The sequence below is a fragment of the Lissotriton helveticus genome (assembly GCF_964261635.1).
Source record: "Lissotriton helveticus chromosome 1_1 unlocalized genomic scaffold, aLisHel1.1 SUPER_1_unloc_39, whole genome shotgun sequence".
In the NCBI taxonomy this organism is placed as follows: Eukaryota; Metazoa; Chordata; class Amphibia; order Caudata; family Salamandridae; genus Lissotriton; species Lissotriton helveticus.
In genome coordinates, this window is record NW_027611680.1 from 1,068,205 (window position 1) to 1,140,293 (window position 72,089).

The 72,089-nt window shown below is 47.6% G+C and overlaps 1 pseudogene across 1 annotated transcript; it reads right to left on the bottom strand.

The window, feature by feature from the left end:
- Window positions 1-12,547: 12,547 nt before the first annotated feature.
- LOC144806005 (uncharacterized) lies at window positions 12,548-37,099 on the bottom strand (annotated as a pseudogene). The gene is made up of 4 exons (XR_013605649.1): window positions 36,909-37,099; window positions 33,105-33,170; window positions 29,205-29,269; window positions 12,548-18,027 (listed from the first exon to the last, which is right to left on the bottom strand). The product of XR_013605649.1 is annotated as an uncharacterized LOC144806005 (transcript).
- Between the last annotated feature and the right edge of the window lie 34,990 nt (window positions 37,100-72,089).

Consider the following 72,089-nt stretch of genomic DNA (forward strand, 5'->3'; position numbering starts at 1 on the left):
GCACTTTTCTTATGTTATAGAACTGATCGTATGGAGATTTGCCAGGCAGTTGCTTCGTATATGCCGCCCTACGACAAACAGCAGCGAAGGAAGTGGGTGCAAACCATAAACCAACTGTAGTGATGGTTTTGCCATTTTCCGAGTTGTCTCTGGGGGCTGTGGTCGTCCTTTGACAGATCTGCCCTCATAAACTGGAGTGTGGCTCGACTCCGGTATTAAAGGCACTAGGGCAAAATGGACGACCTGGAGCACCTTATTGACTGGACAGAGCATCGAGAGGTATTGTTGCTCATTTCTACTTGCACCTGCACTTTATAAAATGCTCGCTTAGGTGTTGGACGTCTATTGGCCCATATCTGAGGGTTGATTTCCATCGGGCTGTCAGCAACACTGTCATTATTTGGTCAAATCCTCGTTTTTGTAAAATATTAGATAATATTTGCGCAGCTGGCTTGTGCTCTTGTTTTATTTCTGTTGTTTATAAGACAGCTTTCAGGCTTCCTAATAGGTTTAATTGCTCTGAGTAGGCAACAAGCAGACGGAGACGACGGTGTCTGCACCTCAGTATGCGCTTGTTAGATGGGACGCTTTGTAAGATCTAATGACCGCTCTATCTAATTGATTGGTTTTAATAGTGATGTACGTCATCCGTTTGCACTTGCACTTCACGTCAGATCATGGATTATGCGCAAAGTGTAGTATTTATATGATCTGTGCTTAAGTCGTTTTCAATTAACAAGAATTGTGATTGTTTTATTACGTGCTGTAAATATCAATGTTTTAGGCGTTATGGCATAAACCTCTGACAATAAACCTTTGCCATCAAGTACCACACATGCAGGAATGCTCAGTGGGTTGTGCGCTGCTAGATTTAACATGGACGTCTGTGGAAGTGTGCCCCCCCAGAAAGCAGAGTAGATCATACGGGGGTCAATAAAGGTTTATTTAAGTATCACAGCTACAGAGACCCCATCCTTCATCAAGCTAAGACCAAATGACAAATGTCTCTATTCCAGCCCACCGCCCAGCACCCATCCTCACATTCCAGAGTATCATGACACAGGACGACACACCTTCTCCCCCTCACACATTCTAAACTTAAATAAAATAAAAGGAAACTTAACTATGAATGCAAAGGATACAAAGAACATAATAGAGAATGCAGTTACGATCTTTGAAGAACTCAACAAAGCGATTTTATAGGCAAAGAGAAAACTGGGGTGCATGGCAAATGGGAAAGAGCTCACTTTAAGAAACACAATCGTGCAAACGTCGGGAAATACATTTCAAGCGAAGTGTCCCAGAGCCCCTTTCTCGTGCAACAGGCTCTTTCACCTCAGAGCCCGCATCAGGCCCACCAGTTGCGGTGCTGGTATTAAAACTAGCGCTCGCCTGGCACTTTGCCACTCGACTTAGATTCCAGATTCTATGGTCACTCGTCTTTATTGCATTTTTGAAAACCTTGATAACCTTAAACGGAAGACTGCATTTGGATCTGGGAGACTTCATCTTGACCCAGTCTCCCACGTCGATCACTGTTCTCTTTACAGCCCTCCTTTTATCATACAAGATCTGTATTTTTTTATCACCTCTTTCTCTCTTTCCAGTCCTCAATACTGCCCACTGTTAGACCTGGTAGCATTGGCATGAGACTCTCTTCCACTTCTAGTACTGCCATGTCGACTTGGTAAGTGCACCCACTGACCAGTCCCTAAACCTTCCCTTTTCTACATGGTAGCCACCCCTAATGTAGGCCCTAGGGCAGGGTGCATTGTATGTGAAAGGTAGGACATGCACTGATGTGTGTTGCATGTCCTGGTAGTGAATTACAGCCAATTTTCTTTTTCACTACTGCAAGGCTACCTGTCCCCATAGGCCAGAATGGCAGTTTGGTTATAACACCTTATAATCTTAACTATCCCAGGGAACATGGTAGAAAAACGAATTTAATATGCCTGAATTCAGAATGATAAAATACATCTTTTAGTGAAGTTGGTTTTAAACATTCTGTGTTTGAAACTACCACTTTTAGAAATAGGTATTTTCTTGCCTAACCATCCAAGCCTGCTTCTGCAAGGCTGTGTATTCCATGTCTGGTTTGTGAGTGACAGGGGCTGAGGGGGCTCCAGGAGACAGGGTGAGTCAGCACTGGGCTGAATAGACCTATCTGCATGTAGAGTGGTGGGGGGAGTAGCACATGGGCCTGAATAGGGCTGTGTCTGCCTTCCACAATGCTGGCTCCACCTCCTGTGGTGTGTCTGTTGACCCTGGCCCACCCTGACAAAGGAAGAAGTTGTGCACTGGCAGGATGCACAAAGAACTCGTTTAGACTAGGTACAGGCACTCTCTGCTTTCAGAGACAGAGGATTTGTGTGTATAAAAAGGGGGACCCAGACCCCAGAACTTTAGATCACTTCTGGGAATCAAGGAGAAGAACAAGAGAATCAGCAGGAGTTTTTGACTACCCCTATACCATTGTGTTGTTTGCTGGGGATGGCCTGCAGTGGTTTCTTTATTGCCAAGGAAAGGAGAAAAGACTTTTATTGAAACTTTCATCATCTTACAGAAAATCTCCAAGGGCTAGAATTTAAGCTTGCCTCCTGTCTGAAGTCTCAGGGATACAAAGACTTCACCCCATCTGCTTGCCTGCATCTGGAACTTGCTTTTCTGGCTGCTACAGAAGGAAATTGCAAAACCAACGCCGGCGAGCAAAGCCATAATCTGCATCGAAGCCGTGAGCGCTGCTCTGACTTACAACGTAGACCCGCCGCCGGCCGCCGTGCCATATCGACGCCAACAAGCGACATCGTAACCTGCCACAAGCCCTGAGCACTGCTCCGACTTTGTGACATAGGCCCGATGCCAGCTGCTATGCTGCATCGCCTCCAAAGCCGACATCATTGTGGAGCCGATCCTCGACGTGGGTGGTCAAGAATCCATCGACAGCGTGACATTGTACGGAACCATGGTTTCGGCGCTATCGTAAGGAACCAACGCCTCCCCTGCTTTGTGCAAGCATTGAGGACCTGACGCGTCGCCTCCCCTGAAGCAAGGAACCGACGAAGCACAGCGCCAACTATGCCGCGAGCTGTCTTTATTTTCACTTTTCCCAAGGTACTGTTCTTTGTGGGTCTGTTTTGACTACGCGCTCGAAGCCCCGCACCTCACGGTCGGCACCGTACTTTGGGATTTCTTTGACCTAGACGTCGTGATAACTCCAGTTGGGGTTATCTGTTGCTAAAAACTGCGTTTAAGTGAATAACCTATTTTTGAGCTACTTCCACCATCTTATTTCTGCTTACAGTATTGTGTATTTTTGTCATTTGAGTCTTTTGTTAAGTCTATATTAAGAATACTTATTTTTATAAAACCTGTGTAGTGTACACCTGTAGTGTTTTCCCTGTATTACTGTATGTGTTCACAAATGGTTCACACACTGCCTCTGAGATAAACCTTCCTGCTCTTGCCAAGATACCACAGGGTTGAGCAGGGGTTATTTTAGGAGTGTCACCCCCTTACTCTGACTAGAATCAAGGGTCCCTATTTGGACAAAGGTGCAAGCCATTGCCGTTTAGAGACCCCCTGTTCTAAAACCCACCTTTTCATCCACTAAGGTTCTTTTGGCCATTACCCACAACGGAGTGACCTCCATGTTGGGGACCCATCCTTTAAAAAACGAAAGGGAGTTTCACCAATGGACGAACAAGAAGTGAACCTATACTCGCTAACCTACTTCCTCATGGCCAACTCCCAACTTTCACCACAGACAACAGCTTGTTGCAGAGTCTCTTTAACAACCTTGACAAACCTTTCCACCACACCATTGCTTTGTGGATGGTACAGGGACGCCTTCTTATGCTTGATCCCCCTGGAACTCCAAAACTCTTCCATGACTAAGGTTGTGAACTGAACACCATTGTCTGACAAGAGTGTTAACTGGAAACCCTCACGTTCAAATAACTCTTCTAGAAACTCAATCACTTTCCCAGACTCAACGGAATAAACCGCCTCTGATATCAGGCCAATGGGAAAACATATCAATACACACGATCAAATAGAGATCCTGAGTTTTCAACTTCACAGGTCCCAAAATATCTATAGAAGTGTCCACCACGGACCAGTAGCCTGTTCCCTAATAACCATGGGTTGAGTCCTGCACTTCAATATCCTGTCATAACACGCACATTCACGCACCAACCTCTCTACATGTACATCCATGGCTGGCCACCAATATTCTTACCTGATACTTTGCTTTGTCTTGGCAATGCCCATGTGCGAGGTGTGAGCAGTCTTTACTAGCTTATCCCTTAGTGCAAGGGGTGCAACCAACTTACTACCACACACGAGGAAACCATCCTCCCCCGCCAGATCTTCCCTAACTTGCCAAAAGCTTTCGAAGACCTCCTCACAGTCCTTCTTCTCACACCAACCACCTTTGACCATGGTGAGGACTTTCTGCAAGTCTAAATCGATCATGTGATGTTCCCTCCACTCTCTCTCTGAAATCAACCCTTCGCTAATCACACACAAATTAATTCCTTCCTCCAATTATTCACCTCCAAACCTCTCAACATCATCTGTCGTTTCACACTCCATACCACGAGTCTTGGCAGACGGTGTGCCAGAACTGTAGAGCCACAACCCACTTCCGTAACCCATGGGAGACCGAGTCAATGCCTTTCTTGGAGAAGACCTCCCTAAGAGGTTTGTGGTCAGTACGAATTCTGAACCTTTTCCCCCACAAATCCTTTCTCAGCTTGTGCACTGCCCAGGAAAAACCCAGAGCTTCTTTTTCCACAACAGAACAGTTGCATTCAGCACACCTCAAGGGCCTAGAGAGGAAAATAATCATTTTAACCTCCCCATCAACCTTTTGCAAAAGAACTGCTCCTAACCCCTTTGAGCTGGCATCAGTGATGAGATAAGATTCCTTTGTGGGGTCAAACCTTCCTAGACAAGGTGCTTCATTCAGATGTTTCTTAATGCACTCAAACTCTTCCTCACAGCCCTTGGACCAAACACATGTGCCTCCCTTCTTGAGGAGAGACCTCAAACAAGAGGTTTTCCCTGCAAAGTTCGGAACAAACTTGTAATAAATTCAGCCATGCTTAGAAACTTTACGAACTCTTCTTTGTTCAAAGGGTTGTGCAAATTAAAATGGTGCTTACCAATGAGTGTTTAGGTTTGATGCCTGCAGCGGACACAAAACGCCCATGGTACTCTAATTCTTTGACATCAAATTTGCACTGGTCAATAATAAGGGTGAGGTCAGCATCACATAACTTCTTCAATACTGACCTCAGCCTCCCATTATGTTCCTCAAGATCCACACCAAAGATGAGCACATCATCTGGGTACACCTTGAAACCCTGAAGGCTTCCAAGAATGCCCTCCATCGCCCTCTAAAAAACGGAGGCTGCAGAAATCAGTTGAAAGGCATTCTTAGAAAACCTAAAGGTACCAAAGGGTGTTACCCAGGAGGTAAGGTCCTGGGAAGAGGTGTGAATGCTCTGAATGTTCTGAAGAGGAGTGAAGGCCGGCCTGGTGATAGGCGGTGGTCAAGTCCAAGGAAGAAAAATGCCTTGCCCACTCAAGAGAACACAGCATTTTAGTTATGTGGGTGAAAGCATAATGATCAACAATAACTGCTTTGTTGAGTTCCCTCAAGCTGACACAGAGCCTAGCCTCCCCATTGGCTTTGCGGGCCATAACAACAGGAGAGACCCACTCTGTTGCTTCAACTTCTTGAATGATAAACTTGGCAAAGAGATTGCCTAATTCAACTTTCATGCTCTCCCTTACTTACAGAGGTGCATTTCTGACCTTAGCTGTTTTTGGAACAGAGTTAGATTTGACCTTTATCCAATGTACATAGTTTTTGAAACAAACACAGTCCACCAGCAAAGACCTCAAGGAATTCCTTGATCCAGTCTCGATTAGCATTACTAACAACCCTAACTGGTGGTAATTATTTTAGGCAGATAGATCTCATTGGGATAAAGGCAGCTACGTAGATCACGTTGATGGAAGCAACTTATGAGCGAGTCCTGCTTCATCGAGACATAGATTTTACCAGGCATGACTCTCCCTTTGAAATCAATTGTGACCCAGAAATAACCCAGCAACTCAATAGTCACCATACCTTAACCTTTTGGTCTAATGTCTGGCTTCAACAGGGTGAGTTTGCCCAGCAGATTACACTCATAAAATGTTTTGGGGACTAGCGGTATCTTGGCCCCAAAGTCGAAGAGCATGCTCACTGGAGCATCATTGATCAAAACTAGCTCCTGAGGGCCATCTCTAGCATTCCCTGTGACAGGGAGAACATTGATTCCTTCCAAATCTTCTTCATAAAGATAAACTTCCCTGACTTTTTTATGCCCGTGTCCCGATCTGCAGCTCTTTGATACGTGACCTTTTCTCTCTTTTTGCACATGGCCTTCCAACCTGGGCAGTCTTTAACCCGTTGACAGTGGCGCAAATTTCACCGCTGTGCGGGCATATTAATGAGTGGGTGCAGTTCGGACAGCCCCTAGTCGTCCTCCGCACATGCCCACTGTGACGTTAGGGGGCCGTCCGACGCACGCAACGGGTTAAAGTTGGCCATATGGCCAGAGTTGCCACACCTGAAACACTTCCTCTGAAAATTCTTTGTGTTAAAGGGCTTTGAAGTGGTGCTCAATTTGGGTTTAACAAATCTATTCACCACCACCTTGACATTAATGTTCTCCTTTTTATCACCTGAACTGTCTTTGCGTATAATATCAACACACACTTTTGAATGCCCTTGACTTTTGGATATGGTCAGCACTTCTTAAGGCGATGGTGTGTCTTTTTGCCACAGGGCATGTCTCGTTTTGTCGAGGGCGCATCCTAACATGAACTAATCTCTTAAGCGATCCTCTAAAGCGGCACCAAAATTGCATGTGGAAGCCAATGTGCGCACTGTAGTTATGTACTGTTCGACCGACTCATCCTGCCTTTGCATCCTTCTCCCGAAGTTATATCTTACAAGGACAGTACTCACTTTGGGGAGGTGGTGCAAGTCCAACTTTTTGAAGCAGATCTCGTATTCATTAAGAGTGTCGGAGTCACTATCAGAGAGTTCAGGAAGGTACTTAAAGAATTCTTGTCCCTCAGAGCCCAAGCAATGCATTAACAATGAGGCTTTCCTCTCTGCACTTAAGGAAGTGCCACAGACACGAGCATAATGTGTGGAAACCTTCTTCCACGAGAGAGGAGGAACTTCTGGAGATGTCAACAAGAAGGGAGGGGCAGTGACATTTTGCATGATGTACGAGCTATGTTTTGACCTAGTTACTACTTAAGGGTGATTTTCAGTGATCTGCGTACAGTGCACAATATCCACAAACCTTATAAGCTGTGCGCATCAGGGGAACTGCGTGAAACTTCAGCAATTAAAGTTTCGGCCTATGCGCACAATGCCAGAAACTGTATTTGCTGAGCGCATCAGTAGAACGATCAGCCCGATTACTGATGGCAAATATTTATTCAGGGAGGAGTCACTTTAGTTTGGTGCTCAATTCCATGTGTAGATGTGAGTCTGGTGGTGCCTGATAACTGAAAGGCACACATTTGTTTACATACAATTTCATATATGTCTGATTTATTATTCCTATTACAGTGCCTTCTACCTTGAGAAGGCCCGTCCTAGACCAGTGTGAGGACAAAACCCATGCCGACAAATGAGCGACCTGAAGTGTAATACTGAGAAAAAGTAACCTGGAGGATTGCTGTAAATTAAAGTAAATGAAAAAATAATAATAAAGAACTGCATAACAACAGCTGTGTGACCTGGAAGTCGATTGTTTCTCAATATAGTCCTAGTTTGTGATTACCTTACAGTGCTCACATTATCATCCACGCTAGAAGAGATGGGAGCCTGGGGTGTCTGGTCACAGAAGCTCATTTACATACAAAGGGGGTGACAGCCTGTTCACAACGCACAGCACAACTTGTTTACGTAAAGTGCTAGTACACAGAACAGGTTACAGTCTTGTGTCTCTTTTTTTCATTTTCTTTAATATATCCTGCACCTTGCTCTGTTCTTCTCTTTCTCTCATTTCAATTCATAGCAAATTACTCAAATTCATTATTGCTTTATCAGCACGGCACAAGTCGGGGGGTAGCCACAGTTTGAAGCGGTCCCCCCACTATTATCTAGAAACGGGACTCAATTCCACATAGCTCCTTAGCCTGCAACTGGTAATTGTTACTTCGTGCCCCAGCACTGCAGACACAGGCCTCTGAGTGTTTGTTTGTGTGAGTGGCGCAAGAGAGGAACAGAGAACTTGACACAATTAGTCCTTCTATTGCTTAATACATTGGCTGGATAAAGAATAACATCAGGAAACAAGCGCAAATTAAAAGCATATTTTATTTATTCGCTGAAAACTGTTTAAAAATGTAATTTCCAAGTTCCACATATCTGTTTAAAAATATTTACACTTTCAGTCCTTTTTCAAGTTTAGTTACAAACTAATAGTGGGCAAAACACATGATGTATAAACACTGAAACCAAAAACTTATTTTTACATTATTTTATGTTTCTTGTTTATTGTTTTTAAAACAGTCCATCAACCTTTCACGTGAAAATTATAAGGGCCTGACATCACTTCTTGTGTTGTCACTACATGTGACGTCACTGTGATTTGCATATGATAATGGGCTCCTTCACTATTTTCCTTACTTGTGCCCTGTTTATTGGCATGACATGGGTCTATAGGTATTAAAAATAAACATTAAATTCACAGGTGTTCAGCCCATTTCTCTGGTGATGTCACATATTGGCATGTATTCGGCTGCTTCTTCTATTTTTAGATGAGTACAAATAACGTACGTTCCCCCTCCTTCCAATTCGTTCTTTTTCTCCCCCTTTCTTTGTCTCTCTCACTCTCTTTATCTCTCCCCCTCTCTATCTCCCACACACTCCTGTTAGCTTTAGCTTCATGAATGTCACTGCCACTTCTGGCATTCATACGACAAATCCTTCAGAACATTTGAGGACTATTTCACCACATTCTTCAAACAGAGTCTGATGCTTACAGTGGTTCAATTCTGGTAAAAAGTAGAGTTTGGCAAGTCACAAAATGAATAGGGAGAGCCAAGTCGGAGAGGAGCCACGGATCACACTTAGTTATAAGGCCCGAGGCACGAACTGATCCATCAACCGATAACAGTGTGTAAAAGATGCAGCAAACGTTACTTAAAAATAAGGTATATGCTCTTTTTTATCTAAAAATAGGTTATTTCTTGAACACCTGTGCTTCGCTTTAGTTCAATGCAGTGGCATTTGTTAATAGTAATACATGCATTTTACCAATGAAGCTTCCATCTCCAGAGCCCTGACAACATGTCCACTCTGGCTCAGTTGGGTTTATAAGTTTTATCACTAATCCGACAAGTTAACTGAAAATACCACTGTTAGTCCCAGTATTGTTCAGTGTTGCTTTTACAGGTAGTGTGGTCAGGGGCGATTGAATGTTTTTCTTTGTATCTCTTCTTCACCAAATAATAATCAACAATGTTTCTTTTCTTTTAATCCACATTGTGCTTGTCTCCCACTGTGTATCCTGGTACATTATGTCACTTTGCTATGTGTACGGAAGTGAACAATCACTGGAAACAAACACTTTTATAATTCTGCAGATACTGTTATCTGTTTTTCTTCTTTACTGCTATTCGGGTCTTTTATCATCTGGTATTTCAATGTCCTACATAATTTGAATTGTATCTTTTTCTGTATTTCATTCCTCTCACAATAACTGCACTGTTTTGCTCTTTTCTATGTCCTCAGAAGGGTCAGAAGTGGAAAAATGTGGCTCAATGGTTAGAGTGGCAGGCCCTGATGCAGAGGTCTGGCCCGGGACCTGGGTTCAATTCCCACCTCGGCGGGTCTTGGGCTCAATTTCCTCGGACCTAATAATTCTCGCCTCGGTGCCTAATCTAATCATGGGTCCCACTCTGCAACTCTGGGCAATAGCTTGCTTAATCTCCACAACGGCCCCAACAGCGCTGGGATGACTGGCTTCACCTTGGGGGTGCCCAGGAGTGGACATTTCACAGGGAAAAGCCAGGAAGGATTCCACAGCGGTATGCGTTACAGCACCAGGACACCCCAGTTGGGGTATTAGTGCACTTTACAAGTACAAATTACATTTACATTTACATTTACAAGGGTCAATATTATTTTTTATGTTCTTAAGTTCTTTCCGGAATCTCTGCAGCTCTAGGATTATTTCCATGTGAGTTAAATGAAGGAGTGAATTCACTGAGGGCTGTGTGGGATCAAAAATTGACAAAAGCACTTCTCACTTTCAGTGCCCTTCTATGTTTTCCCCCTGTGTGTTTGCTGATGACTTTGTAGCTCTAATCGTCGACTAAAGCTCTTCCCACATTCATTGCACTTGAGTGGCATTCCCCCTGTGTGTGTTTGTTGATGTTTTCGTAGGGTTGATAACTGACTAAAGCTCTTCAAACATTCACAGCAATCATATAGTTTTTTCCCTTTGTATATTCGCTGATATGTTTGTAGGTCTGATAATTGACTAAAGCTCTTCCCACATTCATTGCACTTGAATGGTTTTTCTCCTGTGTGAGTTCGCTGATGATACCTTAATACTGAAGAGAAGCGAAAACTGCTGTCACATTCACCGCAATGATAGGGTTTTTCCCCATTGTGGGAAATCAGGATATCCCCCCCATCGAACCACCCAAATTACTGGAGCTAATGAACCGAGTAAAATCTGGCTCACCCAACGATCCCTGTCCTCCGCACATCCTAAAAGAAGTCTACACTGCACTCCCCCAGGGCATTCTCCCTATTCTGAACACCTCCCTTTCACGGGGAATAGTACCTGACTCCTTCAAAAAGGCCATCCTGGTCCCTCTTATTAAGAAACCAGGCGCCGATCCCTCCAACCTCTAATTACCGCCCCATTTCCCTTCTCCCTTACGGCGCTAAGCTACTGGAAACTCACGTAACCAGTTGCTTATCCAATTTCATCGAAATGTCTGATTATTTGGAACCCAACCAAGCGGGATTCCGCCAGGCACAATCCACCGAGGCGGTGATCCTCGCCGTGCAGAACACCCTAAGGACCAATGCCGATAGTGGAATCCATCAGGCCCTCGTGCTACTCGATCTATCGGCCGCGTTCGACACAGTGGACCACACCATACTTTTACACCGTGTCGAACAAACCGGCGTCAGCGGCGCGGCTCTCTCTTGGATTAAGTCATTCCTGGCGGATAGATCCCAGGCTGTAAAGCTGGAAAATTTCATAGCCCCCACACTCCCTACCACATGCGGTGTCCCACAGGGTTCCTCTCTGTCCCCCCTCCTTTTTAATCTTTATCTCAAACTCCTACTGCACTCCCTGAAAGATAGGAAGGTCACCATATTCAACTACGCAGACGATTTGCAGCTGGTATTCTCCCTCAACTCTCCGGACTCTGTCGAGGAATTCCAAAAGACCATGCTGCACATCCAGAGCTGGATGGATCGGAACCACCTTAAATTGAACCCAGGAAAAACTGAGTTAGTACTCCCTAGCAACAGTGCACTCAGTTGGGGGCCCCACTTTTGGCCTCCCTCGCTAGGTGCTCCTCCATCCCCCTCCCAGTCTGCCAAAAGTCTTGGGGTTACTCTCAGTGCCGATCTCTCACTGAAGACCCAGGTTGGAACCGTGATCTCCTCCTGTTTCTATCAGCTAAGAAAGATAAAAAAAATTGCTCACCTGCTGACCAACTCTGCCCTCATCCAGGTGGTAATCGCACTGGTTCTTTCCCGGTTAGATTTCTCCAACTCTACCTACCTAGGCCTTCCCCTCACCATCGCCAAACGCCTGCAGATTGCTCAAAATCAAGCAGCTAGATTAATATTCAAGAGCAATCGCAGGAAGTCAGCCAAACCTCTGCTGGCCTCCCTCCATTGGCTCCCCATCACCCATCGGATCACTTTTAAGACAGGCTGTATAATCTTCAAGGCTCTCCACGGAAAGAGCCCCAGGTTCATCAACCAACTTATCAACAAATATGAACCTACCCGTGAGCTTCGCTCCACCCATTTGTCCCTCCTCACGGTGCCGACTTTCAAAAAGAAACGACTCGGCGGATCCAGCTTCGCACATCTTGCCCCTAAGACCTGGAACTCCTTGCCCTTGTCCATCCGGAGCTGCACCAAGCTGACAGAGTTCAGACGAGCCTTGAAGACCTGGCTATTTAAACAAGCGTACGGTTAGGGCATTACACCATCTGCTCTCTCACTTACCTTTTACCATCTGCTTTCTTCAGCGCCATGAAACCCCTGGGTGACCGTGCGCTTAACAAATTCCGTATAGAATAGAATAGAATAGTTGATGTGTTTGGCGGTTTGATAATCGACTAAAGCTCTTCACACATTCACTGCAGTTGAATGGTTTTTTCCCGTGTGTAATGAGAAAAAACACAGGTGCACCATACATTTACAAATGTGCAGGAACAATAATATTAATGTTGAGGCACAAAACAGTGATATCCAAAGGTCTTATTTGTTTGAATCCTTTATTTTTCAACAGTAGAAAAACGAACAGCTGACGCGTTTCGTCCCTGTGGGACTTCTTCAGGGCTGTGTTTACAAAAGACATATAAAACAAACCATTAAAATCATGCACTATTGTATATCCCAAAAGAGCAACAATAGTAACAAGTTTAAAAACAGGTAACTTTAACAGAATAATCATCTTGAAAGTTACAAGAAAGAGCACGAGTCTATTTGTTACATTTCCCAAAAGAGAGATTAAACATAAATAGAGCCTAATGGACTGTTATTTAGACTATTATTATTAGTCAGCCTAGAGGCGACATGTAGTTCAGAAAAAGCTACACACATTAAGTTCATTTCGAAAATAATCAGCTTAGAGGCGGAATTTAGTTCAGAAAAAACTACACACATTGAGTTCATTTCGAAAAAAGTGTGTGAACTTGTATATTTGAGTTGGAGAACAATTCTTGAAACAGTAGTGATCGCTAAACATGACATGTGAAATAGGTTTTGAGAATTGTAAGTGCAAACCTACCAAGGATAGGTGGTCAAAACTTGGCATAATGAGCGTGCACAAGGACCCGGATAACGAAGTCTGTTTCGCAGAGAAAAATTAAGAACTGGATAAAACAAATGGGTGAAAAAAGAAAATATAAGAAAGCGAAATGATACATATCTAACAGCTTCTAATCTACTAGGAGGTCATCCCATTTTATGGTCAGTAAGGAGAATAGAAGGACACTCACGTTGAAAATGCAATAACCATTGGAGGTCTGAATAATGTCTGTATCCTCTAAGAAAAAAAAATATATATACAACTGGGCTTGTGGTTTAATTATAAGGAAAAAAGAAACACCTATGTAAACACTTCAGATCTGATGTGTTCCTTTCTATGATCTATATCAGGCTACATTAAATTGAATCTATTTGTATAATTCCTGCTCTCCAGGTATAGACCCAGTTCTATTTTACATCTGCATGTTCTTTTGGACTGAACCATATGTATTGCCCAATAGATGAGGCTTAACTATAATTATTAATGCAATAAATAAAAATGTATACTCAAAATGTAATTCTATAGGTGCACCATCCATGAGTTGTGCACCTTAATCTGAAAAAAACAAAAAACAATCATCAACATCGATTATATTCATTGGAAAGAAGGCAGAAGTCTGGGTAAGAGAGAACAGGAATATTTACCTACATTTATGTGAGAGAGGACCTCAAAGACAGAAGAAGGCTTATAATTCCAATGAGTCCTCTTATTCCTCGAACAAATTTCTAGACATGAAAGAATATAAATAGGTAGAGAGTAATATTTATTGAAAATATTTTTATAAAAAGAAATTACGTTATGCATAGTTTGAATCATGACAAAAATTGCAAAGATAAACTATAAGATGGAAGACATGGAAACATGCAAAGGGCTCATAGCGAATATGCACTGAACCCACCTCACCTCCACTTTAAATAAAGTGTCGACGTGAAGTGGAGATGCGTAAACCAGAAGTCGTGTCCAAGTTGCCCCCTACATAGTAACTCACCAATAGGATACTATACATCTAATGACCAAAATTTACGTCAAAACGTCAAAGATTATTAAAAGATAAAAAAGAGACTCCCTATATATGGTCTTCCACATGTAAACATTCATGTCAAAATGCTTCTTGAAACAAGCATGAAGAAGCATGAGGTTAGTATATATGATCCTCAAGAAATGCTCGTATTCAGTAATAGAACATAAAGAAATATAACTATACATATTTGGAGAGAGTCGGTTCAGAAACGATACCGACTATGAAAAAGGAAGGGAAAGGAGCAAAAGAAATTTAGATTGACTTACCACGAGGAGAGTTACATGCCGTCTTGCAGAGCCCAGCCGTCGTACACCCTCAGTCCGTATAGCACCTAAAGGTAACTATCTGTGGCATGATCCGTATTTATAACCCGGCTAATTGTTTAAGTCGGTCCACCTGTAAGGTATTAGCACCGTAAATGGCCATGTAGTGTTAGTGTTCGATGGCGGCCATATTTGAAGGGTGTATATATCATCTGGAATTGGGAAGTATGGGTAGAAGAAAAGGATAAAGGAAGAATCCAGAAAATAATCCTTCGCGTTCAGCGTCTCTATTATAAAGACAAGAGTGATCCCTGTAAAAGTGTCTTTATGATTGTATATCAATATTAAAGACAGAAATGTAAAAAAGAGGGACAAACATAAATCGCGGCCATATTGAAGTGGTGCATATGACCCAAACGTGCAAAAAACGAAAAAGAAGGAAAACGTAGATCGCGGCCATATTGGAACGGTCCAAGTAAACCTAATAGTAAATATGCAAGGAGACGAAATACAAGGACGTGAGTAGCGGCCATATTAAGCCGGTGTATACGAGCCTAGAAACAAAATATTAAAACAATAGTGACACTTTAAATGCCAACAATGTAATTACACTCCGATATAGGGTCTACTTAGATTGTTAAATACACATGACGAACCTGACGACTCTCAGAATATGAGTTCAATCTAGACAGTAGAGTTTATGCGGAAAACCAATATAAGGGATTTGAAGACTTAATAATAAGGGGTCAATGTAAGAAATGTAAAAAAGAGGGACAAACATAAATCGCGGCCATATTGAAGTGGTGCATATGACCCAAACATGCAAAAAAATGAAAAGAAGGAAAACGTCGATCGCGGCCATATTGGAACGGTCCAAGTAAACCTAATAGTAAATATGCAAGGAGACGAAATACAAGGACGTGAGTGGCGGCCATATTAAGCTGGTATATACGAGCCTAGAACCAAAATATTAAAACAATAGTGACACTTTAAATGCCAACAATGTAATTACACTCGTGTGTGTTCACTGAAGATGTTGTAGGTGTGATGACTTACTGAAGCTCTTCCCACAGTCATTGCACTTGAGTGGCTTTCCCCCTGTGTGTGTTTGTTGATGTTTTCGTAGGGTTGATAACTGACTAAGGCTCTTCAAACATTCACAGCAATCATATAGTTTTGCCCTTGTGTGTGTTCGCTGATGTCTTTGTAGGTCTGATAATTGACTAATGCTCTTCCCATATTCATTGCACTTGAATGGTTTTTCTACTGTGTGTGTTCGCTGGTGATACCTTAATGCTGAAGAGCTGCAAAAACTACTGTCAAATTCACTACAATGATAGGGTTTTCCCCGTGTGTGTTCGCTGCTGACTTTTTAAGTCTGATAACTGACTAAATCTCTTCCCACATTCATTGCACTTGAATGATTTTTCTACTATGTGTGTTCGCAGATGATACCTTAATGCTGAAGAGCTGCAAAAACTATTGTCACATTCACTGCACTTGAATAGGTTTTTCCCCTGTGTGTGTTCGCTGATGGTTTTGAAGGTTTGATAATTGACTAAAGCACTTTGCACATTCACTGCACTTGAATGGTTTTCCCCCTGTGTGTATTTGCTGATGTTTTTGGAGGTTTGATAGGTTACTAAAGCACTTTGCACATTGACTGCACTTGAATGGTTTTTCCCCTGTGTGTATTCGCTGATGTTGTTGGAGGTTTGATAAGTGACTAAAGCACTTTGCACATTCACTGCACTTGAATGGTTTTTTCCCAGTGTGTGTTACCTGATGGTACCTTAATGTTGAAGAGTCGCAAAAACTACTGTCACATTCACTACAATAATAAGGTTTTTCCCCCGTGTGTGTTCGCAGATGACGTTTTCGGTCTGATATATGACTAAAGCTCTTCCCACATTCATTGCACTTGAATGGTTTTTCCCCTGTGTGTATTCGCTGATGGCTTTGAAGGTTTGATAATTGACTAAAGCACTTTGCACATTCACTGCACTTGAATGGTTTTTCCCCTGTGTGTATTCGCTGATGTTTTTGGAGGTTTGATAGGTTACTAAAGCACTTTGCACATTCACTGCACTTGAATGGTTTTTCCCCTGTGTGTATTCGCTGATGTTGTTGGAGGTTTGATAAGCGACTAAAGCTCTTTGCACACTCACTACACTTGTATGGTTTTTCTACTGTGTGTGTTCGCAGATGATACCTTAATGCTGAAGAGCTGCAAAAACTATTGTCACATTCACTGCACTTGAATGGTTTTTCCCCTGTGTGTATTCGCTGATGTTTTTGAAGGGTTGATAATTGACTAAAGCACTTTGCACATTCACTGCACTTGAATGGCTTTTCCCCTGTGTGTATTCGCTGATGTTTTTGGAGTTTTGATAAGTGACTAAAGCACTTTGCACATTCACTGCACTTGAATGGTTTTTCCCCTGTGTGTATTCGCTGATGTTTTTGGAGTTTTGATAATTGACTAAAGCACTTGGCACATTCACTGCAATGATATGGTTTTTCCCCCATGTGTGTACGCTGATGTATCTGTAGGGTTGATAACTGACCAAAGCTCTTTACACATTCACTGCACTTGAAAGGTTTTTGTCCCGTGTGTATTCGCTGATGTTGTTGGAGGTTTGAAAAGTAACTAAAGCACTTTGCACATTCACTGCAATGATATGGCTTTTCCCCCGTGTGTGTACGCTGATGTTTCTGTAGGATTGATAACTGACTAAATCTCTTGACACATTCACTGCACTTGAATGGTTTTTGTCCTGTGTACGTGTGCTGATGAAGCTTGCGTAGTGATGACAAACTAAAGCTCGTGCTGCATGTGTATGATTCCTCTTTCTTGGTTAGTGTCTGTGGGTCGTGTATATATTTGTCTACATCCCATGACTGCATTTCCTGATGGGCCGACATGGCTGATAAAGCACTTGTGTTTTTCTCACAAACTTTATATGTGTGCAGTAATTTGCACGTTTGATTTCTGTTTTAACAATAAAATGCGATAGCCACCAAATATTTGCCACACTCCTAATATCTAGAAGGTGTCTTTGTAGGGGATTGTGCCTTTAGATTGGATTATGGCAATGCACGCTTGCGGGTAAAGATGTATCTTCCTTCTGGCCAGTGCAAATCGGGACAGTCTGTTGTATTGTAGATATAAGAACTCCTCTTTCCTTTACCCGTCAGTTGTCTGGCTCCACTCTGTTGTGCTCTTCTCTGGTTATTGTGGTTTGGCCAGAAAGAGTTTACAATTCACCTAGCGCCCGGAATGATGGCTTGTAATCATCTTAGAAAACAGAGCACTGCGGTAATCACATCATACCGATCCCATGATCAAAGCTGATGTTGGACACTTGTTTATACAGGAGGGGGTTTGTTATTGTTGTTGCCTTAATTTTACTAAGGTCATTTCTTCGTCTTGTAGCGTGCAGGTGCACAGCTCAGACTCTTACAATCACTGAACTGCCCTTGAAGCTTCATCCGGGATCTGTCAGTTTGTGTGCAGGTTCCTCTGTCGCCGACTGCGCTGATGTTTTCCTGAATACTGGAGCTCATTATTTCCGCTATTATTGAAGATTTACAGCCTTCGCTTCATTATTGATGGTCATTTCACACATGCAAGGCTTGTTTTCTGTTGGATCGAAAGATATTTTAAATTACTAAATTGAAACATAATGGAATGAGAATTCACAATGTTTAACTGATTGTAACAGACATTTCAGGGGAGATTTACCAAATCTCCACACAATGCAGCGCAGCCCTCCCCCGCGAGGCTACGCTGCGTAGCGCGACAGGAAGGGAACAGGAGAGCACCATATTTTCGAAGATATGGCTCTCTCCTTTCCTTTCCCTTGCGCCGGCACTGATTACAGAGGGCCTGCACCATGCACACACCTTAGCACCAGAGCACTAGGGTGTGTGTGTGTCTGTGAGTCCAGCATGGGTTTTGTACAGGAAGGACACCCTTTCTGTACAAATTACTATGACTCGACACGAGGGAAAGCTTTTACCATTTTGCATACGTGTTGCACAGTGCAGCACATATGCAAAGTCAGAAAAGGAAGGAGGAAGGAAAGCATTTCTCCTTCCTTGCACCTAGTTTTCTGGTTGCACGGGAACGCCCATGCACCATCCTTGGCAGGCCCCATGGCACAAAGTAATGCGAAACAATGCTATGCGCAGTGTCAAATTTATTTTAACGTTATTTCCACTGTTAAACAAGTTTAGCGCTGGAAAGTAAATTAGGAAAAAAGATTTTGCTCCATTTTGTGCCTCTTTTGTGATGCAAACAGTGCAAAATCTTAGTAAATCTCCCCCTTCTTCTTTACCGCCTTTGAAACTTAGCAAGGAATATTTCATCATACACAGATATTTAACTAAAAGTTCTGTTGATCAGGTCACATCTTATTAATGTCTGAAAAGGAGGTGATTTACCAGTGTTCACAGAGTAACTGAGCAAAGTAAGGGTGCTCTTAGCTCCCAAGTACTTAGTGGTATAGCTGAAGATAGAAGCACATGGTCAAGATTTCATTTAAACAACAATAGAGTTTAGAGAAAGAGATGGATCAGGCTGGGCTGTAAAATTTCCAGTAACTCTTTACAAAGTATACAACAAAAATAACTCCATTTACACACTTTTTCTCATTCTTTCCGATTCACTTAAGATCATCTCACATACCAACTCCTGTCTTTACTCGCTGTTCATAAGTCACCTTTGACACTTTCAACAGCTCCTTGGTTCAAGCATTTCTGGTTTCTTCTAACTTGGAAGATTGGAACATTATTGTCAGTTGAGGGGGGGTTTCCTATCAGCATAACATCTGTCAATCTCCCTGAAACTAGTGCAGCTTACAGAGCCTGGTTCTGGCCCTGAAAGACAACTTTAAAAAGCAGGTCTTTAGTTCTTCCTAAAGTAGATAAAGTTCTGTAAGCTGCAGCTCCTTCCGGGGCTGTTGTGTAAAACATAACGAGGGGTTCACTGTAAGCCCCATCCTTTACATTATAAGCGCTGATAAGGTAAACAAACGTTGATTCATATATTTAATATTCAACTAGATCAGTCATTTAGTACTTATAGAAAATCCATCACAACCAATAATTTACACCTGACATATCCCCGCAGCAGATGTGTGCATATTACTCTTTTCCCCCCTTTTGCAACATTACATGGCATCTGGCATGACATTGTCCGTTTGGGGCTCAGGATGATACTTTGTCACTGGATGGGCATTTGGCAGAGCGGGAGGAGTTGTCAGTTATCCACAGGTGATGCGGCATTTCTACCTTTCCATATTTCTCATATTCAAGTTTACCTAATTTCCTGTCCTTCGGCCACCCCTACTGCCCTATGGCTGCACACTCACTCTGTGGGGTTCATCAGAAGTCATATAACTGCCTCATACTCACTAGGCCATGGATCTCACTTCTTCTACAACACTTATTGCAGACAAAGGGCCTAGTTTAGAGTTTGTCCAACAGATTATTGCCTCAAAACTAGGGGTGGGTGAAGAATTCCGCTCGGCCGGCGGAGCTCGCGAAGGGTCCAAAAAACTCGATGCCGAACGGAGTTCTTTTCTCAAGCGGTTCGCCAAAGGTAAGGTGACGAGCGCTTGTGAGAAAATATAACACGCTAGACCTCCTCCTTGTGAGATTTCTCATTGAGGGAGGTCCCGGCAGGTCGCGACCACTCGAGTGTTAAAATCTGCCATTCTTGTTGATGAAGCTGCCATTCGATTAGAATATCAATTAGAGCGGCAGAAAGCAGCAATGCCCTCTGGCACGACACGTAGTGCTGTTCGTGCTGATTTTACAGTGGGGGTTAAACTCCTGGCACAAAAAATCAGTATGAGAAGTGCAACTTACACTCTAACACTAGCGGAAGTCTGCAGAGTGCGGCGGAGTTTCCCTGACACTTCATGGAGTTCCGCGGGGTAAACTCTGCAAACTACACCAAGGCATTATCAAAACGTGACAGATATCCTGTCTGCCTTATTATAATTGTTAGAAATGGGATCTCTGGCTGGCCAAAGGCTTGCGCAAAAGTCAGTCAGAGATCACCACTCTAAGTCAGGGCAAGGGAGTTACACGCCAAGAAAACCCTTGCTCACCCCCATGGTAACGTGACACGGCAGTAAGGCTAAACTCGGAGACTATGGAAGTTAAGCGTTTGCGTGCGCACCCAGCAACAACACCCAAGGCCCACCACAAAGGAAACTCCACACAAGGTAATGTATAAAAATAGCCTTTGTATTGTAGCAAACACATAAGATAAAAACACACACTTTACAATGTGCCAACAGGCATGGGCAGAATTTACAGGGGATATATGTACAGGACAGGGCCACATGGACCACTGTCAGGAATAGGCACTTTTAGAACTAGAATACTTGTTAGAATTAGCACTTAGGCATAGAATATAAAATCACTGTAGCACAAAATAGAACATAGAGCACACAACCAGTAATCACTGGTAACAGGTAAGTACCACCTACGGAAACAATAACCACCTTAGGAGAATCACGCAGGGAACCAGGACCTCACTAGCAACACCTGTACTAGGAAGAACAATCACCTACGTATCACCATACATTTAGGGGTATAGGAATAAAAGCATTACACATGACGCATTAAAATCCATTCAGAGGTGCATGAAAAACACTTTAGCAGAAATTACATAGGCCACAACCCGTGGCTGTCCCCGGCCAACTGGCCTCTCTGGGGCTAGGATGCCCTGTGTCCCAAATGTCAGGGCAGGCTGCGCAGGCAGCCAAAAGAAGAAATGCGCAAGAATTCCTAAACGGAGCAGCTGCCCACTAAGTGCTGGGCAGCTATAGAACTTGAGCATGGCACCAGCATGCCTTCCTGGCTCTCCTCGGTGCTGAACAAGCAATGGGGCCCAAGAGCACGTGGGAGCCTCGTGGGCTCTGCGACCAAACAACTGGGCCCTTAGGAGCCTCGTGGGCTCGGAATACACTGTGCCCCCTTTGAGCCTCGTGGGCTCTGATCAATTAAATGCCCCTGGAGCCTCTCCGGGCTCTCAACAATACTAGGCCTTCGTTGGAGTTCACCTTCTGGTGACTCGAAATAGAGAAATGCCCCCTGAGCCTCTCGGGGCTCTGAAAGAAATGTGCACCGTCGTTGGGAGTCCCTCCCTGGGGGACTCAAGATGGCAAAATGCTCAGGAGCCTCTCGTGGGCTCGAACAAAGGTGCGGCAACTTTGGGGGAGCGGCCCTCTGCCAACCGGGGCCGCTCTCAGTTACTGAGGAGCTAGTGGAGCCTCTCAGGCTCTGTGGACATGCCCGTAGCTCTCGCCCGCCCATCAACACTCACTGGGTTCTGCTGCGGGGAGGCTCCGACGTCGTGCTGTGTCTCCCTGCTGACGAGACTCCTACGCTGGTCACCACGGGGTTCTCCCTCATTCATGGGAGCCTCCAAACACCAGCTTCTGGCTTCTTCTCGCGTCGGGTGGAGGCGGGGTGATCTCCCGTCCTCCAGGGCCCTCAGGACGCCTCTCCTTACCACCTTGCACCGGAGCATGGGGTGGGCTCCCGTCGACTTCTGGTTTCGGCACTAAGTACTTCCGGGTCGTGGCTGCGGCCGATAGCAGCGCGGCCCTGGGGTGTGGAGGCGGGACAGCACCTCACATAGGATCCCCGGGCCGGCGGCAGTGATCTCGGGGGTCAAAACGAGGGGTAGGCTCCCTCAAAATAAATAATAAAGCGAGGTGGGCACTCGCTGGGGGGGGCACCTGCCAGGGGCTTAGCTTGGCAATTAAGCGAGGAAAATGCAGGGTGGGCACCGGTTACGAACAGAGAGCGCTCCCAAGGCACTAGGGGGATAATTACAGCGCTGTAATATAATGTAATGTATGTGGTCTTGTAAAGCGCACTGCTGCCCTGAGGTGTCCTGGCGCTGTAGACCGCTGGGGAACCCGTCCTGGCTATCCCTGTGAGATGGTCCCTAACTGGGCATCTCCAAGGTGAAACCAGGCATCCCCAGTGAATGTGGGGGGCCGTTGTAGAGATGAGGCAAGCTAATGCCCAGAGTTGCCGAGTGTGATCCCTGGTTAGAGTAGGCACCGAGGCGAGAATTATCGAGTCAGCTGACCCTGGTCCACGACCCTGCCGCGTCGGGAATTGAACCCTGGTCCCAGGTTGTTCTCTGCTTCTGGGTCTGCCGCCTCTAACCAGTGAGCCACACCGCTCCCAAGCGCTAGTGGTAAAATAAAGCGCTCCCAAGCGCTTGATGCCCAGAAGTCCAGGGCAAGTCACAGCCAAAAAGTCCTTTAGGAGGTGGGGGGGGCAAGGCTGGGCCCAGAACCAGCACACAGGGTCCTCCTAGGCAGGGAGGCAATCCCCAGTGGCGGTCCTCCTGGCGCCCAGCAGTAGCAGCCCCCCTCAAGAAAGGATCCAGCAAGAGAACCCCTTGTAAGAGGTCACAGCCTCTTTTTATACAGTAAATCCCTTTGTCTCAGGGTGCAGGGTGGGGGAAAAAACCAGTCGCAGCTGGTTTTGGAGCACTTTGTTTTCCTCAGCCAACCTTTCCTTTCACTGGCCAGGCTAGGGACATTAGACGCACCACAGGGGCCAGCGCCAGTATTGTGTGGCGTAAGCCCAGCCCTATTCAGGTCCCAGGTGTACTCCTCCCTCCCATCACTCATGCTAATCTCAACACTCACCACCGGGGCAGACCCAATATGACTCATGGAGCCAGGCTCACCAGCCAGCTCCAGCCATTTACAAGCCAGACACAAATTACACAAACATGCCAACTTCTAGAAGTGGTACAAAAGGGGGTGGTAATGGACGGAGCATCAGAACCAATCAAACACTCACACCCAGTCAAACGATCTGGGTTTAATCCATCACCGTTCTTTAGCCCACTTTTTGATAATGGGATGGAGTCCGCATAAGACAGTCCTCTCTGAAGATGTCTGATCTTCAGGCGCTGAAGAGCCCTGTAATGAAGAGGGCCCGGGAATATTACTTGAATTGATGATGCTAAAATCCCTACCACTCTGGCAATGGCCCTGAGTGTGACTGTCTGACTGTCCAGTAACTTCTGTATTTCCGTCTTGAGATTTCTCAACTTCGCCTTGGGAAGGCACAGCTGAGCCGCCTGTGAATCGATTGTGAACCCGAGGAACTCTGTCACCTGAGTCAGGGCAATCACCGACTTCTTCGGGTTGATCACAAACCCTAAACTCTGACTTAGGTGCTGCCTGAGTGTGGCTTGATCTTGTGCCATAATTAGGATATCGTCTAGGTATACAATGAGTCGTATCCCCCTCTCCCTCAGATGGGCAATCACAGGTTTCATGGTGAAGCACCAAGGAGCTGAGGAGAGTGCGAAAGGAAGGGCCAAAAATTCGTACCACCGCCCGTTCCACCGGAACTGGACAAAGCGGCGGTGGGGAGGGAAGATTGGGATGGAGAGGTAGGCGTCTTTGAGATCCAGTCTTACCAACCAATCTTCCTCCTGTAGCAAATCCGCCAGAAGATGGATCCCCTCCATCTTGAAATGATTGTACGTAAGAAATTGATTGAATTCTCTGAGATTCAGAACGAGTCTGTTGCCACCTCCTTTCTTCTGCACAATAAAGATGTTGCGGCAGAAGCCGTGAGGCCCTTTGTTGCACGGTGCAATCGCGTGCTTCTGTAGCAAGTCTGCAACCTCTTCGGCTATGAAATTGCGATGTCGTAGGGAAAAATGAAGTTCTGCTGGAAGAACTGGTTGCAAAGGAGGAGAGTAAAACTCCAACTGAAAACCTTGAACGGTTTGCAACACCCAAGCGTCCCGGGTCAGGGCTTGCCACTGTCGCAGACAGTGACGAGTGCGACCCCCCAAAGGAAGTGGAAAGTGGTCTACCACACTCACCTGTGGATTGCGGTCCTTTGAAGCTGGCCCTGTTGCCGCCGGACTGCAAAACGCCCTCTGTTGAAGCCTCTGCGTGCCGGATAAAAGGTACCTCCACGAGTGGAGTCCCAATCTCCTCTTCCGCGACCAAAGTCGCCGCGTTGGGACCCTTGTTGAAATCCTCGGCCTGACGAGCGGCCCCCGCCTCGTCCGGCCCGATTAAAAACACGTTGCTGGAATACCCTCTTTATTCCAGATTGCGCCTTATCGAGGGAAGCGAACGTGCCCACATACTTTGAGACGTCTTTTACAAAACGTTCGCCGAATAGATGACCACGTGCTAAGGGCCCAATTGCTTCCTAATAGGCCGTGAGGCGGCTGCAAGGGCTTGCTGGACGGTCTGAGGGACCGTGGTATCCATTGCTTTGTTTACTGAAGACTGGACCGAAGCATCTAACACTTCTACAATGTTGTCCTCCAAAACAGCCTCCTGCTGTTGGTCATCATACACCTCCTCCTCACCATATTCTGCAGGATATTGCGCCCACTCTTCCATAGTCAATTTGGAGTGTGGCCAATAGAACAGTGATAAAGCCCAATTGGTATCACAGTCACCAGGAGGAGTAATGGGGGGGCAGCCCACTAGCACACTAAAAGTTTATAAAACAATTATAAAGCCCCCTTAGCAAAGCTGTAGTCCAAATAGGTCAGTGACATGGGCCAAATAATCTCCAGAGCGTGTGCTCACTCTCAGGCCAGAATTTTACAACCTTTAGGCAAGGAGAATTATACAGAGCTGCAATCCGATGTGAAAACGCTCTGAAAATGCGTTTAAGTATGACGGGGATTCGCGCCGAGGAGCGCAGCCCAAACGCAACCAAAACAGCCCAAAACCAGCCCAATCTAGTCAGCGTTTGAACGCGCTCGTCGGCCGAGAGCAACCAGGCGCCTACGGCAAGGGAGGGCTATGAAGGGGCCCAGCGCCGGCGCTTGAAGCGCAATGCCGGTAATGGAGGATCCTATGCGTGTAGACGGTTGCCGCTCTGCCGGTCGATGACCGTACACCCAAACGCGACTATGACGGGTCGCAAGCTCGCAGGTCAGAGAGAAAACTGCTCCGCTAGCAAGCACATGAAGGGGAAGGATTTTGCGCTCGGAAACGGAGCAGCGCCCTGAGTCCCTCGAATCCTGGCGAAACAATCGCTAAGGTACCAATAATGACAGTCTAGGAACACATTAATCTAGAAACACCTTCAATATATATAAATCCGGTCACATAACACAATAGGCATCAATCACTAGCTAAACTCATGCAGAGTATGGGAACATGAAAGGTGCACTTATCTCTTGCTGTGAGCAGCAAAGAAAGAGGAAGATGGCTACATGCAAAGGGATCTTATGGACAATGGAGGCGTGGCTACTATATGTGCATCATGGGCAATGTAGTTTGTTTATACTGTTACAAAAGAAAATATGCATTTTCATTGGCTGCTGTGATTTTGCAGTAAAGATTGAGAAGCATAATCTGAAGCCTCCGGTCCTTTATTAGAATCTGATGTAAACAATGCAATAACACAGGCCAGGCTCGAGGAGAATCTGATGCAAACAATGCAATAACACAGGCCAGGCACTAGGTGAATCGGATGGAAACAATGCAATAACACTGGCCAGGCACTAGGTGAATCTGAGGCGAACAATGCAATAACAGGACAGGTGTTGGGAAAAGCTGATGTAAACAATGCAATAACACAGGCCAGGCTTGAGGAGAATCTGATGCAAACAATGCAATAACACTGGACAGGCACTAGGTGAATCTGATGTAGACAATACAATAACACAGGCCAGGCGTTGGGAGAATCTGACGCAAACAATGCCTTAACGCAAACCAGGCACGAGGAGAATCTGATTTAAACAATGCAATAACACAGGCCAGGCGTTGGGAGAATCTGACTCAAACAATGCTAATAACACAGGCCATGCACGAGGAGCATATAACGCAAACAATGCAATAACACAGGCCAGGCACTAGGAGAATCTGATGCAAACAATGCAATAACACAGGTCAGGCACAAGGTGTATCTGATGCAAACAATGCAATAACACAGGCCATGCACAAGTAAAATCTGATGCAAACAATGCAATAACACAGGTCAGGCACTATGTGAATCTGATTCAAACAATGCAATAACACTGGCCAGGCACTAGGTGAATCTGACACAAACACTGCAATAACACAGTCCAGGCACAAGGAAAATCTGATGTAAACAATGCAATAACACAGGCCAGGCACAAGGAAAATCTGATTTAAACAGTGCAATAACACAGGCTGGCGCAAACAATGCAATAACACGGGCCAGACACTAGGAGAATCTGATGTAAACAATGCAATAACACAGGCCAGGCACAAGGGAAATCTGATGTAAACAATGTAATAACACATGCCAGGCACTATGAGAATCTGAGGCAAACAATGCAAAAACACAGGCCAGGCACAAGGAGAATCTGACTCAAACAATGCAATAACACAGGCCAGGCACAAGGAGAATCTGATCCAAACAATGCAATAACGCAGGCTAGGCACTAGGAGAATCTGATGCAAACAATGCAATAATACAGGCCAGGCACTAGAAGAATTTCACACAAACAATGCAATAACACAGGCCAGACACTAGGAGAATCTGATGGAAACAATGCAATAACACATGCCAGGCAATAGGAGAATCTGGCACAAACAATACAATAACACAGGCCAGGCACTAGCCCTTCGCTGCGGGGGTTATTCCCCCGCTGTGCTGGGGGGGAGGGGGCGCGCACAGCGCCTGCATGCTCATGACGAGCTGAGCTCGTCATGAGGCACGGCGCTCCTGTGCTCATGACGAGCTCAGCTCATCACAGGTGCATTGCCTCCCGTGGAACACTCAGCACAGGAGGGGAATTCTCCCCGCACCTGAGCGTTCCATGGCTCATGACGAGCTCAGCTCGTCATGAGCACCGGAGCGCCGTGGCTCATGACGAGCTCAGCTCGTCATGAGCATCGAAGAGGCTAGGATTGATGCAAACAATGCAATAACACAGGCCAGGCACTAGTAGAATCTGAGGCAAATAATGCAATAACACGGGCCAACCACTATGAGAATCTGAGGCAAACAATGCAATAACATGGACCAGACACGATCAGAATCTGACGTAGAAAATACAATAACACAGGCCAGGAACACGGGCCAGGCACGAGGGAAATCTGATGCAGGTGAGCATGTAATACCTGGTGGGATCTAGTGTACTGTGTGGACAAGAGGGTGGGAGGGCAAAGACTAGCTTCATATGGACTGAAGCATGGGCAAAATGAGCAATATTTGAAGGAAGTATTACCATATAGTTATTCATGCAGAGTACGGTTTTTTTTTTTGGCCAGGTATGGGATATTACGTACCATGGGTGTCAGAGATATTATAATTTTTCCTACAAGGGTCATCTGCTTTACAAAGAATTTCAATACAAGGAGTGACTCTAAAAAGCAGCAATGGGGCATGCAGTGAGAGGAGAGAATGCAGAGTATCACTAACGTTATAGAACAGCACACAACTTTAGAGGCTACTTAGATACAAGGGAGACACCTGAATTGGGCTTTGCACCTCACATGTACGCAGTACACAAAAGCGCCTTTACACACAGACCAATCAACCTAGGAGGGGCCGAGGGGAGACATAACATCTAATCCTGGCTTTACCACCTTACCTAAAGATGCTGGAAATAAACACCAAATGTTACTTCTCGACAGGGCCACTATACAGGTACGTATCCTAGGATTGTAGTCCCGCGGCCTCTCCCTCACGATCTCCACCACCACCACATGCTGTATTTGGCAACTACCGGAGCAATTGAGTCGACTCCATTTTGTATTTGCGGCAGCCATTTTGTCTGTCATATCCTGCCATGTGCTCACTGTGTGTTTTGTCCTACTTCCTTGTTAACTGCGCTTGAAATCTGCCCAGCAACAGGCTATATTTAGTATCTCCTGTTTTAGCGCATGCCCAGTAGTCTACAGCTGTTAGTAATTAGTTCCAGATAGGAATGTGTTTTCGAAGGTCTCGAGAACCGTTAACTCCGCCCACTCATCGATTGTGCTTCTAAATGTCCTTATATGTACATAAAACTCATTCTTGTGTTTTGTACCGCCTTCTTTGAGCCCCCTCTTTGTGTATAAAAGGGGCCATGTGCTTTAGTTCGGTGTGCTACTCCATACAATACCGAAGGGTGTTGTGTGGACTGCTGTACCACCTCCGGAGGTTAATAAACTATACTCTTCTATTTTCCAGTTTCTGTGCCAACTTCTTCCTATGGTCTGAGGACTTTTTGTGCAGAGAAGGGAGTACCACTTGCACTGGTAGGCCTTGCTGAGGTTTACTTCTACATTGGATAGGCCGCACCTCCACTGCACCCCCAGGCCAGGACTCTCCTCCTTAGCACAGTACAGACCTCACCTCTTCTGCACCCCCTGGACAGGTGTCAGGGTGCATAAAAAAGTAATTAAAGATCTTCTTTGTCTCACAGTATCTGCCACTGAACCGGCATTGCAAAGACCACCCGCTCGCAAAAGGTCGCGGGTGATTATAGCGCGGAACCGGGCATTCTCCCCTATACTACCAACAGGGAGGACCGCGGTGGAAGTTGCCGGTCTAGTCCAGAGTTCCTGTACACGGGTGCGAGGTCTAGACCAGCTGTGAAGTGCACTGGTTGATTCTAGAACCGAGGCACCAATGGATTTCAGAGATTAGTCATGTTCTTTCTGTAGTCTAGTTAAATAGAAATAGTGCAATTTTGTGCCAGGCTTAGGCGCATGTTCGAGCGCTTCGGTGCGTCGGTTAGTTAGCTCGGTAATTTAGAACTAGAGAGAAATACCAACTTAAAGTAAATAGGAAAAAAGAAATATAAAGAGAAGAATTAACGCTTACCCATTGAATACTTCAGTTCCTGATTTCTTCGTTGCTTGGTTGATGACGGAGGCTCCAGAAGGTTTCTAAGGGAGAAGTAAGAAGAATTCAGAAGATAAGAAAGTAAGGCAGTGAGTGAATGAACGAATGAGTGAAAAAGAATAAATTAACTCACAGAGTTAAAGGGTGCGAAAATGTTGTTTATAATGCAGGTTACCAAAGAATAAAATACTTATATTGAAGAATAGATTAGGAGCGAAAGCCATAGGCTCTCTGGGTAAGGAAATATGTATATATATATATAGAGAGAGTGAGAGAGTAAGAAAGTGGAGAAGGAATAGAAGGAAATTAGTAATGGTGTGCTTTTCTGTTACATCGATTTCCACTCATGCTTGAAGAGAGAGAGGGAGTAGAAAGGCAAAAAAAGGAGTACGGCGGAAAGGAAGAAGTAGAGTGGAAGAGCCAGATGGTCAGGCAGTCTCTTCTCTGTTCCATTCCCCTTTTCCCCGGCTGGGTTCACACGGCCACTAGTAAACTCTTCAGTTGGTGGCTGTGGGAAAACCAGTGGTGGAAATTGGAAAATCTCATAGTTCTGCTCCGAATTTGGAAAATCTCATAGTTCTGCTCCTGGGAGTGTGGCACTGTGAGTAACCACGACCCTTAACAGAGTGAAGTGCCCACGTCAATACTCACCTGAGCAGAAACGCTAAAGGGTTCATTTAAAAAAAATTAGGAAATATTCTTAAGGAGATTCAACAAGAGTGGATAGGATTCAGGGAGAAAAATAAGGTAATCAAATTTTAAATGAAGGCCCGCATTTCTTAACTCATTGCTCTTTGTACTTCATGTGTCGGCCCACTGTCTTCCCAGATGCACAATCTTGTAGAGCTTCCATCTTGTCGTATCTCAATGGAGACGCAGCTTCGTGGTCAATGCCCCTGGTCACCCAAGGAACCCCAATTTTATATAACTTCGAGGAATTCAAGAAAGAGTTTTTGTGAATTTTTGATCGTCGGACAATGAATTACTGGAGTTGAGGCAAGGGAATCGAGCGCTTGTCACTTACCTGGCCCAATTTAACAAACTTGTAGTAGAAACTGAATGGCCGGAGGCCAAAAGGGCAGGCTTGTTCTATCGGGGTTTGAAAGATGACTTAAAGGATGCTGTGTCACAGATCCCAAATTGCCCTGCAGAAGTTTCAGCTTTGATTGATCTCGTTTTGGAGATAGACTATCGACAAACGGAATGAAGGGGTGAAAGACAATGGAAATTTCGGCCCAGTGTACCACGCTTTGACCGGGTCAGCGCAGAGGTTGTTAAATCTGGTGATAAAGAACATGGAGTCAAACCTATGCAAATTGGAACTATTAGAGGACCCCTTTCCAAAGAAGAGAAAGCAAAGCGTTGACAGAATAATCTATGGCTTTATTGTGGTATCAGTGAACATTTTGTAAAGAAATGTCCCAAGAAGCCAAAAACCTTCAAGAAGGAAAACTCTCTGCACCACTAGTAGATGGAGTTGGGCTGGTGGTTGCTAACAAGGATACAACTCCAATTTCTCATCAAGTAGCCAATATTCTACAATCTTCCACTCCACACCGTATTCTGACGAGGACCCTAAGCTTTCAAGACCGAGTTCTTTCAGGAGTGGCCGTGATGCTGGACTCCGGTGCTACAGGGAACTTTTGTGACCGCAAATATGCCTCGAAAATTGGTCTGAGGCATTACCTAAAGAGAGAAGTGAGGCAGTTAGGGCTGTTGAGGGTACAAATGTAGCTTCTGGCCCAATAACCAGTCACACAGAAGTTGTGGAACTTGTCTCTTTTGAAGGTCAGAAGGAAGAGATTCAATTTAACTTGATCGATGCTCCGCAGTTTGGAATCATCCTGGGTTTGCCTTGGTTAACTGAATACAACCAAGTTATTGGTTGGAGAATTGCTTCGGAGAAAAGCAGAAAGAGCAAGATAGAAGTCTTTCAGCTTTATTATGCAAGCAAAAGATGATGGTGTGTCAGGTCTTCCGGTAGAATAGCAATAGTTTGCTGAAGTTTTCAGTGAATTGGAATCAAAGAAGTTGCCCCCACATCATTGGTATGACTGCAAAATTTGATTTGGAACCTGGATCTAACCTTCCTTGCGCTTGTATGCGCTTACTGAAGCTGAAAACCGTCAACCTAAAGATTACATTCAGAAATACTTAGAAAACGGGTTCATACGACCATCACAGTCCCCGTTTCTTCACCGTTATTTTTCATTCCGCAGCGTGACGGTGATCTGAGAATGTGTATAGATGATCGTGCCTTGAACAAGATTACAATAAAGAATCGTTATCCTCTTCCCCTGATTTCAGTTCTTCTAGATCAACTAAAAGATGCCAAAATCTTCATGAAGTTAGATTTACATGGGGAGTGCCATTTAATTTGAGTGAGAAGTGGAGAGGAATGGAAAACAGCATTCAGAACAAAGCATGGATTATATGAGTACCAAGTGATGCCCCACAGTTTGAGCAACACTCCTGCAGCCTTCCAGAACTTCATTAATGATGTCCTGAAGGAGTTCATTGATCAATGCACAATTGTTTACATCGACAACATTTTCATTTATTCCTCATCAGAAGAAGATCAGCAAAAGGTCAAAAGAGTTTTGCATTGCCTGAAGGAAAGCAAGCTTTACATAAAACTTGAAAAATGCGCTTTGGGGGGGGAAACCTGTGGATTTCTTGGGATTTGAGAATTGAGACACGTTACCCAACGAGTTTTCATCCACAAACAGATGGTCAAACTGAAAGGGCCAATCAAGAGTTAGAAAAGTATCTCAGACTGTTTCTTTTGGATCAAGAGGGAGAGTGGCTTGATCTTCTTTGGACTGCAGAGTTTGCACATAATAATGCTAAGAATGCCTCTACTGGTTTTCCCCCTTTCTACTTGAATTATGGAAGGCATCCGAATTCTGAGGTTTCCTCTCAAGAAGTGTCGGTGCCTGCAGCACAAAACTTTGCACAGCATCTTAGCAAGGTACACGAGTCTGCCACCAAGAACTTAATGAAAGCTAAGGAACGCTACAAGTGCAGATGAAAAAGAAGACCTGAACCAGATTGGAGTACAGGGGATGGTTAAGCACAAGAAACCTAAAGCTTAAAGGAAATAGAAAGTTTCAACCCCGATTTATAGGTCCATTTCCTGTGGAGCAAGTAGTAAATCCAGTGACTTTCAAACTAAAACTACCACCACAGCTAAAAATACACCCAGTGTTTCATGTTTCTCTTCTTAAAAAGGTTTCACTGCATTTGAAAGAATTGAGAAACAGAGAACCTATTTTAGTGAAAGGACGAGAAGAATTTTAAGTTAAAAGAATCTTAGTTTCAAAGTCCATTCGAGGGAAAATCTTCTATCTTGTAGACTGGAAGGGTTTTGGCCCAGAGGATAGGTCATGGGTGGAACAATCAGATGCTCATGCTCCCCGATTAACCAATATTTTTCACTTGCAAAATCCTCACAAACCTCAGCCCGGAGGCTTAACCTTGCGAAGGTGCAGGAAAAAGAAATCAAAGCTCTTCTTTGTCCCGCAGTATCTGCCATTAAATGGGCATTGCAAAGATTAACCGCTCGCAAATGGTCGCGAGTGATTATACTGCGGAACTGGGTATTCTCCCCTGTACTACCAACAGGGAGGACCGCGGTAGAAGTTGTCGGTCTAGTCCTGCGCTCCTGGACACGGGTGCGAGGTCTAGACAAGCTGTGAAGAGCGCAGGTTGATTTTAGAACCACGCACTTCACAAACGGATTTTCAGAGATTAGTCACGTTCTTTCTGTAGTCTAGTTAGATAGAAAAAGTGACGTTTTGTGCCAGGCGTAGGCTAGAGAGAAATACCAATTTAAAGTAAACAGGAAAAAAATATATAAAGAGAAGAATTAATACTTACCCATTGAATACTTCAGTTCCTGATTTTCTTCGTCGCTTGGTTGACGGCAGAAGGTCCAGAAGGTTCCTAAGGGAGAAGTAATAAGAATTTAGAAGATAAGAAAGTAAGGCAGAGAGTGAACGAACAAATGAGTGAAAAAGAATAAATGAACTCACAAGAGTTAAAGGGTGCTAAAAAGTTGTTTATAATGCAGGTTACCAAAGAATAGAATACTTATATTGTAGAATAGAAGAGGAGCCAAAGCCATAGGCCCTTTGGGTAAGGAAATAGAGAGAGAGTAAAAAAGTGGAGAAGGAAATTAGTAATGATGTGCTTTTCTGTTTCAGCGATATCCACTCATGCTTAAAGATAGAGAGGGAATAAGAAAGGCATAAAACGGAGTACGGCAGAAAGGAAGAAGTAGAGTGGAAGAGCCAGAAGGTCAGGCAGTCTCTTCTCTGTCCCATTCCCCTTTCCCCCGGCTGGGTTCGCTTACTACTCCACCTACATCCATTGCCTTGCTTCTACTACTGCCAGAGGCCCAACCATTTGGACAATGGGAACACTGGCAAGTTGTTAAACTTCACTTTCACATCACTATCACTGCACACTCAGTAAATATACCTGCTCCGCTGTAATACAGGCCTTGTAGCACAGCAGGGACACACTTGGGGTCACCAGGTGGGCCTGATGATGAAGCATGCCACCAACTAGGTTGGTGGGGGCTTCATAAAAAGAAAGAAGCCTTTTCTTTTTACAGTTTTGAGTCTCATATCACGTCTTGACAGACTAGTTCTCATTGATTTAACACGCCTTTGTCATGAGCCATCTGGGGCTCAATGGGAACTCTGGATACTTTTCAAAAACTCGTCTCGCCTCACCTGCTCTTAACACCCTGGACAGGACATGCCTCACCTCCTCTGAACCCCGGACAGGCCTCACCTGCTCTGTACCCCCATGGACAAGACATGCCTCACCTCCTCTGCACCCCCTGGATAGGCCTCGCCTTCTCTGCTCCTCCTGAACAGGCATCTCCTCTGCACCCCTCATGACCCGCCTCACCTCCTCCTCTCCCCCTGGACAGGTCTCACCTGCTCTCCTCCCCATGGACAGGACTCACCTCCTCTGCACCCCCTAGGACAAGCCTCGCCTCCTTCGCAACCACCCCGCCCCTGAAAAGGACATGCTTCACCTCCTTTGCACCCTTTGGACAAGCCTCAAATCCTCTGTACACCCCCGGACAAGCCTCACCTCTTCTGCAACCCCTGGACATGCCTCACCTCCTCTGACCCCTGGACAGGCCTCCCCTCCTCTGCACCCTGGACAGGCCTCACTTCCTCCGCACCCCATGGACAGGCCTCACCTCCTCTGCACCCCATGGACAGGCCTCACCTCCTCTGCACCCCATGGACAGGCCTCACCTCCTCTGCCCCCCTGGTGAGAGAGGCCCCACCTCCTCTGCCACCTGGACATGCCTCCCCTCCTCTTCTCCCCCAGGACAGGCCTCACCTCCTCTTCACCACTGTGGACTGGCCTCACCTCCTCTGCACCCCTGGACAGGCCTCACCTGCTCTCCTCCCCATGGACAGCACTCACCTCCTCTGCACCCCTTGGACAGGTCTCACATCCTCTGCTTCCCCTGGACAGGCCTCACCTCTGCACCCCTGGACAGGCCTCATCTCCTCTGCACCCTCTGGACAGGCCTTACCTCTTCTGCCCCACTGGAGAGGCTCCACCTCATGGACATACCTCCACTCCTCTTCTCCCCCTGGACTGGCCTCACCTCCTCTGCACCCCCTGGACAGACCTCACCTACTCTGCACCACCTGGACAAGCCTTACCTTTTCTGCACCCCTGGACAAGCCTTACCTCTTCTGCACCCCTAGACAGGTTCACTTCCTCTGCTCCCCCTGGACAGGCCTCGACTCCTCTGCACCACCTGGACAGGCCTCCCCTCCTCTGTACCCCTGGACAGGCCTTGCCTCACCTCTTCTGCACCAGTGGAGAGGCCTCACCTCCTCTGCACTCCTCAGGGCAGGCCTCCCCTCCTCTGTACCCCTGGACAGTCCTTGCCTCACCTCTTCTGCACCCGTGGAGAGGCCTCACCTCCTCTGCACCCCTCAGGACAGGCCTCCCCTCCTCTGTACCCCTGGACAGGCCTTGCCTCTTCTGCATCCCCCTGGACAGGCCTCAACCACTCTGCATCCCCCTGGAGAGGCTTCACCTCCTCTGCACCACTCCCACATATACCTAACCCCTCTGCACCCCCAGGACAGGCACCACCTCCTCTGCACCCCTGGACAGGCATCACCTGCTCTGTACCCCCATGGACAAGACATGCCTCACCTCCTCTGCACCCCCTGGATAGGCATCGCCTCCTCTGCTCCTCCTGAACAGGCATCTCCTCTGCACCCCTCATGACCCGCTTCACCTCCTCTTCTCCCACTGGACAGGCCTCACCTGCTCTTAACCCCCCTGGACAAGACAAGCCTCACCTCCTCTGCACCCCATGGACAGGCCTCACCTCCTCTGCCCCCCTGGACAGGCCTCACCTCCTCTGCACCCCTGGACAGGCCTCGCCTCCTCTGCCCCCCTGGACAAGCCTCACCTCCTCTGCACCCCATGGACAGGCCTCACCTCCTCTGCCCCCCTGGACAGGCCTCACCTCCTCTGCACCCCTGGACAGGCCTTTCCTCCTTGCATCCCTGGACCGGCCTCTCCTCCTCTGCACCCCTGGACAGGCCTCTCCTCCTCTGACCCTGGACTTGCCTCACCTCCTCCTCTGACCCTGGACTTGCCTCACCTCCTCCCCACCCCTGGACAAGCCTCACCTCCTCTGCACCCCATGGACAGGCCTCACCTCCTCTGCACCCCTGAGAAAATCAACTCCCCAGCACACGTATTTAAGTAAGATGTGGTTTCCCTCTAAGTTAAAAAAAAGTACAGTAAATGAGTCACAGAATATACACAATTCTTTCTTTCTTTTGTTTGAGTTTTATTCTGGTGTTCTCGGCCACAACCAACGCGTGTTTCGTCGCTACAGGGTGTGATCCCGCGACTTTCTCAAGGCTGTGTAAAAAATAAAGGTACAGAACCATGGTCTAAATAGAAGTTACATCCTTCTCAGGCATTGGTATTATTTTTTGTAAATTATATACGGCCACAGCGCATATAAACTAAGGGGGTTGTCTATGTTGGGTATACAAACAATAGTAACCTAACCTTGTTGAGAAGATACACGTAAAGAAAGCATTCGAAGATATAACAGTATACGATGGAGGGAGCGAATCCAGATAAAACTGACCTCCTCATAGCCCTGGTGCACAAAATCCTTGGTACTTTCAAGTGTGAAAACCCAGTCTGTGGTTGGGTCCGAGTGATGGCTCTCATGACGCGTGCTCTAGTCTTAGGGGTCATAAGTCCCAAACCTTAGAGCCCCAAGTGTATCCAGCATGAAGGTGAGAAATAAACACCTCTACCGTCCCAGTATAACTTTCTGTAAATAAAGAAGGGGTATGTTTAAACGTCTGAAAGTCCATCTCTGTAAAGTTCCAGATTGATGGATATTTCAAAGAAACCTCCTTTCAGAGCCGAGTTTACCCGAGCTCTGCCACACACGGCTGAAGCCTCTCGAGGCCTCACTCTTCATGCAAACGCTGAGAGTGACCTGCGCCTGCTCTGTGTGAAGGAAGGGCCCTCGGGCCTGTGGACGGCCTGGATCTCACCTCGAGAGCCCGAGGGACCCGCAGGGAGCCGCTCTGGTATTAAACGTTCATCCTCATGTCTCTCTCGTGCGTGATGACCCGGAAGCTATCTCGGTCTCACCTTTCAACCGTCGCAGAGTCCCCGAACATCAGCAGAGGAGCCGCTGCATCCAAACCCGCAGCCCGAGCTCGGTGTGTGGGATCCGAAGCTGTAGAAGACCTCAGACCGGCAAACATCAGCAGAGGAGCCGGTGTATAAGAGCTCAGCCCGTCGCTCGGGGTGACTTCCGGTATCCCGACATAGCAACAAACGAAGGACTACGGCAATGGAAACGGGCGCCATCTTGGAATGGGGAAGATGTCAAATGCGCGTGGTCTGTACACTCATCTACTTCTGAGTTCTAGCAGCATTATACATCATAAGAGGAGTAGTACTAGACTGCTGTTAAGGTTTTGTTTCTATATATGAGCTGAGCACTTATTGTTGAGTATAAGTCAGGCATGATGGAGCGCGAGGCGTCTCGTGCTAGCTGAGAGAGTGTCATCAGTTGTTCGTCCGCAGCCCTCTTTGACCCGAACTCCGTGCAGGATGCAGTGTCTGTCCTCGGCGCATGCGCAGTTGTTTAATCAACCAGTCCCTCTTAACACTGTGCTGCGGGAGGCAGAGTCTGTCCTCCGCGCATGCGCAGTTGTTAACCCATCGAGCCCTCTTTAACCTGCACCATGCTGTGGGAGGCAGCGTCTGTCATCCGCGCATGCGCAGTTGTTAACCCATCGAGCCCTCTTTAACCTGCACCATGCTGCGGGAGGCTGCGTCTGTCCTCCGCGCATGCGCAGTTGTTCACCCATCGAGCCCTCTTTAACCTGCACCGTGCTGTGGGAGGCAGCGTCTGTCCTCCGCGCATGCGCAGTTGTTAACCCATCGAGCCCTCTTTAACCTGCACCATGCTGTGGGAGGCAGCGTCTGTCCTCCGCGCATGCGCAGTTGTTTAATCAACCAGTCCCTCTTAACACTGTGCTGCGGGAGGCAGCGTCTGTCCTCCGCGCATGCGCAGTTGTTCACCCATCGAGCCCTCTTTAACCTGCCTCTTAGCTCAGTCCTGGGGCTTTACCGTGTTTGAGGGAAGACAGTGTGGACGGGCCCGGTTGTGTCCCCTCTCGGTTGGACTCTGCTGTCCCCTCTCTGGTGGCCGTGCTCTCCCGGCGGTGTTGCTCAATACACAATAACTAACTCTTACAGTTTAATGTACCTCGCAATCCTCAGCGCATGCGCCGCCATAAGTAGAGGAAATCCTGCGCATGCGCACTCGTGACGATGCGTGTCCTGCGCATGCGCAGCTGCAGTTCATCAGCGGCTCATGTCCCCTCAGGGCCGCTCCTCACAGAGCAACGCAGGACAGGTGAGGAAGACAAGGCCTCGAGGCAGCGGGGGCGGGGCTATGGATGTGGGGGCGGGGCCTGTGGGTGGAGGCGGGGCCTGTGGGTGGGGGCGGGGTCTGTGAGCTTGAGGGGGGGGTCTGTGAATGAGGGGTCTGTGAGTGAGGCCTGGGGGCGGGGCTATGGCTGTGGAGGCGGGGTCTGTGAGCTTGGGGGGGTCTGTGAATGAGGGGTCTGTGTGAGTGAGGCCTGGGGGTGGGGCTATGGCTGTGGGGGCGGGGCCTGTGGGTGGAGGCGGGGTCTATGAGCTTGGGCTGGGTCTGTGAATGAGGAGTCTGTGTGAGGCCTGGGGGCGGGGCCTGTGAGCGTCTGAATGAGGAGTCTGTGTGAGTGAGGCCCGGGGGCGGGGCCTGTGGGTGGAGGCGGGGTCTCTGAGCTTGGGCTGGGTCTGTGAATGAGGGGTCTGTGTGAGTGAGGCCTGGGGGCGGGGCTATGGCTGTGGGAGCGGGGCCTTTTGGTGGTCGCGCGGTCTCTGAGCTTGGGGGGGTCTGTGAATGAGGGGTCTGTGTGAGTGAGGCCTGGGGGCGGGGCTATGGCTGTGGGAGCGGGGCCTTTTGGTGGTCGCGCGGTCTCTGAGCTTGGGGGGGTCTGTGAATGAGGGGTCTGTGTGAGTGAGGCCTTGGGGCGGGGCTATGGCTGTGGGGCCGGGGCCTGTGTCTGGAGGCTGGGTCTGTGAGCTTTGGGGGTCTGTGAATGAGGGGTCTGTGTGAGTGAGGCCTGGGGGCGGGGCTATGTCTGTGGGGGTGGGCCTGTGAGTTTGGGGGGGTCTGTGAATGAGGGGTCTGTGTGAGTGAGGCCTGGGGGCGGGGCTATGTCTGTGGGGGTGGGCCTGTGAGTTTGGGGGGGTCTGTGAATGAGGGGTCTGTGTGAGTGAGGCCTGGGGGCGGGGCTATGGCTGTGGGGGTGGGGCCTGTGGGTGGAGGCGGGGTCTCTGAGCTTGGGCTGGGTCTGTGAATGAGGGGTCTGTGTGAGTGAGGCCTGGGGGCGGGGCTATGGCTGTGGGAGCGGGGCGTTTGGTGGTCGCGCGGTCTCTGAGCTTGGGGGGGTCTGTGAATGAGGGGTCTGTGTGAGTGAGGCCTGGGGGCGGGGCTATGGTTGTGGGGGCGGGGTCTGTGAGTTGGGGGGGTCTGCGAATGAGGGGTTTGTGTGAGTGAGGCCTGGGGGCGGGGCTATGGCTGCGGGGGCGGGGTCTCTGAGCTTGGGGGGTCTGTGAATGAGGGGTCTGTGTGAGTGAGGCCTGGGGGCGGGGCTATGTCTGTGGGGGTGGGCCTGTGAGTTTGGGGGGGTCTGTGAATGAGGGGTCTGTGTGAGTGAGGCCTGGGGGCGGGGCTATGGTTGTGGGGGCGGGGTCTGTGAGTTGGGGGGGTCTGCGAATGAGGGGTTTGTGTGAGTGAGGCCTGGGGGCGGGGCTATGGGGGCGGGGTCTGTGGGTGGAGGCGGGGTCTGTGAGTTTGGGCTGGGTCTGTGAATGAGGGGTGTGTGTGAATGAGGCCTGGGGGCGGGGTCTGTGAGTTTGGGCGGGGTCTGTGAGTTTGGGCGGGGTTTGTGAATGAGGGGTCTGTGTGAGTGAGGCCTGGGGGTGGAGGGTCTGTGTCTGTGGGGGCGGGACCTGTGAGTTTGGGCGGGGTCTGTGAATGCTGGGGCGGGGCCCGTGGAGGGACTGTGGGGGTGGGGCCTGTGAGTTTGGGCGGGGTCTGTGAATGTGGGGGCGGGGTCAAAACAGCAAACCCGCCCCGCCTGGGGGGGTTGCATTATACAGGGAGCGGGCGCCAATGTGTCTCTGAGTTCAATTTCCGGCGTGCACCAACGCCAGTGCCTGTGCTGCCAAAGTTAAGGAATCAAAGAAAGGTAAGAAGAAAGGAATAGAGAGAAACCGAAAAAGCAATAAGAAATAGCAAAAAGTAAAAGAAAGATAACTAAATGAGAGAAATAGATAGACGGACGATAGTAAAATGACTGCGGTATATTATATTCAATGGCGCTTGTAATACGACGGCCAGGAATAACCCAACCACCGAAATCTAAATCAGGCTCTTAATACTTTGCAATGCTTCTACTGTTAACTATGCAACATTACTCAGAAGTCATGACAAAGAGACATCTGGTTGTGCAACCAGAGTTTGGAGCTCGCTCCCTCTGTACCTCCACACCGCCACCTCTTTCCGTTTCTTCCGAAAGGACTTTAAAACTCTTCCAAAGACACGGCGACCAATAACTCTAATTGTTTCGTGTTCCTCACTGGAGACTAGTTTGTTCTTACGCTTCAATTGTGGAATGTGTTTATTTGGAACCCTAATCGCTTTAACTTTAGTTTGCAGGGTGTAATTTTTAGCAAATTTATAATCTGTAAATGTGTTACCACAATATCTAATCCTATATACTTTGCTCTATCTTAAAGCGCTCTGACACCTCTGGGTAAAGTATGCGCTATCGAAAAATGCGTAAATAAATCCAATGCCCTGCGACCAGGCTGTTGGAGACTCCTTGTCGCCCGTGGCCGTGGACTCACTGGGTCTGTAGACTAAAGACTTTTTAAATAATTTAATTTTAGTAGCCCGCTACTCATAACTGTTCAATTCCTCAGGCTCCGGCTTTTGGAAGCTTCATACAATAAAAGACAACAATATCTCAAAAGGTAACACTAGGGGAGTCAGATATACTGGTATGTAGAAAACATTACGAGGAAGGATAAAACGGGAGACTCCTACATTTTTTTCAAAAGTGCACATGGCATCATATATTTAGAAAAAGGAATGTGCAGTTGTAACAGCACAATAAGGATGAAGGGCAATGGCAGCCCAACTTGGACTTTGTGCACAATTGTGCTTGTGACACATAAACGTGGCAACGCAAGTGACAAGATGAGAACAGTGAACGGCGTGTAGTGAGAGCAGGTGAAGTAATATATACAAGTGACTGTGTGGTTCAGCACGGTTTGATTCACAAAGGTTGCATAGATATGCCGTCAATCGCGCTGTGTGAGTCGACGACGTTTCAATCCTATGGATTCAGGATCATCTTCGTGACGGGGCTGCTGTATTTGAGGTAGTGCTCTCTATGGGGGTCCGGAGGAGTCGAGGTAGTTGAACTACTGTTCGTCAGCGGGTAGTGAATCCTGCGACAACAGATCTTGCCGAGTGTATTTGATTGGGGGCTCTGGAGGGGCAGAGGAGGCAGGGAGGGAGCCACGGCAGCGAGGAATGCTGACCCAAAAAATGGCGACCGGAAGGTTGGGCGTCGAGTAGCCAAGAATGAAACCTCGCATTAGCGATTGGCGCGTTAATCAGCTGATAACCGCCACGGTTGTGTTTGGAGGCTTCAGGCATGATTCTGAATGCCGCCGTAGTCGGCGAATCTCAAGTTGCACATTCTTACCTTTCTTTTGGGCCACTGCAACCACATACTGCTGACCGCATCTATAAATGATGTTTTTGACACAAGTGTGTCCATATGAGCATCTTTTAATTTGGCTGATCTGGGACATGACCTGGGGCTTGCTGCAAATATTCTTTTTAACCCCTTCGACGCTCATGACGAGCTCAGCTCGTCGTGGAGTTTCCATTGACTTCAATGGAAATTACATTGAACATCAGGTACCACCCTTAGCATCCAAGTGGTTAAAGCCATGCTCTTGTATTTACAATCAGCAGAAGCTTGTGCAGTGAGGGCTGGTGCTGTTCCTGACCTCCCAATCAGTTTGTTGAAGTGCACTTTTTGTGGATACAGATCACGCCTACTCTCTTATCGTGCTTCAGTGCACAGGCCCGACGTGGCTGCCTGCACAGTTTTATCCCACACACAAGCGTCTACTTGCACACCCTGCAGCCTTCTTCTCAAGCACCAAAAGACAGAGATGTTCACCTTCTCTTTCGCTAACTCTTGTTTTAAATGGAACAATTCTGTCCTCTGCTTGGTGCTTCTGAATAGATACAATGCTAACAATACAAGATCAAAATTAGATTTTGATCATACACAATCTATGTATAGCATTTTAAGTGACATGTTTTTGTTTTGGACAAATATATAACTTTTAATCGTAAGTCACTTGTAATATAACAGCTGTAGTTAAAACTGTCTTGAGTAAAGCCACAGCAATTACAGCCTATTTCATTGAAACCATTTTTATTACAAAAGTTGATCACTAGGACAAATACGCGTCTTCTGATATGTGAGATTGTGGTAATAAATACCTCTCTGCAGGCTTTAATGCAGTGTAATAGCAATTCCCCTGTATTATATCCTTAGCCTCTTTAATATATGCTTTTCATAATAAATACATCTGACCATATGTTTTTGCATATCTTTTCTTAATAAATTGATCAGGCATATTGCCTACAGTAAAATTGATTTAAATTATTTTAGGGAGCCTTTTGAAAAAATTACATCTGTGTGCCTCAGCTTCTCACTCTCCTGAGGTTTGCCCAGTGCTGCGGCAGGCTGGGCAGCACTCCGAGTTAGCAGACTGTAGTTACTTTAAGTAGCTAAGATAATTTATCAGCAGGCAGCTGAGATTATCCACTTTGGGGCCTCTCACATCCTGTTTGGTACAGTCTGGTCCCACACAGGGCTCGACAAATCCTAAAAATGTTAAAAAGCCTTGCAGGTCTAGTGACTCAAATAATCTACTCCACCTAGTTATAATGCTCTTGACATCTAAATTGGTTTCAAATTATGTGATCCCGGGCAAGTATTTTAATTTCCGCAAGATAAGACTAAAGGCTTTTTTTCAAGAATAAACCTTAGCTTGTACTTTAGTCAAGGGTACACAGATTTGAACTTGGGATTATCTTTGAATTCCCAACCAGGTTGTATTCCCCCTGAAGTTTTGGCCCGAAGATGCTGCGATAAAGCAGATTGAGAATGTAGACATAAGGAAAGCCAATTACAATAATCTTACACAGATTGAAAGAAAAGCCCTGGGAAGATTTTGAGAAGAAGCCTCACCTAGTCATAAAACACGCAGATAAAGGAGGCGCCATTGTGATTCAGTCAGCAGATAACTACAGAGAGGCATACCTTACCCTATTAGGAGACACTGAAATGACAAATTGTTGGAAACTAATCCAACTGAAACACTTCAGAAAGAGATACATGTTTTGGTGGAAGAGGCCAAGAATGAAAGATGGATCACTGGAAAGGAAGCTGAATTTTTTATTACAATGAAAGCTAATTTTATATTTCTAAAACAGACCTAAACAGAGCCTCCACATGGGCGCACTATCATCTCTGGCATAGGTTCTGTTCTCGAGCCCCTTTCCAAATTTGTGGATTGGTTTTCATGGCCACTTGTCTCAGAAATGAGGTGCTACGTTAAAGACACAAAAAAACCTGTTGAATATCATCTCAGATCAAGAGTTTGATGTAACTTTCAAACTTATGATGTGCCTTGATGTGGAAGCCTTATACACAAGCATTCACCGAGAAGAAAGCCTATGAGTCATTGAAGACATCCTAAATGAAAGGGAGTGGCCTTTGAAGGACCAGTAAGCGGACTATACAACTAGCGTGCATCGCCCTAACAAGGTACTTCTTTCAATTTAAAGATACCATCTACTCACAATTACATGGAACTTCCATGGGAAGCACTTTCACGCCTAGCATAGCCTGTCTCTATGTACATCGATTCGAACAACAAGACAAATGGAATAATAACCTCCTTTACATAGGAGCTACGTCTGTGGTACAAATACAAAGATGATGTCTTCATTATCTGGCATGGCATCTTGGAAAATGCAACCCGCTTCTTAGATTAGCTTAACAGCCGAAACAAATTTGTTTGGGTTTGCTCAAGTGGCAGCAGAGCTAGCTGTGCCATTGATATAAAATTGCGACGTAGGGTGGCTTTTGAGGAAGAACTGATGAGTAATGGAGGTTGCAGTTAATAATCGCGCTCCTCACTTTGAAGGGATATCCTCCCCTGTAGGGGATGGCCTGTGTGCCCTGGGCATGATAGCCCCTTCGTGCTATACCTGCCCCCGATGTGACTTATTGTGGCTTGAGCTGTTACAGTGGCGTTGGCATCGTAGTTGTTTTGAGGCTTTCTACCGGGATGAGGTGCTTCGGGGACTATATTATCTAATCAAAAACAAGGAACCTGGTCTCGATTTTACGTGGCTGCTTTTTATTTTGGCAGACTCGGTACCTGAACAAGTTAATTCTTAGGTACTTATATTTTATCATCATCATCTATTTACATCATATATTTTTTACACATTTGTGATTTTCAAAAATGTCCAAGTTTAAAACACTACCAGACATTCAAATCAATAAACACTTTTGAAAAAAAATATAAAGACACCAAAATGTGAGAAAAATAATTGCAAATAATTGAGTCCATTCACAAAAACATGTACAACATTACATAGCGACAGTACACCAGTTCATTTTCTGAAATAAGCCCTATCACATCTACTTATTTAATGTCTCAGTATGGGACAATAGGAGGCAGCTAGGAGGGAAGGGTGAAAAGGGGATATTGAAGGTACATTAACAAGCACGGAATCGAAACCAGTGTGCGCCCGCAGCACAGAGGAGCGGGGGCGAGGGAGGCCGGCAGCAAAGTGAACGTGCGCTAATTATTAACACATGTTTATAATTTAAACCAGATGCCACTGCTGCGCGTAACAGCCACCAATAGGCCATGAGCGGAGCAATGCCCCCACCTGTGGCCAATTGCGTGCTGTCTTTTTTTAAAAACAACAACAATAAAAGGGGTATGCCCAAATCACCCCCCTATACCTGGGCATATAACATCAAAGATGTATAGCAAAGAAAAATAGTACGGAGGGACCAATCAATCATTTATTTTCGTTCATGGTACCATCAATTACCCTGACGTTTTTTAGTATTTTGAAGATCTACATATACATGATTCTAACAAATACTCTTGTCATATGACGGGCTGAGTACAAAACATCAATTACTCATACATTAAACATAATACATACAGGACATGAACAAATACTGAAAATCACATATACATCACAATTACGTATATAACACAATACATATACACAATATATACAACATATACAATATCTAATTATAACCAAAATGAATGTACACTCCTTACTCTGAGCAATACACTCTGAGGAAGTCCCCTGCGCGCCTGAGGTATAACACCGCTTGTCTCATTACTTTATTGGCGCCCTTACTCTAAGGCAAAATTCAAATTAATGCCACTCATATGTTTGTCCACGCAGTTGCGGTCGCGTTTCGGCCAATCATTTCTTTCGGCTTCATCAGGACAAGGGTATAACCATATCTACAATATAATGAAAAAAGCATAACTATACATTCTATTCTACCTGAAAAAATCTCCCTATCCCATCAGTGCCCATTCAGTGCTCAGAAAGTCAAGAGACCTTGTGAGATCAGAAAGAGCCAAAAAAGGGGAGGGGATCAAGACGGCGCCACTCAAATATCCACCCAAGCCTGGGTGTATGGTGCAAGTACCACCGGGTCGGTGTTAACCCCAACGACACACGGGGGCATAGAAAAGGTACTTAAACCAAAGGGCAGCCAAAGAAGTACCTGGAGTGAAGTCTTCACTCTCGAGTTCACAGACAAATTTATACTTCAGGGGTACAGAGATACCCACATCGCCCCAATCCTAAAACAACTCGAATCCTAAAGTGATAATGAAAAAGGGGGGGCAGGAGTCATTCATCACAAAGCTTCACCCTGTATCTGATTCTACCTCGAGTGTGGTACAACACATGTAAAACTCATACCAATCAGGCATACCTGCGAAATCACGCTATTAATACTAGTCAGAGCAGCCACCAACGTTCTCTCGTTCTGTCTGCAAGCTGGGGGTCGCATAACTAATTCCTACACCTCGCTTCCTACAGTACAAAATATCCAGAAATTATCTCCCCATTTCTCCCCACCAAATGCTCTTACTGTATAGTTCAGATAACTATTTTATAATAGTCCACAACATTTACCTGTATATCGGGGACCCGTCAGCAAAAGGTCCTAAATCTTCCATCACGCTCACAGAATTGAAAACGCCCAAGACGCCACAACACCGGGTTGGGCACAGTTAATTGTTTTAGTTTTAGTTTCAGGAGGACGTTTGACAAAAGGTGCTTTAACAGGATTTAGACCTGGAGACATAATGAAAACTGCATTACGTAGAGCCCAAGGAGTGCTAAACTTCAAGGAGGCTTATGATTCAAACAAATTCGGAGAGTAGTGACGGAGATCCCCAGGCACAGGCCTCCCGACCATCCGGTCTCCCGTTGAGGGTACTATCCTGGAATGTAAATGAGCTGGGGGATAAAATCAAGCGAGCCTGGTCTTGCATTACCTTAGGCCAGCAGTTCCCAAACTGTGCACCGCGGCACCCCGGTGTGCCGTAATGAGGTGCCAGTGGCGCCGTGCACACAATGTGGGAAATTGCAGCAGCGTGTTTGCTGGCTGCCGTGCTCTGCCGTGCCTCGTTGGACCCTCTGCACAAGGAAGTAGGTAAGTGAAGTCTGCCTAATGCCAAGAATTAGCTGCAGCATGTTAGCGAGTAATGGGCAGGGAATGAGTGGGTACGTGTAATAGGAGATGGAAACGCAGTGCTGGGGGAGGTCATGTAACAGGATGGTCGAGCGTTATGTTGGTCAGGCAACTGCTGCTAAAATCTGCGTGCAGTGTGAAAGCATAGCAACGGGCCAGCCTGGATTTTTTAGTGACGTCATCCTTGTGATTATACCTCTGTGCAGTATTCGTTTGTTGATACAGACAGTGGGTCTGCCAGCGCGGCAAACAAAACATGGAGAGGGCGTTGCACATGGTGCGGATTATGTAAAGTATCTCTTGCAAAACTTCAACTAGAGAAGTGCTGACATTTAAAAGAACTGTTTGCAGATTTGGACTTCCCATGAGGCTGCACGACAGCTCTTAAACTCTGCTCAATATTTTTGAATGTTTTAATAGCCCCTGGCGACCAAGTAGAGCCAGGACCTTGCCAATTTGCTATATTAATTAATTATTTATATATCTAGCTCATGCACATATCCTGAAAATATGTCTGGATCCAGTCTTCTAGGGCCTGTGTTGGACACACCTGCACTAACAGATGTTATGTTATGATCCCGAGGTGTGAGAAATTGCCTATATGTGACATGTTTATGATACTTTTTTTTTTGTTGTCCTTATCTCATCAATAAGCTGCTGCCGATCTTTCAAAGCCATCAATTTCGAACTGGGCACCCTTAGGCTTCCTGCACTTGCTTAGGTCACCCGACCAGCCCCTTTTTTGGGGGTTTTGTTGTAATTAATCATAGGACCAGCTGATTTTTACCTTAGATGTCATAATAATCTCAAGTCTCGGCCCATGGTGATAAAAGGTTGCCAAATATTCGTTGATCTATCACTGGTTCCTGCAGGTTCAAGGCGAGCCATTGCAAGTGAGGATTTTAGCCAATCTTCTGTTTTAGGAGGGTGGGGATCTTTCCATTTTATACATATTTCCTTGCGGGCAAGCAAAATCAGACATAACAACAACCCTCTGTGTGTCTGTGTTAAGTCTGCTGTGGAAAGACCGTCATTAACGAAAAACACCAATGAACCATTAACCTCATTGTTAACTTTGAAGATGTTGCGCAGATAGTCTCCTACCCCCTTCCAAAACCGCTCTAACTCGGGGCACTCGTAGAACATATGGATATCATTGGCTTTAGGTGCCCCCTTCCAAAACCGCTCTAACTCGGGGCACTCGTAGAACATATGGATATGATTGGCTTTAGGTGCCCCCTTCCAAAGCAGCTCTAACTCGGGGCACTCGTAGAACATATGGATATCATTGGCTTTAGGTGCCCCCTTCCAAAGCAGCTCTAACTCGGGGCACACGTAGAACATATGGATATCATTGGCTTTAGGTGCCCCCTTCCAAAGCAGCTCTAACTCGGGGCACTCGTAGAACATATGGATATCATTGGCTTTAGGTGCCCCCTTCCAAAGCAGCTCTAACTCGGGGCACTCGTAGAACATATGGATATGATTGGCTTTAGGTGCCCCCTTCCAATACCGCTCTAACTCGGGGCACTCGTAGAACATATGGATATCATTGGCTTTAGGTGCCCCCTTCCAAAGCAGCTCTAACTCGGGGCACTCGTAGAACATATGGATATGATTGGCTTTAGGTACCCCCTTCCAAAACCGCTCTAACTCGGGGCACTCGTGCAACATATGGATATGATTGGCTTTAGGTGCCCCCTTCCAAAACAGCTCTAACTCGGGGCACTCGTAGAACATATGGATATGATTGGCTTTAGGTACCCCCTTCCAAAACCGCTCTAACTCGGGGCACTCGTAGAACATATGGATATGATTGGCTTTAGGTGCCATGCATCTGGGACATTTTGGCTCAGGAAGTGGGCGAATTTAGCAATTCTGGCGGGTGTATAATAAATGCGGTTAGTGACAAAAAAGTGATTTTTCTTAAGACTAGCTCGTTTAATAAACCTATACAATAGTTTTAAAGATGATTCTAGGTGGTCACCCATCATGGATTCGAAGGGGGATTGGTTCTAAGACGATGACTGTGGTGGAATTCCTACATCATTTGCATCCAAAAGCTTTTTTATACCAGATGGAAATTTCTTTCTTGAATGGCTGGACAGATTGAAAGAGGATCTCTATATCCGAGATGCCTCTTATGCCCCCATTGTCTGCCTCAAACCAAGATTTAAGTAGTAGGTAATTAAACTTTGAGAAACTAGAACCTATCTTGGCTCTTAAGAATTCCCACAGATGGATTCCGTTTACATCCCCCAGATCAGACCATATGGAAATTCCCGCTCTCTTAATGGGGCCAGCTAAACCATCTTGAAGGCAGGGCGGTGTCCCCGGGGAGTCCTATGTAGGTGTAAAATCAGAATAGTAGCCAATTTCCCATTTAGGGCTAGATGTAGGTTATTTCTATTTACCGATTCCTAAGTACCGAATTTTACCGATTCTCTATTTAGGAATCAGTAAATAGAATGTAGGTAAACAATCAGTAAATTTTACTGATTCGGTAATATTAGTTATTACCGATTTGGTATTTACCGAATCAGTAATAAGGAATGCCTCCCCATTCATTCCTATGGGCCTGGAGATCTTATAGAGTAGTGTCGGTTACACCAGTCCAGGCAGCGTGTAGCCTACCCCGGCGCTCCTTCCAGTCTGGGATCTCCGCTAAGTAGGCCCCTTTCAGGGTGCCTGATCGGGTATTGCACCGCCGACCCGAGTAGGAGCAGGCCCAATGATGAAGCAAGACACAGGCTTGTTGGGTGTGTGAGGGTCTTTTTCAGAATAGGAGGAACCCTTCCTCCCTGTTTGGTTTGGCACTGACATTGGGGTTCACTGATCCTCGCAATACATACCTAGTTTCCACCTGCTCCCCTTTCTTTCTCTACTATTCCCCCTCAGGAACTTCATACTAATCTTGTTACACTAGTTTGTGGGCCTGTATGTTGGACCTTCATAGCCCATCGTTCCCTCTCATTGATATAATTAATACCGTGAGGACCTATCAGGTTCAAAAGCTAGTGTCTTTGGTTGGGCCCGAGCAAAGGACGTTGCCATCTCCACAGCTTGATCCACAGAGAGATGTGGCTGTTGACATAGCCACCTCTGTGTGGGTGTTGGTAAGGCCTCAAGAAACTGCTCCAGATAAATGACCACCAATATTTGTTCCTTGCTGTTCTCTTGGGGTCTCAACCATGTATCCGCAGCCGCCTTGAAGTTTAAAAATATTGTCTTTGGGTTATCTCCAGGGTTACCTTGTTCCTTTCTGAATCTTGACCAATATGCTTCGGGATCCATTCCCAAATGTTCCAATATGACAGTCTTAATGTCCTTGTAAGGAGTGTTTCCTGTGGGGTTAGCCACCTGGTACGCAGCCTGGGCCTCCCCTGTCAATAGCGGTGCTAAAAAGAAAGGCCACTTCCCCTCCGGCCATCCACAGGCTTGGGCAGCCCTTTCGAAATTCGTAAGGAAGGCATCCGGGTCCTCGCCCGGTTGATATTTCTGAAGGGATATGTTGGGGTGCCCTGCATGTACCCCTTGGTGGCTCCGTTGATTCGTGGTTTAGCGCGTTTGACCATCAGCAACCTTTTGTATGCATTCAACCTGCTGGGTGAGCGAAGCCTTGAACATTTCCCTGTCCACTTGGGCCGTCGTCATCTGTCTCTCTGGCCCATTCCAATTTTTCTTGGCCACGAATTAGTTGTTGTAATAGGCCTTCCATTATCTTGGACTAATGGAATTATGCCCACATTCTACACCAAGTATGTAGAAGAGTCGGTCAAGAAGGAGCTGTCTGCATTGAATAATTTCTTAGTATGCACTTTTTTTTAGTATTACAGGAAATCACAGTAATTGATTGTCTCTTTTGTATTCTTCTTTCCCACAGAATCTTCCACTTCAGTCCCTTAGGTGAGCCTCGGCCACCGTCGTCCCTCGGACAGAAGGAAAAGGCTCAGGTAAGTGTTTTTGCTTTATGGTTTAGTCAAGGGAGGATGTAAAGGATAAATAATAGCTATGCATAAATGTGAAGGAAGGGGGTAGAGGTTGGAGCAACAAAAAAGAAAAAGAGTAGCCAATGATTTCTGCTCTTGTCTTTCTTTTCCGTCTCACCTATTTCCTTTTCCCTGGGTCCCTTTCACCCCTCTGCCTCCCCTCCCATCCCTCTTTGACTGAGCCCCTTTCCAAAACCCCTTTAGATGCCCACGCACCTGGAAGAGCCACGTCACTCCGGGCCGTGGCGTAGTGACTACGCGTCCTTCATTGAGGTCTGGTCTCCTTCTGCTTCAGCTTTCCCTCCTCTGCCAGGTTTGGATATTCCGTTCGCGGACAAGCTGTGACCTCCCCAGGGCTCCGGTTCTCTCTCTCGGAAGGTTGTTAGGTCTTCTCCGTCTTTCCAGCCTTCCCCGCTGGTTTCTCTGCCTCGCGCTCCCTTGCTGCGTGTAGCTGGACCAACTACTGACCTACCCGACCGGCTCTCCGCCCCGCCTTCTTGAATCATGTATCGTCTGAAGTCTGTCCTCATCTCTGGCTTAAAGGGGCCTCCTGCTGATTCCCCTCTCTCCACTTCATGCTGGCAGCAAAACGGTCAACTAGTAACAGGGGACTGTGAATATAGGAGGGGATATAAAGGGATGGCATGGCACTCTTTATCCTCTAACCCATCGTCTACTACAGGGCCTTCCTGGCACCCGTTTTGCTCACAGGTTAGACATCCCTCCTCGCAGAGTGATTGGCAAGCAGCTCAGTCGAGGTTTTAGCAGGGAGTGACCTTGCAATGACAGCAAGTGCTCCTCTGCCCCAACCCTGAAATGCTTGTTTATTGATAGCAAAAAGCATTCTTGTTCCCAGGCCAAGACCTTAGTCAGGCCGCCCTTGTTCATGATCTATTGATAGCTGCTTCGCCTCATGGACGAATAACAAACCGTCTCATCTTCACAATGTATGTTCAGACCTTATGAGTTGGTCAAGGTGTAGTGATAGTGTTCTTACGAAGTGGAATTCGTAAGCAAAGTAGTTTCATGGAAACTAATCCTTCACTTTCACAGATGCAAATGCGTCATAAGTCATCATGTGAAAGAAAAAGCAACTTTGTCGAACGTGTCCATGTTAAAATGGCAGCGTTTCTCCCTGGGCCTAACTGAGCCATGTGACAACCCGTCACAAGTAAGATTTTGAGAATGGATAATACAATAGCAGTTTTGAAGCAGTGAATAGATATTAGTTAAGCTGGAGAGATTTAGTAGTGCGGTTCAGCGGAGAAATGTATCCAAAAAGGTGTTTAACATTCATGCCCATGAAGTGGTCAGATGTTGTGCAAGATGGATTGGCTGATTTGAGAATTGCAATTGGTTCTCTAGGTGAAAAAAAAAGAATTAAAGTGAGGGTGTTCAGCAAAGAGATGAAAGAGAGATGAGGGGCAGTAAGTGAAGTAGCGGGGTGTTCCCCAAAGTGGTGATCTTAGAGGAAAGTATGAAGTAAGGTCAGTGGTAGAGAGTGTGGAGTGATTGATGAGTGGGCTTAGTGATCAGATGATATTTTGAAAGTGTTGGACCTGGCCTCGTGGCGTGGTTCCTCCCCGTTCCTCAGCACCCCGTTAGCCCAGCGCTGCACCCAGAAGCCCCTGGTCCTCCCGTTCCCGGCCCGCCCAAACTCCCTACACGACCCCACCAACCGACGACCAGCCCTGCATTCCCCCGTCCTACTCCCCGGCCCCGGGCACCCAGAACCTGCATCACCCCACAGGGCCCCGACCGCCATTTTCCTCCCCGAGGTCCCTGACTCCCTGGACCTTGCCTGACCCCGGCCCCAGCGAAACTTAGGCCTCAGACGCGCCAGTCCCGTCTGGGGGGTAAAGGGCTCCCCGAGTGAGATAAGACAGGGAGTTTCGATTGCACCTCCGGCCTCCCCTGGGAGACTGGATTCCCTCACACCTCTGGCCTTCCTCCTGTGGGCCGGTTTCGATCACACCTTTGGCCTCCCCAAGAGCTGGCTCCAGACCCTGCTGGGCGTCTGGGAATTCCCTGACGCATCTTCAAAGGGATCAAAGGGCCAACCGACGGACCTCTCCAATGACCAGCACCCAAGGCATGAGACCTCCGCCTGCGAGGGTCCGGACATCAAAAGGCCACTGGACTATATCAAGGCCCGCCCAACAACTAGCGGGCAGTTGTATCCTGGACAAGAGAGCCCTGCTGATCTGATCGCAGCTTATCCTTGGGGAAAACTGAACCTTCGAACTCTGCCGCTGTTGCGGCTCGTCCTCGTAAAGACGGAACTAGAACTTTGGAGCCCTGCTGACCTCGTCGCGGCTCATCCTCGTAAAGACGGAATTAGAACATCGTAGCCCTGCTGACCTCGTCGCGGCTCGATCTTGAACTCTAAAGACCTTCGTGGAACATCCTGAGCCCTGCTGACGTGGTCGCAGCTCCTCAAGAACTATCCTCCGGATCGAGCCCTGCTGACCTCGTCGTGGCTCGAGGAGTATTCTGGTCCGGCTGGACCATCGACGCTACCAACACAACCTGGTTCGTCCGGAAGTGAGTGAAGCAGCGAGTACGATCATCATCTTCCGTATCCCCCGGCTGGAGGATTGAGAGCTGTGCGCAGGGTACGCATCGTACGGGCCTAAAGATTGAGACTGTCCCGCTTCCCTCTTCCCTCTTCCCTGAGACTTTACGATCCCTCGATCGCTTGTAAATACGAATGCTAATTCCTTTTACTGTTGATAAAGAACCTGTTTATTGGAATCCATGGTGTGGTGTCCGTTCGTAAGTGTGGTGTGAGCTCAGTGTGTACGATCCTAGACTCAAAGTCCTCCCCGGTGAGGACCTCACGTTAAGACTCGGCATTACTTGTGGGAGAGGTGGGTCACAGAATGGTCGGGAGAGCATAGCCTGGCCCTCTGGGATCGCCCCTTCTAACAGAAAGTATGTGCACTTGATATTAGCAGCAGCTAGAGACTGTGTGTTTAGTGCATTTATGTTAGTGACAAGATTTTCTTGTTTAATTTGTCGGGAGGTCAGTAGAATGAATATAGAATTTTATAATGGTCTGGCGTAGGCCATATTAATTGGCTGCATGTGCTGTAGCTGGCCAACACATGATTCTGTTTTCACCCTGGTATGTGCAGGTTGTCAGCTCATCTGGTTCTGTTTACTGATTATGTCAAACGCAGATCTAAATCACTTTTTAGGTCTTGCTATGGCGAACGCCACGAGAACTATAGCTGGCGGCTCAGCCGACAAAGAGGGGAGACAAGAGCCGACCACGTGCAGCGTTTTTCCATAGGATTACGTTGGGCGCGTGAGCTTCTGCCTTAGACAGCATGGTAGAAAGAATCGGATCACACTGCGCGCCTCGTGGAATGCAGGGGGAGTCTGCATAGGGGCGCGTGACGCTGATAAACAGGCAGGCGTCTGAATCTGCCGTGTTTGCCTCTGCTGGTCATTGGAGTGTGTGAGCTGATCTGACGGAGACTGAGAGTGTGGGAGAGGCAGAGGCAGAGGAGGGCTCGAGTGAAGTTTTGTTGCAGTTTAAGTTTCCACCCGCTTTGTAGCTTCACTATTCCTGCCAAAATCCTGTAAGCTTTTTTGAAATCTTCCTCATTGCTTGGTCCTCGGCGTTTTTCTCATACAGATAAACTCAAAGTCACCCCACGGTGCTGACATCATCACAAAATGCACAGATCTGCGCGGACCTAATGGGGAACATATGCCCAGTGTGCGGGAGGAGGGAAGGATGTTGTTTTAATAAACTGACTTCATCGCAACTGGCCGCGAGTGACCCTTTACCTCGGGCTGTAATGGTTGGCTCAGCTCTAGTGACTTTAGATGCCTGCGGCATGTGGACGCCCTCCCTATAATTATTAAATTGTCAATGGCGCCCTGTCCTGCAGACAGTCTGCAGAGCGCCGCGTCTCTCTCTCTTGTTTCCAGTTGCTTTTTTCCGCCTAGTTATATCCGAAACTTATAGTCTTGCTTTCAAGGTTTGACATGGGAGGCATTACAGCCAGACACTTGCTGCAAAACATCATAAACAGGGTTCTGTATCTTTTAGAGATCCTATAAAAACTGAAACAATGACACTTCTCTCTCGACAGGCCGGGGAGAGCATTTGTTTCGTTGGCCCCTTGCCCGCCGTGTATTTTTTTATAACTAGACGGATGCTTCTCCGGCTCTCTAAAACAACCCCCGCCCCCAGCATGTTTCCAGTGCCCTCTAAGCAAGCGAGACAACATGGCTGCCGTGTCGTAGAGAGAATGTCCAGGTTCAATGTTGTGTCTCTGAACGGCACCCCAGGGGAGCGGCCCATGCTGAGGGTCCGGCCAGCCCACTCCCCGCCCACACCTGAAGCAGCCACCCTACTGCAGTAGGTAGGAAACGAACAAAACCTGCACAAAAGGACCTCATAATAACAGGACTATCAGATTATTTTTAAAGGGGGGTAGGGCTGGGATGGGTGGTGACACAAACAACAGGCCTAATAATTCCAGTGCATGTAGATTATTGTATGGGGGTTAACTTGTGATCCCCAATTATTCATGGGTGGGATACTAGAAGGAATCTTTAGCTCCACACCTGTTTTCTCACGTGTAATTAACAGGGAACGTGTAATGGGGCACTTCCGCACTTGTGGGAGCACTGCACACCAATACCACCACTAAACATGACAGAAACCAGGCTTGGCACCTGCCACATCTATATGCCTCTGGGCACCACTGCACAGCCCTTCTCACCCAGGGCCTCGTGCATCATGAAGGCAGGGGCAGAACAGAAAAAAGGAAGCTGCTGAGAAGTCTGTGATATCGGGTCGCAAAGGTATTGTGGTGACGGTCTAGTTTTCTGTCACCGGGTAAGGAAGTGGTGAGACGGGAAGCGGAAGGCGGCCATATTGTCATTGGCGCCTACCGCTACTAGCAGCGCATTGTCTCCCGGCGCTCCGGGCATAATAAAATAGAATAAACTCATACTTGCCTCAGTGTGCTCACTATCTACTCCACAATGGCGACGAGAGATGGGATGTAGCCGCGTATACACGGCGGACCCGCGGAACGACCACGTGACACCAGTGCAGTGCCGCAAATTGCCCGGAGCGTGGCCGAGGAGTGGAAAACAGCGTCGGAAAGGGCGCGTACGAGGAGGACGCCCCACCGCTCGCCCTACAATGAACCCAGCGCTAGCGGTGAGCTGGCTGCCCGTTGTTCTGCTTAGGTGGGCTTGACATACAGGATTCCAACAAGCACTTGACAATCCAAATTCAAAAAAAAAAAAATCATAAGTGCTGGGGCAGACTTTCATAAGTGCCAAGCCCTGACAGGACACAGCCCACGAGGGAGCACCCTATCCCCAGCAGTGCAGGCAGAGCTAGGCACGCTGGCGGAGCAGCGGCAGAACGCAGAGGCACCCAGTTCGACGAATCCGGCAAAAAGGGAATTCCAGCAACCATCACCTGGTCCCTCACACAGAGAGAAAGGTGAGGACAGCGCCAGCGACCTAAGCGAGGGCGACACCACAGAGCAGCACACGGCGGGGAGCCCACCGGGTAGGAAGCTCCCCGTTCCGGCTCGTCAGAGAGGGGTATCCAAGATGGCGGTTCAGTCTATTGTTGGAAATAAAGGGGGGCACTACCAACCAGAATATAAGATCCTTAAGTATTGCCCGGCGGTGTCGCCTCTTGAACCCACAAAGAAGTTAAACTATTGAAGAGGCAGGCGCTGGAGACTGGAAGGCAGGAAACAAGGTTTTTATTCTCTCCGGAGGAGAACACAATGAAACGGACAGAAGGTATCGTTCTGAGGTGCTCTAACTGCATCCCTGAGGCCTGGCCTCTTATACACAAGTTTATCTCTTTATTGCATGTAACACATTCTCGTCGATACTTTGATGTACGGAAAGACATCCTCAGAATCCCCCTTCCCAGCCCGTTCCCACGCAAGGTTACAGTGGAAGTCCCTGCCCCGTTCACAACAGGTGATGATCATCGCGCAGCTGGATATTCCGCCGATTCACGGAGTGTGTGGGGTTCGATCGGATCTCGTAGGGCGGGGGGCTTTGATCAACCCGGGGATCCCTTGCTGGGGGGAAACTTTCTATTGTACGGGGAGGGGCAAGGATTGGTATCGGCAGAGCTGGGTGTCGGCCTGGGAACGGGGAAGACAAACGGGCACACGGGGAAAAGGGGTTTGCATCAAAGGGCCGGGGATCATAAATGGGAAGAAGGGAGGTGTTGCGCCGGGAACAGGACGAGGGCCTGGGGCAGAGCAGCGCCGAAGAGGGGTTTTTATGATTCGCGGCAGGTGCAGGCAGGGGGGTTGTCAGCGAAGCTAGGAGGGAGAGAGAGGCGCGCTGGCTCTCGGCGAGAGCAGGGAAGCCATGGTGCCCAAAATGGCGGCTGTTTTACGCGCACAAAAGGTTTAAGGAGAGCAAGAGGGCGCCGATAATGTTGACGGTTTCAGCCCAACTTTCAACAGTCCCCCCTTTTCAACATATCTAGCCACCTTGCTTTACTCAATGTCAATTTTCATCAAATTCCTAACTTCGGTATCATACAATGCTCTCATATGTTCGCTTCCAATGTCCACAGTTTTGGGAAAAATACAACTCGCACATAAAGAACACATAGGTGGCAGACATTGAATTCCTAAGCATAGGCCACATATTACAACTAAGGGAATCAGGATAATGGTGAGCAGTCTCCAGCCCCAGCTTTTGACGGTGTCCCAGAACCAACCACCAAGCGACCATTCTTCTTGCTCTTGGTGAACTTCCGAAGAGAGTCTGTGAAGATGTTCGATGGCTTTGTACACTGAGGGTGAGTTGTCCGGTATGTATGTACAACAGCTGGACCCAATAATGCGGCATGCTCCTCCACGGTCCGCCAGAACCACATCTAGAACGAGGCGGTTCTGAAGAGCAACCAAACGGACCGCTTGGAGCTCGGCAGTGTTGTTGGCAAAGATGCCCGCTGTGATGTTCATGGTTGTCTCTACTGCCTGAGTCAAATGTCGGATGGCACGGCTGTTTGCCATCGGGCCCCAGAGGGGGACGAGTCCTTTCATAGCATCGAGGAACTGCGCCCCTGTTGAGTCGGCTTGCTCAACGTCTTTGGCTCGTTTTTGCCTGTGGTGATTCGCTGGGGCCACATAAGTTGGAGGAAGGACGAAGGAGATGTAGCAAGTGCCCCCCCAGCCTTTGGGGAGCCAGGTGTAGGCCTTCGTGCCGCAGATGAAATACATGTTTGGGGATGACACAAAGGAAGGTGGATCCGTGGAATCCAGAGTGCTGGTAAAGCGGCAAGCGCTGCGACCCACCAGCTGTGTCCCAAGTCCTTCTACACACATGTGGCCTGTGACGTTGATGACCGACAGGGCCACAGTCAGAGTGGCAGCCGTTCGTTTCCGCAGATAGGAGAAGGTGGGTCTGGTTGGATTGTTGAACACCTGCATTTCGATTCGTTCTTTAGCCGGGATGTCCATTTGGATCGAGTCGCTGGGGGTCAGCGGGCAGAAGTGTGTCTTTGTCTTGTTTCGCCCGGCCCCATGAGAAGAATGTGCTGCAGTTCTGCTGGAGGTGGCATTGCCCGTATAGCTCTCTTGCAGGAGGATCAGCCAGGCAAGGCAGGAGCCGTGGACAGAGAAGGGTGAAGGGATGAATGGTATTGAATGTCCAGTGGCATGGGGTAGCAACCCACAGATCCAGCAGTTGGTGGTGTTGGTGGCAAGATTGTGCTGGTGAAGTAGCTGCACGAAAGAGTTGTTCCAAAACTCCTTTCGCCTCTCTCTTAGTTGAGGAGAGAGCGAAATTAGATAATGTTCCTTCATGGTGGTAGGCTGAGCAGTGGTTAGGAATGTTTTGTGAGCAGGTGCGTGTTCTTCCATAATCCAGAGCGTAGTCATGAGGAGAAAACAGAGGAGGATTACGATGAAGAGTGCAATTGTCTTTGAGCTATGGAGTCTGTCTGTTCTCGGATTTCTGTAGTGGGTATTTCCTGCTGTCTCCGTCGGCTTCTTATTTGGCGCTTCCATCATCTTCTTATCTGGCGCTTCCATCATCTTCGTCTTCAAGGTGCTCGGTAGTGGGCAGGACCACAGACTTAGTTTTAGCTTCTCTCCAGGTAACCCTTGGTAGTTTGGGTCACCGTTCTGAGATCCTTTAACCTAGTCCGTGGCCTACTTAGCCGAAGCTCCCTCCTTTCGACGCAGGAAATACCCTTCTCGAGATGGCACAGTGGGGTCAGGATGTTTTGAAAGTTCAAGTGTCTCAGTATCAGGGTAGCAGTTCAACGATGGTCGGTCCTGGTTCAGGAGCTCTTCTTGGGTGTTGACGGTGTCTGTCGTGGCCAGGGCTGGAGAGACCTTTTTGCAGTGATGAGCGTGCAGCCAGTGTTTCTTCCCCTCCACTCGAAGTGCGGTCCGAGTGGTGATCAGCACTTGCCAGGGGCCCGTCCACCGGGGTTCCAAACTCTTTGATCGCTGAAAATTTCGGATCAGCACGAAGTCCCCCGGCTGGATGGCGTGACCCGGACCCCTGGAAGCATCGGGGATGGCCTGCTGCACCTGCTGATGAAGGACAGACAAAGTTTCAGTCAATTTGTACAGATAATCAGACATTAGGACGTCCGGAACGTCATGAATGGAAGTTGGTTTCGGGGCAGACCAGACGCTCATGGGTCGACCGAAGACAACTTCATAAGGGGTTAAGTGATGTCGGGTGGGGGTAGAGCGCATCGATAGCAATGCCAATGGGAGGGCGTCTGGCCATTTCAGGCCCGTCGTAGCCACTATTTTGGCCAGTTTAAGCTTTAGTGTGGCATTGTGTCGTTCGACAAACCCAGCAGATTGAGGGTGGAAGACTGCGTGGAATTTCTGTTTAATACCCAGCCCATTTAGGATGAGCTGGATAACTTTGGCTACAAAGTGGGGGCCATTATCACTCCATAAAACACGACAGAGGCCATAACGGGGGAAAAACTCCTTTAACAGAACCTTTGCAGTGGCCATAGCGGTGTTGTCACGGGTTGGATATGCTTCCACCCACTTGCTAAATGCGCACACCATGACGAGTACATATTTCAGGCCTTGGCATCTGTCTAGCTGGATGTAGTCCATCTGCAGGACTTCAAATGGGTGGTTTGGGACCCCAAATCCCCCCCGGGGTACTACAGTTCCTTTCCCGGGGTTGTGTTGCAGGCATATTAAGCATTGTTGGACCAGGCGTTTGGCGGAATCTGGGATCTTGTCATTGTGCCAAACCCTGGAGACAAGTTCGATCATGGGGGCTGATCCTATGTGGGCAGGGGAGTGTGCCATGGTTAATATGGGAATCAAGTACGAATCAGGTAGCAACCATCTGTTCGTGTCTTTTGTCCGCCAGCAGCCTTCATCGTCTTTCAATCCCACCCGTGTCCATTCAGTCAATTCGTGTTGTGTGCTAGCCGTTTGTATGTCTCTAATTGTGTCCTTGGCGTCAGTCCAGTTTTCTGCTTGTGACCTGGTCACGTACATATGTGTTGTCGTTCTATTTTCAGCTGTCGTTCGGGCGGTGATGTCGGCTAGTGCATTTCCCTGTCCAATAATGTCTGTCACTTTCTTGTGTGCCTGGCATTTGATAACGGCAAGTTTGTTGGGGAGGAGGACAGCTTCGATTAAGGCGGAGACTAAATCCCCGTGCAAAATGGGTGTGCCGTGTGAGGTCAAGTATCCTCTCTCCCTCCAGAGGAGCCCAAAATGGTGAACCACCCCGAAGGCATACTGGCTGTCGGTGTAAATGTTCGCTGTGGTTCCTGTTGCCAGGATGCAGGCTCGCGTCAAAGCAATCAGTTCCGCTGCCTGGGCAGATCGCTGGGTGATGCGGGCTGTTTCTACTACAGTTCGAGCCGTGGTGACTGCATAGGCAGCGGAAGTGGTACCATCGGAGAGTTTGATGCAAGAACCGTCCACCCACAACTCCCCGTCGGGGTCAGGGAAAGCTGTGTCTCTGAGATCGACCCTACTCCTGGTCTGTTCGTCCGTAAGAGTCACGCAGTCATGTACGGGGTGCACATTGGGATCGTTCTCTGGCAAGGGTAACAGAGTTGCTGGGTTCAGTGTGGTGCATCTTTTCAGGGTGATATGGGGGGCAAGCAAGGTCAGTTCGTATCCAGTCAGTCGTGCACTCGTCAGATGTTGCGTCTTGGTTTGGTTCAGGAGGGTGTCGACTGCATGGGGTACCAGTACCGTGAGGGAATTCGAGAGTACAATCCCCTCACTCTGTCGGATAGAGACTGCAGCAGCAGCTACAGCTCGAAGGCAAGCAGGCAAGGCTCTGGCGACAGGGTCAAGAGTGGCAGAGAAGTAAGCGCACGGTCGTTGCTTAGGGCCGATGGCCTGGGTCAGGACAGATAAAGCGCACCCCTCCCTTTCGTGAGTGTAAAGGGAGAAGGGCTTTTTGTAATCAGGGGTACCCAGGACAGGGGCTGAGCAAAGGGCATCTCGCAGTTCTGTGAAGGAAGTTTGACACTCAGGAGTCCAAGGGAGTGGGAAAGGGACGTCTTTGTTTAGCAGAGAAAGCAGTGGTTTTACAACGAGGCTGAAGTTTGGTAACCATTGTCGGCAGAAGGAGGTGAGGCCTAATAGGGAGCGAACCTGCTTCTGGGTCTTAGGGACAGGGGTATCTAGAATGGTTTGGATTCGATCAGGGGTGAGTTTTCTTCCATCTTTGGACAAAAGGTGGCCTAGGTAAGTGACCTGGGGTAGGCAGAATTGCAACTTCTTCTTGGAGACCTTGTGGCCATTTTCCGCAAGGAAGTGCAAGAGTTGAATGGTGGCGGTAACCGCTAGAGGGGTGGTGTCGGCTGCCAAAAGGATGTCATCGACATATTGTACCAACACCACTCCGTCGGGTAACTGGACTTGGTCTAGTTGTCTTTTGAGGGCCTGGCTGTAGATGCTAGGGCTTTCCGTGTAGCCTTGAGGCGCTCGGCAAAACCTATATGAGCGGGCTTTTAGGGTAAAGCCGAAGAGATATCGGCTGTCTGGGTGGATGGGGATGGAGAAGAATGCGTTCTTGAGGTCGATGACGGAAAAGGTGGTGGCAGTGGATGGAATCAAGGTCAGGATGGTGGTGATGTCTGAGACCACAGGGTACTGGGGTACCACCACTTTGTTGATCTCTCGGAGGTCGATGATGAAACGGTATGCTTTCTCATCTCCCTCTCCCTGCTTCTTGATAATGGGCAAGATAGGGCTGTTGCAAACGTTGCTAACCACTTCCTCTACCACTCCTGCGTCTATCAGTGACTGGATAATCATTACCAATGCCTTCTCGCCCTCTGGCGATATCCGATATTGTGGGAGTTTTGGGAGTGTTGCGTCTGGTCGGACAGTAATGTGCACTGGGTCAATTAACATACGCCCTACGTCCGAATCCGCTTTGGCCCACAGATACGGAGGTAGAGTGTCAAGCAGGGACGCGTCGACGTCGGTGATGGAAAACATGTGTCGGGGGGAGCAATGTCTAAGCAGAACGGGGTTGTCGTAAAGAAACACTCGAACTCCATCTTGAGAACACCTGATCGTCGCTCGGAAGTGTTTCAGTAAGTCAAGTCCCATAATGGCGTCAGGGCTATTGGAGGAAAGCAAGAACGTGGTGTCGGTGGTGTTGTTTTCTACGTCAAAGAGAATCGGGGCAGACAAAGGGTTGGTGGAGGGCGTTCCATCGAAACCTGTCGATGTTATGAGTGAGCCAGACAAGGGTGCCCTTGGAATCAGTCGTTTAGATAACGCACTACGTGTTGCGCCAGTGTCTACCAGAAATGGAGACTTGGTACCCAGGACCTTAGCAGTGACATAAGGGCCCTGCTGGTCAACATAGAGCTCGACTGGATCCCTCCCTCGCCCTTGGCTGTCCTATGCGAAGGTGTGAGTGTCGTCATAGTCAGATTGTTGATATTGGTTCTGCCTGGGTCGATCGAACGTATTTGGTCTGCTTGATCTGTCATTAGTCGCGTCATTTGGGGGCCCTCGTTGTTGTCCCTTAGGTCTCGGTCCGTTTGCTACATCCCTGGGGTCTTTGTTTCTGATCATTTCCAGAAGAACTGGGCACTGGGATTTCCAATGGCCAGTCCCTTTGCAGAAAGCGCACTGGTCTTCTCTAAGGTCTGTGCGTCCACTGTAGGAAGTCAGAGTGCGGTCCTGGGGAAATGTAGTCTTAGGGACGTTTGTCTGGTAGTTTCCCCGGTATTGGTCTCGTCCTATAGTCACCCCTTGCAGTTTGGCAATCATCACCCTCTCTTTTAAGTCCTTCTTCTTTTTCTCTGTCGCCCTATCGTTTTCATTTTTCTGATGCTCATAATATTGGGCCATTTGGAGAATCGCTGTAGGTTTGGAGGCTGCCCAACTACTCTCGCTGGCCTGTAGTTTCTGGGAGATTTCCGATGATAGGCCCTTAACATAATTCTGGACAAACAGATGGTGTCCGGTTGCAGTGGTCATGTCCTGGCCGCTGTAATCGGAGAACACCGTTTCAAACCGGGAGAAGTATTCCGATACATCCTCCTGGGGTTTTTGGCGACAGGCTGTTACTATCGACCAGTCCACTTTCTTTTCTGGGATTAGGGTTTTTAATTTCTCTACGATTTTATCTGGGAGGTCTAGAATGGATTTCAACGGCTTTTGTCCTGGTCCCCGTTGTTTGTCCAGGTCATCGAGTTGTGACCAGGTATGTCCAAACAGCTCAAGGTGGTCGACTTTCCGGATTTGCTTCCACACATCAGCTGGTAGACATAACCCGAAGAACAAGTCGATGTCAGCCAGGGTCATAATCGTTGAGCCCAGGGCTGTACCCAATTCAGTATAGAAGGCAGTGGGGTTTTTACGTAGGTCGGGTAGAGATTTCCGGAATGTCAGTATCTCTTGCCGGTCCCATGGCTGGTAGACCCAGTTGTACACTACCCTTCCCTTCGCATCTTGGTTGTTTGCATCATCGTGAGTCCCTGTACCCCGAGGAGGAACCCAGTAAGGGGCAGCCTCACGTATCGGCATCATGGTGTTAGATTGCTCGGTTGGTGGTTCGGTCACTACGGAGGCTGCGGATTTAGCTCCCGGCTTTCGTTCAGTGAGGTGGCGGAAAACCTCAAGCGTACGCGTAAGGAGGTCCGACACATCACACTCGCCCTCATCCCCGATATCGACCTTCCGGTACAGAGTCCTTAGGCTCTCGGGACCTTTGTCTCGATATCGGTCCTCGTATGCATTCAAGACATGATAACACAGTCGTACGGTAAAATGTCGTCTGTGACTCCCTGTATACGAGCTGAACATATCTGTGATGTACTCTTCATCATCCTTTCTTTCTACCAGTGTCCTTGCTATTTTGTCGATCCCCGCTCGCTCATCTTTGTCTAGTCTGTTTGTTCTTGCAGGGCCAGCCCCTCGAGTCTCATGGTCGTCTAACGTTGTTGTTGATGCGGGTTTTAATACAAGGGGTTCGGCTGGCACAGAGGCCATTGGGGCCGACGCTGTGGCGGTACCTTCGTTTGTACCGGGGGGTGGCGCGTGCTGCGTCAAGGGTTGAGAAGGGGCATATGGAGGGGGCATGTAGATGATAGGAGGACCTAACAGCAGGTCCTCATTGGCTCGTTGTTTCGAGGGTAAATCAGGGTAGAGCATGGAGGGGGTTCTAACCGGACACTGGCTTGGCGTTTCCATTTCTAGTTTCTGTTTAGCTTTCTCTCTTTCCTTTATCTCTTTTTCTAGTTTCTGAGCAGCTAGGTGGGCTGCTTTTCGCAGCTCTTTTTCCAACCTACTCTCAGTTTTCTTTTTACGTTGTTCAGTTTCTTTTCGCCACATGCCGAAGCTGTCAAGCATAGTAGGTGTTGTCTTGTTTTTACCCAGGGCAGTTTCTAGCGTTTTTATTTTATCATCATCGAAGGATCCTATCAGGGGCCATTGACTTTCTTGACCCTTTTTTGTATATTTATGCCATAGTTTACTATAGGCTATAGCGGTCAATCCATGCTTCATGAACATGTCCTTATTAGGGGTGCCTTCCAGTGGGGCTGGATGGTCCATCTCTAATAGGCGGTCCGGGCTAAACAGGCTACTAATCAGTGGGGAGAAGACAGACATGACGGCTCGTAACGAGGGACTAAAAAGTCAGCACTGCCTATCTTATCACTAGGTGCAAAGACTGGACAGAATATTTCTATTCTACGTTGTTTGCAGGCAGTGAATACCTCATGGATCAAAATAACAAAAGACCAATAAATAACAATGGGGAGAATGAGTAGGTCCGCAAAGATCTGCGTTACCTACCCTTTTCACTGTCTGCAAAAAGGGTGGTCTCTTCCCTGTTTGCAGACAGGGAATCTCCAGGAAACAATAGTTTTGCGAACAACAGTTCAGTTTCAAGTGATTATTGAGTGGGGGAGAAAAAATAAGCACGGCTGCTGCCCTACCTATCCTCCACTGCTTGCAAAAGAGAGAGCCCGTTGTTTCTCCGTTTGCAGACAGTGAATCTCCAAATAAATAAAAGAGAGCAATACTAGTATTTTTAAACAAACAAGCAATCAAGCAATCATTTCGCAACTTGTCGTGATTACACGACCTTACCCGGACCGCATGGACAGTTTCTTGTCTTCCGAATCCAGCGCCCGATCGTCCTCTCTTCTCCGTTATCCTCGCGGCACTCCTGATGGTTCCCAGTCAGGACCGTAGATCACTCAAAAGAGGTCTGTTCGGAACCAGTGAAGTTCGGATGATCGGCTGTCAGACGAGGGTCTATCGGACAGACGCGTTCCCGATCGTTGCAGTCGTTCACTTTGTCGTCAGGACCTCTCCCACTGGATCCATGGGTCGCTGATGGGCCCCACGCTTGGGTCGCCAATTGTTGGAAATAAAGGGGGGCACTACCAACCAGAATATAAGATCCTTAAGTATTGCCCGGCGGTGTCGCCTCTTGAACCCACAAAGAAGTTAAACTATTGAAGAGGCAGGCGCTGGAGACTGGAAGGCAGGAAACAAGGTTTTTATTCTCTCCGGAGGAGAACACAACGAAACGGACAGAAGGTATCGTTCTGAGGTGCTCTAACTGCATCCCTGAGGCCTGGCCTCTTATACACAAGTTTATCTCTTTATTGCATGTAACACATTCTCGTCGATACTTTGATGTACGGAAAGACATCCTCAGAATCCCCCTTCCCAGCCCGTTCCCACGCAAGGTTACAGTGGAAGTCCCTGCCCCGTTCACAACAGGTGATGATCATCGCGCAGCTGGATATTCCGCCGATTCACGGAGTGTGTGGGGTTCGATCGGATCTCGTAGGGCGGGGGGCTTTGATCAACCCGGGGATCCCTTGCTGGGGGGAAACTTTCTATTGTACGGGGAGGGGCAAGGATTGGTATCGGCAGAGCTGGGTGTCGGCCTGGGAACGGGGAAGACAAACGGGCACACGGGGAAAAGGGGTTTGCATCAAAGGGCCGGGGATCATATATGGGAAGAAGGGAGGTGTTGCGCCGGGAACAGGACGAGGGCCTGGGGCAGAGCAGCGCCGAAGAGGGGTTTTTATGATTCACGGCAGGTGCAGGCAGGGGGGTTGTCAGCGAAGCTAGGAGGGAGAGAGAGGCGCGCTGGCTCTCGGCGAGAGCAGGGAAGCCATGGTGCCCAAAATGGCGGCTGTTTTACGCGCACAAAAGGTTTAAGGAGAGCAAGAGGGCGCCGATAATGTTGACGGTTTCAGCCCAACTTTCAACACTTCCTCCCTCACCCAATTGGTGCCATTTCTGACGAAGTGTGGAGAACCGGAGATGAAATGGGAAGACTGGAAAAGGTATTTCCTCAATTATCTTGAAGCCCTGGAAGAGGAAGGCGACACTCCGTTCTCAAGCAAGAGGAGGAAAAAGATACTATTGCACAACTTAGGTCCAGAAGGGATCAGGATCTACGACACCATCGTCAAAGGTGAGAGGGATGATACGGACACGGATGTCTTCAGTCACGCCATCGCAGATCTCGACGCTCACTATAGACCGGTAGTGTGCGTCGCAATAGACAGATACAATTTCTTTCAAAGGAAGCAAAGGAGTGATGAAACAGTGGACGAGTATGTAGTAGCCCTGCAAAGGTTGGCCCTTACATGCAAGTTCGACAGGTTGCATGACGACCTAATTAGAGACCAGATTATCATGCACACTACCAGCTCCCACGTCCAGGAGAAACTTTGGGTAAATGGAGATGCTCCTCTCAAAGAGATATGGGCCATGGTAAAAAAGGCGGAAATGTCAAAGCGTTGTGCACAAGCGGCCAAGAAAGAAGCAGGAGGAGCACAGACGGTGTGCAAGATCATGACGCAGGCGAGAAGTGACCGGCCGCGACAGAGAGACCCGCAAAGGTACCAAGATGGAAGAAGATCCAACAACAACAACTACGCTCAAACGGACAACAGATCTAATAAGGGAAGCAAGCCGAGCTGCTACAGGTGTGGCAGTACCACGCACATGGGAAATGACAAAGCGTGCCCGGCGTTTAGGGCAAAGTGCTCATATTGCAGCGTGTTCGGACACTATGAGAAGGTATGCCGCCGAAGACCCAAAGGAGCGGTGGTCAGATATGTTGACCAGGAACAGAGTGAAGATGCAGAAGACCGAGAAGACGCAGGAGACCAGGAAGAGTTCCTGTACATCGATGTCCAGGTACTGGAAATGGAAGGGGAAGGAACAGACAAACCCAGACTGAACATGCACATTGGAGGGATACCACTGGAAATGATCGCAGACAGCGGAGCACCCATCTCCATCATACAACATCAAGTGTGGGAAGAAAGGTTCACCACCAAGATAAAGGAGACACTACACCCGATGGATTTGAGGCCAGTCACGTACACAGGACAAAGAATTCCCATGTTGGGGTATTGTCCTCTCCTGTTTGAGTTCCGTGGTCGCCACGCACAATGCAAATTATACATTGCCGAGAAAGGTCCCTCAGTCTTGAGCTGGAAAGACCAAGGAGCATTGGGAATACAACTCAACCCAGGGGGCATTAAGAAAATCTTGCTAATGGACATGGAAAAGAAAGATGACGTAGAGTCCTGGCGGAGGGCGTACCCCAAAGTATTCAATGGACAAATTGGAGAACTAACGAAATACCAACACCTCATAAAACTAAAAGAGGGAGCGGAACCAGTGGTGCACAAGGTGAGAAACATTCCTTTCCGCTGCAGGGAAGCGGTGCAATCGGAATTGCACAGGCTGGAGAGAGAGGGAGTGATTAGAGCCATAGAGAGTGCTGAATGGCTTTCCCCCCTTGTAGTAGCCCAGAAGCCCAACGGCAAGGTGCGACTGTGTGTCGACTTAAGAGAATTGAACAAAAACATTGTAATCGACAAATTTCCCCTGCCACGAATTAATGAGATGCTAGCAAGGACCAAAGACATCAAGTGGTTCTCCACTATAAACTTGTCGTCGGCCTACCACCAAGTAAGACTACACTCCTCGAGCAGCCATCTCACATCATTTATCACGCCGTTCGGCTGCTATGAATTTGTGAGAATGCCATTTGGACTAGCATCCGCAGCAGCAGTCTTTCAGAAGCTTATGCACAAGCTACTGAAGGGAGTGGAGAACGTGCAGTTTTTTCAAGACGACATTTTGGTGATGGGGAAAACTACACAAGATCACAATGAGAAACTCCACACTGTACTGAGGACATTGCAGGACAATGGCCTGACGGCAGAATGGATAAATGCAGGTTCGGATTGACATCCGTCACGTACCTAGGGCATGAAGTGAGCGAAAACGGAATACTACCGAAAAAAGACAACATGAAATCGATTCAAGACGCTCTCACACCAACCAAAAAGGAGGATGTTCGATCATTTCTTGGAATGGCCGAATATTACAGTAAGTTCATTCCCCACTTCGCCACGAAAACACATCTCCTACGCCAACTCCTGAAAGAGAAGAACAAGTTCGTATGGGGTCAGGAGGAACAAACGGAGTTTGATGCACTGAAACAAGAAATTAGCTCAGCAATTCCCCTGAAGGGGTTCGACCCAAGTGCGGAATCCATCCTCACTACGGATGCCAGCGACCGAGGCTTAGGAGCGGTCCTTATGCAGAAATCAGACAACGGAGAAATATCGACGGTCAGCTTCGCCTCGAGATCGCTCACACCCAATGAGGAGAAGTTTAGTGTGGTGGAGAAAGAGATGTTGGCAGTGGTCTGGGCGATGGAGAGATTTAGACAGTATCTGTGGGGTGCGAAATTCTTAGTCCGAACAGACCACAAGCCTTTAGTCCGAGTACTGACTTCAAGCGGCCATGCTCACGCGACACCTAGGATTGCCAAGATGACTCTTAGATTGTTGGATTTTGTGTACGAGGTGGAACACATCCCTGGACCGCAAAACAAAGTAGCCGACTTCCTGAGCAGGGCGGCGGCGATGGAAGCGGCGGATGACAGAGAGAAACAAAGGTGGGAAGGTTATGTGGTAGCCACCATTCAGGATACGGAGGAAGTGATCAGCGCCCAGGAATGGGAAGAAGCGTACCGAGAAGACGTCGACCTAGAAGCCATCAAAGGATACGTAGTTCACGGGTGGCCAGAAAAAAGACATCTCAAGGAGGAATTGAGAAAATTCTGGGAAGTGAGGGATGAACTTTCGTTGGCTGACAACCCCATTTTTTTGCTCAGAGGCGACAAAGTGATTCCCCCACAAGGCATACTGGAGCACCTGATGAATCTTCTACACGAAAGACACCAAGGTATCACAAAGACAAAAGCTTTGGCCAGACAAGCATACTGGTGGCCAGCCATTGATACCCAGATAGAACGACATGTACGGAAGTGCGAGTCATGCGCCAAGGCAGACAAGTCACAGAGCATGTTGAGACCACCTTTAGGGAAATTCCCGGTTCCGGAGGGGCCATGGGAAATGGTTTCGGTGGACATCATGGGCCCCGTCCTCAACAAAGATGGAACACAGAAGTACGCCGTAGTTCTAATAGACAAATATTCCAAGTGGCCTGAGGTGGAGATAATGGAGAATGTGGACTCGGAAGCAGTGGTGCGTTTCCTACGGACCACGTTCGTTAGAGAAGGCATCCCAAAAATTATCACGGGTGATAATGGGCCGCAATTCACTTCAGCGAAATGGACCGCTTTCATGGCCAGGAACGGCATAGAGGTTAAACACACGCCTATCTACCATCCTGCCGGAAACGGTCAAGTGGAAAGGTTCAATAGGGTGATCATGGGCACCATTCAAGCGGCCATAAACGATGGTATGGACTGGGAGAAGGAATTGGAGAAAATGATCTGGGCCTATCGCATCACCCCGGGAAGCACAGGATACAGCCCATTTAAGGTGTTAAGAGGAAGAGAGGCCTTTACAAAGGACAACATGGCATGGAGGAAATTAGTGGTGCAAAGTAAGTGGTCGCCAGCCATAGTCAGAAGGAATTTAGAGAAAGCCCAAGAAGTGTACACAGCGCACTATAACAAGAGACGCAACGTTCAGGGAGCAGAACTGGATAAAGGAGACTGGGTGAGAGTTAAACTGGCCATCGTCAAGAAGAAAGGGGAAAGCAAATTTTCACCACCATTACAAGTGCTGGAGCCCTACACCCGATCGGCCCTGCTCAGTGATGGAAAGGTATGGTCACTGGACAGAATGGCTAAGTGCAGCAAAATCTTGAATTGGGGAGACGACGTTGAAGAAGGAACTCAGCAAGTAGAAGATGAAAGTGGAAGAGAAAGTAGTGGAAGTGAAATTGAGAATGTAGAAGAAGTAAAGCAGCAAGTGGAAGACGGCGAAGGAAAGCGTGGTACGAGTGAAGAGAGGAGAAGCGGGTGCAAAGCAGAAAGCAACGAGGAAGTTCGTGACAGAGAAAATGAAGGTGAAGGGAGAAGGTTAGACAGAAAAGGACCAGGAAAAGAAGGTAGAACTGAAGTAACGAGAACCAGAGTTGGAAGAGCGGTAAAGGTACCAGAGAAGTTCAAGGACTATGATATGGGCTGGAAGTAAGGACTGTATTGTTTATTGTTATTGTTGCATAAAGGAGGGAGATATGTGGTGACGGTCTAGTTTTCTGTCACCGGATAAGGAAGTGGTGAGACGGGAAGCGGAAGGCGGCCATATTGTCATTGGCACCTACCGCTACTAGCAGCGCATTGTCTCCCGGCGCTCCGGGCATAATAAAATAGAATAAACTCATACTTGCCTCAGTGTGCTCACTATCTACTCCACAGGTATGTGATGTCACTTCCGTTACCTCGTATTTTGATAAATCGTTGTCCACGCCACCGAACTCTCCCTGTTCCATCTAATGATTGCCTTAATGTGCTTTTCTCAGAAAATGTTCTGACATCTTTCTCCTTGCATTCCCACTCATTGAACATACGTTCTCTCCTCAGACCTACATGAAATTGCAAAATATTGTTTATTACATTTTTGAAAAACTACTCGAAATTAAGGGACGTTTTGCAAAATTTCATGTGAAAATGGAACAGGAGGGCACCTCGCATTCAAAAATCACGCGAGGTAGTGGCAGGGTTCTATTTAAACCAGTTCTCAGCGGAAAACAACGTGCAAAATTCTGCAGTCATGAAATTCTATCAAATGTGAATTGAATTTCATCATTTTCACGAGTGTAATAAAAATTTCAAATGTGTCTTTGCCCCTTCAAAAAGTCCTTCAAACCTCACCTCCTCCAACTGAAAGTCCTTCATCCCCTTTGCCGCTCGGATGTCCATCACTGTAAGCACACTGACAGTAATGACACGCCCTCTAGGACCGTCCCACTGACTTCTCCACTGCTGATTTCTTGCTATTTACCACCAATAATTAGAATAGCTCCATAAGTTATTTTAATTTAATTGGTGTAGTTCCTTCAATTTTGAAATGCTCAACAAATACACATGTACAACAAAAACACCGAAATACTCCTTTAAACAGTGACTGTGGCGTCTCTTAGCAGTCCACAGCAGTTGTAGTTGTTACCCTATGCTGCTGTTTGTCACCTCTCCAGGCTGATTCCCAATCCTTGGGATTAAGAAATCACACTGATGCACAAAGGTTTTTATTGGCTCCCACAGTCACAAAGGCCATTCTGAAAAGAGGAGAAGAAACAATGTGTGCGGAAAGCAGCTTGACACCTTGACTTCACCAGCTCCCCCAAACCTCTCTAAATGCACCATTCACGCACAGTTTACTCTTTGAGTGCAAACGTCTGCATGACGGGCACACGGTGTCTGTAAAGCACACAAGTTCACTCAAAAACCTCTCAGCATTGCTCTCAACCAGCCACACTTGCAATCAGGAACTTCTGACATGGATATGCTGCTTCCAATCAAATGCTCTAACCTGCCTAATCAGGGAACTGAGA